The sequence below is a fragment of the Mytilus trossulus genome, chromosome 8, assembly GCF_036588685.1.
Source record: "Mytilus trossulus isolate FHL-02 chromosome 8, PNRI_Mtr1.1.1.hap1, whole genome shotgun sequence".
NCBI classification, from domain to species: domain Eukaryota; kingdom Metazoa; phylum Mollusca; class Bivalvia; order Mytilida; family Mytilidae; genus Mytilus; species Mytilus trossulus.
In genome coordinates, this window is record NC_086380.1 from 26,014,977 (window position 1) to 26,084,602 (window position 69,626).

Sequence of the window (69,626 nt, forward strand, 5' to 3'; positions counted from 1 at the left end):
TTAGTTGAGTATTTGATATGTGTTTTTATACAAATGAATGTTATTTTTGGTTTCACAAAAATGTTATAGTGTGATAGACTTAATGGAGGTGTTTGCTCTTATAATAAGTTATATTGTCCGTAAACCAAGTTCTATGTTGATGTTCAGTTAAACGTCAAATATTTAACCGAAGTAGAGATACGAGATATTGCGTACAATTACAGAGGTCCTAACGTTTTCTGTAAGTTCTAGGTTAAAACTGTCAACAAAAGTTCTAGGATAGAATACATTCATTCGATGTCAGGAAAACTGTTATACACTAAGACAGTCAAAGAACAGTTCTCCTCGTAGTCACTCGACAAACTGACAAATCTATATTTACTGAGTTGTCAAAATCAGAAACAGTTGCCTAAAATTACATCGTTCGTGTTGCTATAAAGACAAGAGTTCCAAAGCAAGCTAAAATTATTACTTAAAGTTTACGGACTCCATTACAAGTTGGTTGACCGTTATTAAATATTCGTTTCAATGAGGACAAAATCCCTGTAAATGGTGTAACGACTAATTATTTTTCTTAGTAGTAACCTGGCTTTTTTTTAGAACCACACTTTAACGGTTATGAGTGTACATTACTTACTCTTTTCATATACTTTAAATGCATATACAGTGTCATCCATGTACCACCAAATTGCTTGGGAATTGTTTTTGGTTGCTCGATACATTAAATAATTGTCCGAATAGAAAATATCGTCACCAGAAAGTTCTATTCTATTTTGACCACCCCAAAACCGATATTCTATTGGTACCGTCCTTAAATCACTACCCTCGTGAGTTGTAGATCCAACTGAATGGGAAGAACTGAAATATATTCTTTGGTCTTGATTATCTGCAAAAATGGAACGAAAAAGAGAAATATTTTGAAAGAGACAACAACTCGAACAACAGAAATAAAAATATGTACTATGAATGCTAAGGAGACAACTATCCATGAACGTCAAAAGTTAAAAATTATAGGTAAAGGTACGGTCTTTGATTCACACCGAACAACAAGCTATTTAACATGTACTACCTATTCTTGTTTTCTTTCAACGCGTTCTTGTTTTTTTAAATTTTATAAGTATATATGGTACCGTGTTAGATTAACATTTTAAGCGAACGTATTCGTTCTTACTAGGAAGAATCATTTTTTTAAATATTAATCTTATTGTTCCTAGGTTTATATAACGATTGTGTTTTTATTTGACGTACCGATAGCAATATCATATATCCACCAACTTGAGAAATATAATTGTAGGTCAGATCCATCTACCATGCATCTAGAAATTGACCCGTTCAAGGCATTGATGAAATAGATCCATCTGAAAGATGAACAGGAATGAAAACTTTAAAATTTAATTAACACGTGTTTCAAATATTCCTTATATATCTTGTTGTGGTAGAATACATTACGACATTTGAGATGCACTAAAACTTTATTATTCATAAACATCAAAAGTTAATTCATCTGAACAACTTCTTGATAATATTAATTGTATTCGTTCAAATAGTTTTTAAATCATAATCACGTGATAATTGCTAATGCACTTAGTATAACATAGAAATATCAGGTGATCAATATTTCACATCATTAAGAGAAAATGTGTTTAATATTTCTAGAACATGTAGAATGATTTATGCGAATGACAGTACATATTCCCTTCTCTAGTTGTTCGGTTGTTTGGTTTGGTTGTTTAATTTATTTCGTTATCTTTTCTTTTTAGAAATGATAAGAAGCAAAGTTCTGCATGTTCTATATTTCCCTTTTTAAACATAAATTCTTTCTAATAGCTTTCCATAATGACATTTTTCATTGAAAATCAAGATATTCAATGCTCACTACTACATGTACAAATACTACGCATATGTAGTTTCCCTTAAGTATGTGTTTTTGAAAGAGGACACTAGGTCGTCGAATGTCCGAAACGGACGAGAAAAACATATATTGCAGAATAATCTATAAAAAATATAAACAAAAAATAAAAGTTAAACAATTAAAATATACAACAAAAACCGCGACAACTGAATTGCAACCTCCTGACTAGAAACAGGCACGTGCAGAATTTTTTTTAAAATGTATTTGTTGTCGACGATCCCTCTCTATAACCCATGATAGCATGTTACAGATCACCATACTATTGTAGCTTTACAAAACATACACACATACAGCTATCTACCATTGTATAATTGATGTAAATTTGAATCTTTAAAGGTATAATCCTGCCACGTTCAAATATAAGCGACACAGAAACCGTCAAGTACGCTTATTATGACCATTAATATAGACCGTAAAAAGAATGGAAAATTTGTTTGAACAATTATGTATAATTTCAATGAAAGTAAACTAGCTAAAAATACTGAACTCCGAGGAAACTTCAAAGCGGAAAGACCTAAACAAAATGACAAAATCAAATGATTAAACACATCATACGAATGGACAACAACTGTCATATTCCAGTCTTGGTGCAGACATTCTTAAATGTAGAAAATGAATTGAAACTGGTTTTATAGCGCTAAACCTCTCACTTGTATGACAGTCGATTTGAATTCCGTCTTTTTTATAACAATGCGTGAAAATAAGTAGTCTTGATAGGTGAAATTGTCAGAACAAAGAAACAGCCATCATCGCCGCGTCACAATCTCAATCACAACAAAAGCAAACAAATATATAAAAGAGAAGCACGAACAAATGAAATAGAAAATTCTACAACCACATGCTTTGCTACTTGTATATGTATTTTAAATCATCCCAAATAACTGCATGTCGAGGTTCACATCAACTCGAGTAGTAAGTCAAGTGTTTGATGTTACTGAATGTTACGACACTCAGGAAGAGATTTAAAATAACTTGCAGTTCAAATTATTTAAATATCATAATAGAACAATAAAATACTTACATTACAAAAGAACAATAACATATATGGTGGGATGTTAAAATTACTAAGCTACGTCATATGAACCACAAAAAAATAATTAAAAAAAATACCACGTACAAAACACACCAGCAAAAATGAAAGATAATACAAACAACAGACAGATATAAATAATTTTGTCGTTCAAAGTATTTTCAAATACATAATAGATCATTGAAGATATTGAATTTTAAAAGAACTAAACCATAATGACGGGATGTATAAAAGTACAGCGCCACCTCATTTGTACAAAAGAAACACGAACAGCTACACGTACAAATTACACCAGCAAAAACAAAAGATATTACAAACACATTGATAGAATGTATAAGTATTGAGCCTGGTCAAATGGGTATTACCTAAAACAGACTAAACAGTAAATTTAAAGTAATAATAATAATAGAAAAAGGACAAAAAGGAACAATATAAGCATGATATACAAATATTATAAAAAAATGTAAGATGAACAAACATAACATATAAAAATGCCAATAGGTGATCAGTATCAGATTTTTAAATATAGAATATGTGAGTAACATTTACCCATTGATCAAATCTACTTCTTAAATCCCCAGAGAACCATAACTACTGAAATCAAGTATAGGCGTTATGTCTGATCCATCAAGATTAGATCTCAGTATTTTGCCATCGCTGGAGTCATGTGAGCTTGTCCAGTATAAATAATCGTTGATATAATCAACTGCGATTCCAGAAACTACATGTTCTGAATTTTGTTGAACAATTACTTCCATAATATAATCATCCGATGGAAAATGGAACCTACATGCAACAGAAAATAATATAGTGTTTTCTTAAAAGTTCACACCAAATGGTGGAAATTGTTCAATGATACATCTAAATATATCGGTTGATGCAGTACGCAGTAGTTAGGATTTTTTTTATGTCCTTCACCGCTAATATATGTAGTAGTTGACTGACTTTTTATTGTTCAAACGAAAAAAAATAAAAAATACAGCATGGTTTTGGCTTTGTTTCTTTTTGGTAGATAAAACAATATGGTGTTATGAAATCGTGCTGTATGTTCGGCTGCTGTGCTTTGCAAATTTACGACAAGTTCCATATACTGTTCTTGGGAAAGATACCGACTAAAGGATTCAAGAAGACGATTTAAACCTTTTTATAAAGTTTATTTCTTTGCTCAAATTAGTATTGACATGTTGATAAGGACTGCGTATGACCACTATTATGTTGCATTCCGTAATATAATTACATAAAAAATTAAAATGGACAGCTTAGATTAAATTTTTATTGTATGTTATCATAATTTACTGAAGTTTTCAATTGTTAGATTAGGAATACGTTAACGCTTTGTTTTCTGCGATATAACACGGTTTCCTTGACCCATACAGACTTGAAATAGTACATACATCATTATATTAAAACATATTATTTTTTTATGTTTTTTGCATTGATCAAATTGAATTACCAAATACTAATATAACTGTTTAATCTATAAATGTATGTCCCTACTGACCGTGTAATGTTGCCTGATTGATATTCTGTGAAATATATGTATTTCCTTGTCTCATGATAGGCAATACTTCTTATATTGTACATGTCGTTGTGAACAATCACTTCATGATTTGTTCCATCTATATTCATTAACATCAGTTTCTTTGAACTTGCTGCTAGCAGTTTGCGATCTGTACATATTAAAAGTCTATGAGTTTTGTTACGCCATCACTTAGATAGATATTTTTTTTTAAATACGAAGAACTTACATAAAAAAGAAAAATGTTTGTAATGAAAAAATTTAGAAATGCAAATAGCAATTATCTCAAATGTTCATTATATTTCTGTTTGATCACAAAACAATAAAAGCTTGAATATACCTAAGTTGATATATCTACTTAATCAAAATAAAGTTGTTATTTTATAAATCATGTATACACGGTGTGAACCTCCGAACTTTTCACTTGTTTGCACAGATATGTTTTCTATCATCTTTATGTTTTGGATTTATATATTTACTCATAAATATAGTCTGGAAATTGATATTTGGACTATTTCGTATAATGAATTTCTGATATAATCTCATATTATAAGTTGTATTGACACAGTATAGTAAAAATTTAACATAAAGTCATTAAATCTACCAGCAATATAAAAAAACAGAGAAGAAAATATCTTTGTTTCGTTCAGTTATATAGAATAGTAACAACATTATTGGTGAAACATTTAATTTGAATTATAATGTGCACAATATTACATTTTGAACATAACAAATGTGTAAATGCAATGCATGAACTACATTCAAAAACGTTGTACTATATTTGTCCTTTTATATCTTTTTATTCGAGCCCAACTGATATGTTTTTTTGACGATGCATGCGTCTGACTTACAAAAATTTTGATGATATTGTTTACATTTCAAAATTCCTGTACCAACTCAGGAATACGACAGTTGGTGTCCATTTGTTTTATGGGTTTTATCATTTGATTTTGCCATTTGATTAGGTAATTTCATTTTAGAATTTTCCTCGGATTTCATTATTTTTGTGATTTTACTTTTTTCTATTATTCCATATATATTTCGATAATTGAAATACAAAATTAAGAACATGAAGAATGTATATATGGGTATAGCACTGAAGGCACAACAACTTAACAACACAATGTGCATAAACTTTAAATACGAGTTTAAAAAAAAAGAAACAACTTAGTGTCTACGTTCCAGACTATATAAGTAATTAGACCATACGCGTATTGTCATGGCAATATGAGAATACTCATATGGTTCGACCGTTCGCGTAAGGTCGGACCGTATGAGTATCATACTCGTTTGGTCATACATGACAATTTATCAATTTTATAATCGAAAAACAACGTAGACAATAAGTATTGATGTCATGGTAAGTTTTCATCACTAGTTACATTCTTGCATGTAGGCTTGGTGTGACATTCACTTCAAAACGGTATCATAGATTCTTGCATTTGCAAGAAATTTGTGCAAAATCATTTTCAGTAACATCTTTTGTTTGCGAGTGAAAAGCTAGCCCGTTTTCCAGCTGGGAACAGTGATACCAATGTATTTGACCATTGTGATGTCTACAATGACCATGTTTTTAAGAAGATATCAAATATCGTAAAATGACTGGTATACACCATATTCACCAGACAACTTAAATGAAACTTTTCATTGACTAAATGTGTAACAGTTCATTAAGATTTTTTTGAAATTGTTTTAGTCGACATATTGCCATTTACTCGTAATAACAAATCGGTAATGAACATTGGTAACGGCCTTCGGTATAAAATGTGTTGACTCTTTTGACAATCAAGTGAAAATAACTATATGCGTATGGTCGTACCATATGAGTATTATTCCCATGGTAATTACCATACGCGTATGGTCAAAATACTCATATGGTTCGGAACATCGTAACAACTAGTGAAAGCTGAATTGTAACGTGTATACAATATTTTTAGACTAACATGACCTAAAACATTTAAAATCTATAATATATTTTCTTGATAATGTGGAGTTCGTGTTATTTATTCTTTAGTTTTCTATGTTGTGTCACGTGTACTATTGTTTGTCATTTCATTTTTAGCCATGGCGTTGTCATTTTGTTTTAGATTTATGAGTTTGACTGCCTCTTTAGTATTTTTCGTCCCTCTTTGATTAAATATGTACTATTAAAATCATTCAAAAAAAGATACAATAAAAAAATACAATAAAAAAACACTACATATATTTACCATGACATTTAAATACCTCATAGCACCATAAAGGACGTTGCATACTTTTAGTGTTTACCTCTATATAGGGCTTGTATAATTTGTATCGGTGCTTATGTTGATTCTTCTGATATAAGTATTGGCATAAGTGGTTAATTTCTGTGTCATTTGGTATCTTATGGAGGGTTGTCTCATTTGGCAATCATAACATGTTTTTTTTTTATATCAGCGTCAACAGTTTCCCTACATTTTAGTTTGTAACCCCGATTTGTTTTCTCTCAATTGATGTATGACTTTTGACAAGCGATAAACAACTATTGCTTTTTATAATACTTTAGTTATAAACTGATTTTTTATCGGTATAAATTTGGGGTAAAATTTACTGCACACTCGTTTTTACGATAATCAATGCTTTTAAAATATTTACCAAGGTATGTTGATTGCAAATAATATTAATATGGCAGTCTGTCATTTAACAAAGCTTACCTTCTGCTAAAATAAGATTTGTGTTTAATATCAATGCAAGTACACCAACAAGACTTTTCCTTTTGAATACCATATTTCGTCAAGAATGAAACATCCGATTTTTCTTTAGACGTTATGCAAAACTGAATATAAAATAACAAATTTTAAGTCCTTAACTTAAAACCTTATTGATTGGTCGTTTTTCTTCCAAAGATGATCAATTGCCAAACATTATCTTTGCCTCTAGTTTTTACCCCGAAGTAAGCAAAACAGCTAATAAGCAGAAAGCACTGCTATTTCTATTTAGTTATCAAATGCAACTCAATATGAGATACAGTGTTCTACATAAGAAGAAATTCATTATATAGAAATATATACATGGCATGTCTATATATATCAGTAGATTATAGAGTATAAACAACTGCTTTCAATGACCTCTCTAAGACCATCATGGTACGTGCATACAACGTCTGTTTAATTGATGTTTCGTTTACTTATTTATCGTCTATATTTTAGAGTTAGAATGAGAGTACCATTTTCGATCTGATTAAAATCTGACTGTTAATTTTCTAAACAAGTAGGAATGTGTATTATGAGGAGGTAAATTTTATGTTCCTCGATACTTTAAGAGCTCCTAAGGTGATACACAGTATGCCAGTAACATATGTTACTGATGATAGGTTGAACCCAATCCAATGTACCATATAGGCTTAACATGTATTATTTCATTAATCCATGTTTGTAGTCCGGCCGATCGATGAAAAAATTGCTCAAATAATGAGAAAAGCACCATTTTTTGCATGATGGTACATTTTTGTGTACTGAGAAATATTAGCTATGAACCCACCCTCAAAATTCAATATGGCGGATTATTTCAAGATGGCTGACGCACGTTCTAAAATATTTTCCAGTATAGAAAAAAACACCGTTGATTCGATGCTGAAAGCACAAAAATCACCATATTTGAATGACTTGGTGTATAGCAAGATTTTGTTTTGACCTATCTTTGAAATTCAGAATGGCAGCTATTTCTAAAATGACCGACTTGAATAATAAGCAATATTCATTATTGAGAATCGACCTGAATATAACCATTTTTTGATGTAATGTGTCATTTAGTGTCTCTCCCAGCTCTGTCCTTTTTGGTTTTGCCTTGCTTGTCATTTCATACACAAAGTAGTACCTTTCATAAAAAAGTGCAGTAGTAGTTTCATAAAAAGCTGCAGTACTAGCTATAATTAAAAGCTGCACTATTGATTGTCTTGGGTCACAAATAAAAGCTGTGATTTGGGATAAGCTTCGGGATTTATAAGCCTTAAGATATTATTCAGTGTCTATTTTATTTCTTGGGTCACAATATTTTGCATATAAGATATTAAACTGTGAATTGAAAATCATCTATACACATATTAGTGAAATGACAGGAATTAAGGACAACACGGACAAGGACATTGAAATGACAGAAACTGAATCACTTGTTTCTCCATTTCCCCCATACTGACTCATATTAGATGGTAAGTATGCGTAAGAAGACACATATGTATGGAAAAACCCTCCACAGCTACTTTTGCATAGGTACTATTTCTGTACTTAATATGTAGAACTGGAAACTTACTTTTTATATTTAGTACTATTTCTTTACTTTAAAACTATTGTAATATTTAGGTACTTGTATTGTACAGTACTTGATTTGTACTAAATATTTTGTTACTGAAATAATACAATATTCCCTGTTTGAAAATCATAACTTTAAGAGATTTGAAGTAGAAAAGCTTTCAAAATGCTGAACATGTAACGGTAGTTACCAAAAATCTGTACTACCTGAATTTCAAATAAAGTACTGTAAAATACAGGTACCTAAATATTACAATAATTTTAGAGTAACAAAATAGTACTGAATATTAAAAGTAGATTTCCAGTACTACAAATGTTTAGTACAGAAATAGTATGTATGCAAAAGTAGCTGTGTAAGAGGATGAAAATTTCGGTAATTTAGCATTGTTTATTGCTGCTAGTAGCCGATATGTGTGCATATTTTTGTCAAAAACTGCCCATATTTATGTGGCAGAAGCATTAATCTGTCCTATAAGGAACTAAAAATAAATATTTTAACCATTTTGTAAAATTGCTGTTTTTTTGGGCCAAAATTGGTTCTTACGGGACCTACTCCTTTGTAATGGTCAACCGATATTTCACATGATTGTATATTGGTCAAACAATTCCGGCATAAAACAAATGTAACCATATTTCACATTCCTGAATTCATTTTTTGTTAATTTTTGTCCGTTCCAAAGGAAGGCAGTTTCCAAAAAGCGTTCATAGTTCATCATTTATAAATTGATCAATAGTTTCAATCCAAAAAAGATATCGTTTTTTTTGTTCGAAAAAAAAAACATTTGTGCGACATTTCATAATACGATTGGCATGACCTAAATATTTTGTTTCTAATTACACCTTTAAAATTCTTAGAGTAGCAAATAGTTATACAATTTTTATGTTTTATAAAAGAATTGTGACATAAGCCATAATATTTTGCAATGCTTAAATGTCGGGTGTATATTATTGTTTTTAAAAAATCACTTTGTATTTGTTATGATGATGACAAAAAGTTCAAGGTTATGAAAACAAAATTTATTTTGTGTAACGTGTTTTTAAGATGTCAGGTTGTTCGAATGAATAAATTTATGTATAATGAACTATTCAAAAATGATATCAATAACACATTTTCATCTTTCCTAAAACACAGAGAAATTTGAAACTTTTAATGTTCAAAGGCGTTTAAATCTATATTTGATGTCTCACACATATGTCAACAGTATACTTCTTTTCTCAACCGATACATTCGCCTGACGAATCTAATTTTCAAGCTTTGATAATGAGGTAAAACGTGTAGATTTTAAACTGAAAACGTATTTACTGTCACCACCCCGATTTAACATATGCATAACACATTGCATGTTTTATGTTATATTGATAGAGGCATGTTCCCGTTGTTTTATAACGAAGAGTCATCTGACCTGTTCACATACGGATTGCTGTCAAATCCGATTTTAAAAAACTTTTGATTGAGTTGTGATTCCCTGACTTTTTTTTAATAAGTCATGCTGCATTTCCATTGACTCATTTGTTAGCGATTCGAGACAAAGTATGGCAATTAACGTTGGATTTAGTCGTGTTTTTTACTCTACTTGATATCTTTACTCAAGCATTTTATGTAAAGGACACTACGATGTATGCTACAAATATAAAATACTTGACTTCATCCAATTTACTGGAATAAAATTAACTTATTAACTAAATTCAAATTTAAAAAAAAGATCTTACAAATGTAGGTTAAGATGGCATGGATGTTGCGATCTCTATTGAATGTAAATAGTTATCAAAAGTACCAGGATTACAATTTTATACGCCAGACGCGCGTTTCGTCTACATAAGACTCATCAGTGACGCTCAGATCAAAAAATATAAACAGCCAAACAAATACGAAGTTGAAGAGCATTGAGGACCCAAAATTCCCAAAAGTTGTGCCAAATACGGCTAAGGTAATCTACTCCTGGGGTAAGAAAATCCTTACTTTTTCGAATAATTCAAAGTTTTGTAAACAGAAAATTTATAAAAAATGACCATATAATTGATATTCATGTCAACACCGAAGTGCTGACTACTGGGATGGTGATACCCTCGGGGACGAAACGTCCACCAGCAGTGGCATCGACCAAAATGGGTATATGAATTGAGTGTCGTAGATGAATTTTAAAAGTACACAGTTAGCTTTGAACATGTGATATGGCAAACATTTCAAAAGGTTAAACTTCTAATGAGATGATTAAGGAAGATGTGAAAAAAGTAATTTAAAAAGTTACGGTGGATGGTAACAGTATTGCAGTACAATACAATTGAGAATGAACATCAAAATATGTCTAAGAGACAACCAACCGACAAGGAAACAGACAACAACCGAAAGCCACCAGTAGGTCTCCAGAATGGTTACAATTGTAAGTCTCCGTCCAATTCATGTAAATTTTGAGATATTGATACCTTTTTACACTACTAATATAGCTCTGAAAACATCATGCTATAAACACTTTGTATCTGTAAATGATAACCTTACTCCGGAAGGGTAAGCAGATCCTGCTCCACATGCGGCACCCTTCGTGTTGCTTATGTGATTACAAATCCGGTAAATAGTCTAATTCGGTAGGTCAAATTCGTGAAAGGGAAGGGGATTGATTGTAGTTACGACGTAAGGAACATATCCGATATCATGTGTGATACGGTTGTTCCATAACGGTCAACCAACTCGTCCGTAAAATTTATATAAATGATACGAGAGGAAGCCGTCTAAAGTAGTTTTTTTTAAATCTATATTAGTGAGAGAAAAAAATCATGTAGAACTCCACATATCTGTGAAACTTAGTCCTATTCAGGTTATTTTTTTGTCTTATTAGAATTTCTCCATTAGGCGGTTTTCTGATGTTAGTTGTTACTCAACATGTGCAACTGGTGTGACTCCAGCATCTTCAATGTAAACATCAAGATCGCTAATATTATGTTTTCTTAATGTCTTGTGTTGACTTGATGAAATAGGGCTTTTCACTTTTTTACCATTTTCCTGATGAAAATCAGGGTAAACACCAACTTTTGTCCTGAAAAAAAGAGTATATGCACATTTTAAGAAATTAAGGGCAGTACTCGCTTTTTATACTTTATAACCGAAGGAATCATTTAAATCAAGATTAAAATATTACTTGCATCACCTTGCTATCATGTATTTTGTATATTTTTTTATCTGCTTGCTCCTAAGTAACTTCTATATCATTTGTGCAAATATATAACTAACATCATTATGTGCATGTATTATATACACTAAATTTGTTTTGGAATAAATTAATATTTAATATTATTTATTTTAAACTTTTACAATTCGAATCAGCTACAACATGTACAAGTAGCATAACTTATATTATCGCTATTTTGTCCATTTTCCATTTGATCTGTTTTTGTGATAATTTTCATATCATGGTACTCGCTTGAGATGGAAAAATTATCGCTAGAAATTTAGCAGGCACGTGGCGTTACTTACGAAATTGACTCGAAATTGACAACGTCGTAAGAGGTAAAATAGCGATAAACAGATAATCATTGGTCATCTCAACTCGTTTACGTTTACATAATTACGATAAAGTTTGACAACATCAACAATAAAAATTAAGAGTAAAATAAAGAAAATTATCGAAATAGCTTTCAGTAAATCGGTTCTTTGTGTCTTTTGTCTTTATGAAAGTTGATGTTGTACTTCGTGTCTTTTTAATGATATGACAAGTTTCAGACTCCACATTTAAAAGGTTTTAGCTCTCACAAAATCTGTTTAGCCGTGTGATAAGCCTGTAATTCAGAAGCTGTTTTTGATTGTTGGTTGTTGTATGTTATTCAATTTGTAGCTTATTGCTTTATCATAAACCAGTCTGTTGGGTTTTTTGTTTGAATTTGTCCTATTTTGGAAAACGGAGGGAGGTATGACATTGATTGGAATTTTGCGTATAATTTTCTTATATCAATCTCTTCTTTAGACATATCCTAATTAATATCAAATAAAACTTATAAATTCAACAACCAAACAAGTTGTCAATTCAAAGGATAAATGGAATTGAAAGTAATTAAAGAACTGATATACATTCTTTTCAGCACTTTTATTGTGCTTCAAGTATAGTTATAAAGCTAACAAACAAACAACAACACAAACCCCAACAAACGATGATACAGTTGCTATGATGGTGGACTTGCTATCTTTGAAAGAGAAAATGGAAAAAAGCGATTGATTTTACTCAGAATCAATAATCAGAAGTTGTTTTAGATATATCTTTTTAAAATGTGTTTACCTCGTTCTGAGTAATGGCAATATTTTTCTTCAAAGGCCTAACAAATGGTTGAGTTGATTATTTCGGAAAAACCAAACTTTGACATATTATATAAACATCTGTATATTACGTAATTATAGATGTCGACTGCTATAGTGCATGTTCTGTAGATTAATTGTTTGTTTCCAATATCATTGACTTGTGACTCACAAATAGTTTAAGGTTATATATAATTAATTACTTGCGTTTCTTTTTTGATAACATAAATGGTACCATTTTGTCTGCAGCAAATGCGCATTTCGCGCTAGTGTCTCTTCATTGATGCTCGATACCAAACTATTTGAAAATCAAAAGCTTTTTAAAGCAACGGAGAGCTAAAAACCAAAAAATATTAAAAAAATATGAAAGCAAAAGCCGGACAAGGAATCAGTGCTTTGTGTGAAGGAGATGCATAACTTCATTTGTATAATTTCAAACATAACTGTGTATGTTACCTTTTTTGTCTTATTGGCTCTCTATTGTTGATTCTTAGACTTCCTGCAATACATCTTTATATATATATATATATAAATGCATTAATGATATCAATAAGTTTATAATCAAGTATATCACACTAAAATTCAAAATCGTTTGTTTTATCTATTTTATAAATTGCATTTTCCTGTATATGCATATATGCAAACTGCATTTGAATATTTTCGATGTGTATACATAAAAAAGTGACAAAATGCTTCGCATGTTTTATTCATTCCCTTTGTATATGTTACAGGCATTTTCTAAATTTAGGCATTTTGTAATATGACTGAAATTTTTAGTTTTTTTCTAAAATGCCTGCATGATTTAGGCATTTTACAAATTGACTTTTTTTTTCAGGCATTTTATAAAATGCCTGAAAAAAATGTAAGGCATTTTACAAAATGCCTAAAAGATTAAAAACTGAATGGAATGCACTCATTATTTAACGACTTGAAATATCAAATAGATAATTCTATTCTATCATTATTTAAATATAGCATGCAATTTAAAACAGTTGCAGTTTTAAATTGTAATTAAATCATTTTCATAAACACTGAAGATGACTTTAATTTGTTGCTACATGTAATGTTCGGGTGACCGCGACTGTTACATATTTGTCCTTACTTTTTGCAAAGACAACTCTTAGTGTTACATCTAGTCTTATCCCTCGAACTACAGCCACATTTTGTGTTACCTTGACCATCACGGAAAAACACTTTACTGAAAGCTTTTCTAAAGGATATTTCATTATCATAATTGCAGATTGAATAGCAATAATCAGACAGTTCAAACTGATTCCTGGTGGAAAGTCCACGTTGTATTCCATCTTTTATTTCCAGTTCAACGAATCGGTGCATGCTGAATTCCCAGTGGCAAATATTTCATGCATATTCAATAAGCCTATGAGACAATTTAATGGTAAAAGAAGTTAACTCATTTTTTTTTATGTGAGTATGTCCTTGTTTTTACTTGACCAATTGTTAAAATATTACTTGAGTGCATCATATTTTTATTTTCAATATTTTGCAAGATGAGCAATTCAGGAGTAGTTTCACAAAAAAATAACGACTTAGATTGATCGCAAGTCATGAACAATCCAGTTTACTTACGACCAATCTTATTAAAATGGTTTTTTTTATGTGAAACCAACTCCTGGCTCCTCGAATTGACACTTGTTTTGGAAATTTTAAATAAATTATAGCTCAACAGAAGAAATGGAATGTCCTTAATTCCAATCTTAAATCCGAGTAGGTCCAGTAAGACCCCTTTTTGGCCCCAAAATATAGTAGTTTTACAAAATTGTTAAACTGTAAACTTTTAGTTATTTATTGGCCAGTAAAATGCTTCTGCTACATAAATATGGGCTGTTTTGGACAATACAATGTACATATATAGGGTACCAGCATCATTAAGTCATGCTTAATTGAAAGTCTTGAAAAGTGAAACGTTTTGGCATATTTGATAGATTTTTCATATTTCAGCTTGAATCGTTGCGTTTGTTATGACTTAATCAGTTAAAATCTTTCAAATAAACTTATTGATTCAAATAAAACAGACACTTAAGTGTTTAAAAGTGGTCAAAATCTTTCGTCAGATGAACCTGAAATTTGAGGCAAAAATCGGTCCTTACTGGACCTACTCCTTTGTTCAAAATAGTTTCATAGTTTTCTCTGTTCCATATAACACTTTTTTGATATTTCATATTTACCGTGACTATTTGCCTGAAACAGACCAGGCAATTTGTGAAATTTTCATTAAAGATTTCAGGTATTTTACAAAATGACTAGGTTTTTTTAGTCATTTTGTAAAATGCCTGTCAACTTCAGGCATTTTACAAAACGACTGAAAATTCAGTCATTTTACAAAATGCCTAAATTCAGAAAATGCCTGTAACATATATAATACAGACATCATAATCTGGTAACGGTAAATACTTTTCAATTTAAGTCAGAAAGGAGATTTGTAAAATAAAATACGATCTATTTTAAGATAACTACTAAACTGTCAAAATTGATAGGAAAATTGCAACAGAAAAAATCAAACACAAACACCACATGTCTAAGAAAATAATATAGCATACACTAATTTGATATACAAAATCCCCAAGGGTGACTGGGGTATAGAAATATGGTCACTTGGTCTTCTCCCGACCGGCAGTAAAACGCTTGCCGAAGTGGGGCGTCCGTTTGGCTGTGCGGGATGTATAAGTTCGCAGTCACGTCCGGTCAGAAGGGGGACGTTAAATCCGATGCCTCGTGTAAAGAGAGTGCCACGCTCTTTGCACGTTAAGAACCCTTGCAACAACTCTTTGAGGGGTCCGTAGGTGGCCTGTTGCAAGGCAAAATTTCTGTCTCTATCCAATATACCCTCATTGTCCAGTGGCAGTCCTAATAACCCCGACCATCATCCTCTATTATATCAACCTACCTATTGTATTTATTGTGAACTTGTTCTCGTCCTGAATATGCATGAAATATTTGCCACTGGACGTTAAGCAACCAACAATCAATCAATCAATAAAAAACAACAATCAATGATATACAAAAACAACACTTTATCATGCACGGTAAACAGCGATTCAACAGTGTAATAGTTAACACTTATAATGTAGTATGTTCATGATTTTTTAACTATTTATTTTGAGGAATATGTAACTTTCTATTATCATTACATAGTTTCTTTATTATTGGAACTTTTTCTTTTTAAATATGAGGAAAATTTCATAGTTACAAATCAAACGCAAGTCAGTAAGATATTGCCTGAAAAACATCCAATGTCATAAATAAGAATGGTGATTTTCTCCCCAAAATTGGTTTCGTCGTTCGATAGTGTGATCTCATATCCCTCTGCCATCTAAGGTCCAGAGGCTGAACGAGTTTTTTTTATACACCAAGGTCGACAGTTACCATAAACATATTTCAGTACTGAGCCTTGTAAACCTCCTAATTCGATAAATACAATTAAGAATTATCATCTATTTGGGAAGCATCCTTAAGATGTCCATGATACATTATTTTATAAATTTGTACCTCACATTTCATGAATTAAAAAGTCATAAAATGCATCATATGATGACGTAACTTTTGAACCGTGATTTCCAAAATTTAAAAAAAGGTTGTAACTTGTTGTTCACATTGCGAAAGAATTCATCAGAATTTTGCGATACATGTACATTATTCAAACTGTATTTAAAATTATGCCTTGCACAACTTTAATATAAGAAAACTTCTCAAACCACCAAATCTGTGTATTTGTCTGATTTTAGATCATCCCATGTGTAAATAGGTAGCAAAGGTATTTGACTTTTAATTTAATACGACAGTTGCGCGTTTTGTCTACACGAGAGTTATCAGTGACGCGCAGATAAAAATAGTTAAAATGTCAATATGTACACAGTTGAAGATTATTGATGACCTGAAAAATCCAAAAGTTGTGCCAAATTCAGCGAATGTTAAGTTAGATTGATGGTATACCGCCATCTTGGATTGTACAATCACAGTACAAAATCGGTCTAGTTATTTGCCTAAATCTGCAAATTTAGAGATAGATTTGCAATTCAATAGTAAGACTGTTTTTTTTCTATTTGAAGAAAACCTGTTTATTAATTGTATTATACAAAATATTGTAACAAATATAATTTTTGGGGGGTTTTAAACTATTTTTTTTAAATAAGCCATTTAAGGGGAGATAACTCTTTTAGTACAAAATTTAGACTGGGCATATAGGTTTTTTTTATTTTTACTTGTAGCAAGAAAACAAGTTCGGTGACACCAGGTTTTCTTATTATTTTCTTAAAACATATTATAAATCCTTTCTTCTCACAATTTATTTCAAAATTCTATCTCATAGTATTTTTTTTAAGCACACTAATGTGTTTTTTCAAGAACAAACTAACCAAATTTTTGCAATTTTCAACGACTCATTTCTTGAAAAATAGCACGGTTACCCATACTTTTTATTAATTTTTGAAAAGAGCATAGTAAAATCTTCATTTTGGCAAATTATAAAAAAATTCTGTCTCAAAAAATATATACTTGTGATCTACCTTAAGTATGTATAAAACAAATGTTTTTTTTTCTTATTTTACCCCATGCGTTGATCATGTGTAAATGATGTAGATTAACAGAACTAAAAATTGTCAAGATGCAATGCATCGGCTGTTTGTCTTATTTTCTACAAAAGAATACTACCGTTAATAAACTGCACTTCTTTAGAATAATGATTTATAACAAAAGCATGAAAAGGTTGGTAACAATTATGTTTTTACGAGATCATCACAAATATCGAAATCGTCACATTACGAGATCATCATAGATATGTATATCTAAAAAAAAAACATTTTTTTTCTCTTTGCAATTATATGTTGTACGTGTGATTTGTTGAAATTTATAGTAAAAACGATCTTTTGTCGTTTCTTTAAAAAAACTATCTAATTTATATGATAACCTCTATTTTATGTCAACATAAACAACTCATAGATATAGTCTTATTCCACGGTTTATTGTGGTCCACTATACTGCCTTTCGACAGCATCCAGTAGAAATATGAATGTGTTGCGTATTTATAAAATATCTGCCCAATGCTTGTCAAATTTTAAAATTTTATTTCATATTTGTGACATATGGTTTTTCGGAGAAAACAAATTATTAACTCTATTGCACTATTCTAAAATTGGTTAAATTCAAGGCTACTACACATAAGCCTGATGAAAAATTCAAGTGAGTATCTTCTCAAGTGTCTTGTTTTGTATGGTCTGATAAACGTATATCAAGGCCGTTGTCGGTTCTGCATTTCTTGCTTTAGTCAAAGTACAATACAAAATGAGAAATACAATATGCATTTGAAAATGATAAAATTTATTCAATATAAACGTAAGTATCATGTTTGTTCGACGCTGATCACAGTTTGTAGATTGTGATTTTATTCTACAGCAGCATATTAATAGTAAAACATTAACAGTTAATTAAAAATTAATGTTCCCGTGCGGTTAGTTACTTATCTATTAGGAAATAGGAGAGACATACTTAATCGCAATTTTTTTAATATCCGCATCACTGCAGTGGAAAACTATGACGGAGCTTAAAAGTTACATTTAACAGACAGCAACAAACTCAAAGGTTAATCTGGTTTTCATAACATATTTTATTGCGCAGTTAATTAATTATATGGATGTGCCATTTGTATGATGAGTGACATTCCGTGGTATTATGTGCCAATTCGAAAAAGTTATCCGAGAATTGTCTCCCCTTAACAGGTTCATTCTTTTTTATAATTATGTTTAGGTTTCTGATATAATTTTGAATAATTACAAAATTAATCAATGCAATATATTTCATAAATATATTGCAATAAAAATTCCTAATTTCAAATAAAATTTGTAGATTTAGCTAACTTAGTCCTTATATTTGTATAAAATAACATTCGTTTATAGTGGAACATTGTTTTAACAATGAATTAGCTGCAATCGAAATTTGCTTGCTAGTCCCTCTCTGTGTTCACAAATAGATAACTCTGGCTTAATTTCCAATCAATCTATCATGAAGGGAAGTGATTTCAAGGAATTTTATTCATAGTCTATTTCAAGAATGATAAAAAGTTCTTTATATTGGTATGTAAAAATTTTAAACGTTTCAAATTTATGAAATTATATTCGTACATCAATTGTTTTGATACATCAATAACAAAAACTGCCGTTATTAGTACGAAATTCGTCAATGATATCCACGTCAGAGTCCCGACAATTACAGAATACAATACGACTGAGACCAGACAAAGCCGTTTGTAATGCGATAGAGCAGACCGTGATAGGATTACGTTCTGACAGTACCTGATCATCCCGAGTATGTCGACAGTTTTCGAACGAATAACTTCCGTCAGTCTCGGTTCACTGTCTGGTCACTGTCTAATCTCTGTCGGATTACATTCGGTAAAATAGGGACACAGTCGTCACAGACTCAGTCGAGTTTTTCCAGGCGAAAGATACAAATTGTATAAGGAGCGGATTGAGAACGGGATTATCGGGATAAATTCGCTTTTAAACGGTTGAATATCGATGCTTCCTGAACAATGTCTTATTCAGTAGCATATTTTAAAATATTAATTTCGTACTAATAACGGGACTGTTCCGGAACGGTTTCGGCAAAAACGGTTCGCAATCGACAAAATTTTGATGCAATCTGGACTAAATCGACAGAAAAACGCAATTAAACATATCTCCAGATCATTCCCGTTCCACCGGACAACGTCCAGAATACACAGAATATTGTTAGGATTCTGATCCAATACAGCAGAATCTGTCACGACATAGACACGATTGTAATCCGACTAGACAAAATCGGCTGAGTTTCCCCGAATGTTACATGAAGCATCTACCTGTCGGGTGCTTTGCCGAACTATTAGTACCCTTCCCACAACATAAAAATCTTTTACGAACTTAATCGACTGCGTTCAGACAACATTAGGTCATTCCAGATAATTGAGTATAGAAATCCGACTTTTTCACTTTTCGTGTCGTATCGCTGTCTGATCACAAACGCGAGCAATAATCCGCAATGTTTGAACCCCGCATTAGGTCTTTATACACGTAATCGTGCTTGACACGCCAATGTCCTTGAATCTGAGTATCAAACTTGTTATAACTTTGAAGTGCACGCGAGCAAACGCCGCGTTACATTTTTTCTGCGCGTCTACATGTAATGCTTGTTCTGCTACTTTCACTTTGCATAATTTTAAACTTGTCCTATCAGATTGGTTTTTACATCTTGTATCCTTTTTAGCTCACCTGACCTAAAAGGCCAAGTGAGCTTTTCTCATCACTTGGCGTCCGGCGTCCGGCGTCCGTCGGCCGTCGTCGGCCGTCGTCTGTCGTCCGTCGTCCGTCGTCGGCCGTCGTCGTTAACTTTTACAAAAATCCTCTCCTCCAAAACTACTGAGCCAAATTAAACCACACTTGGCCACAATCATCATTGATGTATCTAGTTTAAAAATTGTGTTTTTTTACCCGGCCAACCAACCAAGATGGCCGCCATGGCTAAAAATAGAACATAGGGGTAAAATACAGTTTTTGGCTAACAACTCAAAAATCAAAGCATTTAGAGCAAATCTGACATGGGGTAAACAAAAATTATCAGGTCAAGACCTATCTGGCCTGAAATTTTAAGATGAATCAGACAACCCATTGTTGAGTTGCTGCCCCTAAATTTGTAATTTTAAGGAAATTTTACTGTTTTTGCTTATTATCTTGAATATTATTATAGATGGAGATAAACTGTGAACAGCAATAGTGTTCAGCAAAGTAATATTTACAAATAATTGACCCCTTTAGGAGTTATTGCCCTTAATAGTCAATGTTTATCCTTTCTTCTTAAATCTCCATTATCTTTTACAAAAATCTTCTCCTCTGAAACTTCCGGGCCAAATTACTCAAAACTTGGCCACAATCATCATTGGTGTATCTTATTGTGATTTTTGACCCGGCCAACCAACCAAGATGGCCGCCAGGGCTAAAAATAGAACATGGAGGTTAAATGCAGTTTTTGGTTATTACTCAAAAACCAAAGCATTTAGAGCAAATCTGACAATGAGTAAAATTGTTTATCTGGTCAAAATCTATCTGCCCTGTAATTCTAAGATGAAATGGAAAACCTGTTTATGGGTTGCTGCCCCTGAATTGGTAATTTTAAGGAAATTTTGCTGTTTTGAGATATTATCTTGAATATTATTATGGATATAGACAAACTGTAAACAACAAAAATGTTCAGCAAAGTAAGATTCACAAATAAGTATACAGGACCAAAATGGTCAGTTGATCCCTTTAGGAGTTTTTTTCCTTTTATAGTCAATTTTTAACCATTTTTCGTAAATCTTAGTCAACTTTTACAAAAATCTTCTCCCCTGAAACTACTGGACCAAATTTTACCAAACATAGCTAGAATAATTATTAGGCTATAAAGTTGAAAAAGTTTGTTTTGTGACCGGGCAAACCAACCAAGATGGCCGCTACGGCTAAAAATAGAACATAGGGGTAAAATGCAGTTTTTGGCTTATAACTCACAAACCAAAGCATTTAGAGCAAATCTGACATGGGTTAAAATTGTTTATCTGGTCAAGATCTATCTGCCCTGAAATTGTTAGATGAATCGGACAACTTGTCGTTAGCTTGCTGCCCCTACATTGGTAATTTTAAGGAAATTTTGCTGTTTTGGGTTAGATAGAGATAAACTGTTAACAGCAATAATGTCCAGCAATTTAAGACTAAAAAATAAGTCAAAATGAAAAATTGGTTAAATGACCCCCTAAGAAGTTATTGTCTTTTATAATCAATATTCAACAATTATCATAAAATTGGTAAATTTTTACTTACATTTTCCACTAAAACTACACGGACAAGTTCATTATAGATAGAGATAATTGTAAGCAGCAAGAATGTTCAGTAAAGTAAGATGTACAAACACATCACAATCACCTTAATACAATTTTGTCATGAACTGTCTGCTTCCTTTGTTTAATTCACATATACCAAGATGAGCGACACAGGCTCTTTAGAGCCTCTAGTTGGGGAATATGATCATTGTTGTTATGCAGTAAGCAGAAATCATGTTGTTTCGACTAATACATTATTAGTTTATGTGTGCGTTTCTTTGTTGATTATGGGTTGCTGCCCCTGAATTGGTAATTTTAAGGAAATTTTGCTGTTTTGAGATATTATCTTGAATATTATTATGGATATAGACAAACTGTAAACAACAAAAATGTTCAGCAAAGTAAGATTTACAAATAAGTATACAGGACCAAAATGGTCAGTTGATCCCTTTAGGAGTTTTTTTCCTTTTATAGTCAATTTTTAACCATTTTTCGTAAATCTTAGTCAACTTTTACAAAAATCTTCTCCCCTGAAACTACTGGACCAAATTTTACCAAACATAGCTAGAATAATTATTAGGCTATAAAGTTGAAAAAGTTTGTTTTGTGACCGGGCAAACCAACCAAGATGGCCACTACGGCTAAAAATAGAACATAGGGGTAAAATGCAGTTTTTGGCTTATAACTCACAAACCAAAGCATTTAGAGCAAATCTGACATGGGTTAAAATTGTTTATCTGGTCAAGATCTATCTGCCCTGAAATTTTTAGATGAATCGGACAACTTGTCGTTAGCTTGCTGCCCCTACATTGGTAATTTTAAGGAAACTTTGCTGTTTTGGGTTAGATAGAGATAAACTGTTAACAGCAATAATGTCCAGCAATTTAAGACTAAAAAATATGTCAAAATGAAAAATTGGTTAAATGACCCCCTAAGAAGTTATTGTCCTTTATAATCAATATTCAACAATTTTCATAAAATTGGTAAATTTTTACTTACATTTTCCACTAAAACTACACGGACAAGTTCATTATAGATAGAGATAATTGTAAGCAGCAAGAATGTTCAGTAAAGTAAGATGTACAAACACATCACAATCACCTAAATACAATTTTGTCATGAACTGTCTGCTTCCTTTGTTTAATTCACATATACCAAGATGAGCGACACAGGCTCTTTAGAGCCTCTAGTTGGGGAATATGATCATTGTTGTTATGCAGTAAGCAGAAATCATGTTGTTTCGACTAATACATTATCAGTTTATGTGTGCGTTTCTTTGTTGATTTTTTTTTGCGTGCTGTGTTTCAGTCGCGTAGTGGTGTCATTTTAGTGATATGTTTTTAAAGTTTCTTTATATGCATGTTGGCGAAGTTTTTACTTGTAATCGGTTTAAAGCTTTTGAAAACCGACATACTACTGTTGCCTTTATCACGAGAAATAGGTTAATACAAACACAATTGATATAAGTGTATTCTGACATGTTTTGTATGATTAATATAGACGCACTTTTAAACGATTTATCTCAATTCCTACTCCTTGAGTATTGTGACACCTGGTTGATATTGAAAATGGCCGTATACAAAATTGAACAAGTTATGGCATTTAATTTTTGGTTAAAGAATGGCTGTACAAAATATAAAAAAAACTTGTGACATCATTACAACAAAAACAATATACAATATGGATAGATCAAAAGACAGAGGATGTACATAAAAATAAAAAATATATGAAAGAATGAGTATACACATGTCGAAATATAATTGATAAACGATAATATTTAGCTACCTATAAATTAGAATTAATATCACATGTATTAGTAATAAGCATACATATGATCATTCGAATATAAAAGTAAAAAATCTAAATAAACACAAAAGACAACTCAATCAGCAGAATTAATAGCAACCTAATTCTTTTGACTGGATATCAGCAGTTTCCGTTGCGTAAAATATAAAAATAAACTGAATGCCAATGAAAACGCAATACTTTTGTTTTTCAAAAAAATCTGATAATTTTTATTTTATTTATATTATAACTGTATATATATATAGTCGGTTGAAAATGACTTTTTAGATAATTGTCGACAACTTTACGGTTGAGTGTTTTTTTGAACAAAATGCGAAGAAAGGGTTATTTTGAACGGACATAAACCGAGTTCACCGCTTTTCAACATAAGCACTATTTTCACAATTTTGTCATCAAAAGCTTGGCTTATGTCATGAATTTTCCCGCCATTATTGTAAAGAAACTGTTATAAACATCTAAGTAAATGCACGAAATGCCAGAACTTTGTTACAACTAGCGACATGCAGTTCTGGGCATGATTCAATGAAGCCTTTCACAGCATACAATTACGATAAGACTGAAGTTGTAGCCTCTATAATAACCCGAAATCGTCTAAAAATTCAACCAAAATGGATCATTTAATGATAAGCCACATCCCGGGGCACAAAAAGCAAGAAACGTTTAACAAACCGACACATTTGGTCTTTAACATATCCGAATTCGACTCTGATGGCTGTCCGACGGTCACGAGAGTTTAATGGTGGGCATAGTAGAAGCAATAACAGTAAAGCACCATTTGCCCAGAAATTGTAAAAGAGCACCACAGTCCTTCTTGGTGACTTCTAAACGGCCATCTGGTGTAAACATCGAATTATGTAGACCAAAAATTATTCATTATGTACCAAAAACCGTCTGTTGTTGTAACATAGACATTTGGCACCGCCTCTGCCAAACGTCACGAATTAGCCGGATTTTGGTCCGATTGAGCAAATTTTACATCCGATTTGACATGGTTTAGACGATGAAAACCACTACCAATATCATAAAGTCAGCTTGAGTTTGCTTTGCGGGACAAGTGGAATAGCATTCCTCGGGATCACATTGACATCCGGGATGATCAATTCCAAGGCGCTGTTGAGATTGCGCTGCACCACGGGGTTGTAACTTTTTTTGTAAGGACTGTGAGTTGTGGATTCTACATTGGATGTTTCGTTTACTAATTGTGCCCGAAAGATAACAATGAAACATTTGTGTTAAATATCGATCTATTGTTAAAATTGCTAATTTTCAAGAACGATTTATTTTCAAAGATTATCATTTCTAATATATGTTTTTTTTTTTTTTTTAAAGTGTTGCGTTTTCATTGGCACTCAGTATATATCTGTATCACGGATCATGGTTATTTTAGGTTAAATGATATTGGTTATACATGCACGTGAAATCGTAAGCGGTGTTATGGGAAGGTATCCGTGTTATGTTGAATTGTCAGTTCATCATATGTGTCACAGTAAATGCAACGTACAGTTTGTCTTTGATTGTCGACATTTATGATTACGAATTATAGAGTTTTAGTTCATAACGTATAATGAGTGTTAATCGATTTTGTTGTAAGTTAGAGTAAAATTGATATAAAATTAATATGTAATTATATACTGTTTGAAAGAGAGAAAAATGTTACTGCTACCAAATAAACCAACACTAGCGGTTTGTCGTATTTATACGTAGAACTTTAGTAAAGAAATTCTTTTGATTTGGATTGGCAACAAGAAAGAATTTATCAACCTCCACATTACTGTTTGAAACAACGAAATTAAAAGTTTTCAATCGAGGGCATCCTCAAACAATAAGGTTTACAGGTTAACAGTGTTAAACCGGTGAAAAAAAAACAGTTATATTATAGGTTGCACTTTGTAAAAACAGCTGTTTCTCAAACGACGTCTCTTTTGGGGAGATCTAGAATATTCATAGAAAATTGATTTTGTTTACATACTGGTTCCCAGTTATGCTCTATGTGGTCCATCTCATAAAGACATAACTTGGGGATGTTACCAAAGAATATACATGTGCATATTGTTTACATTGAAATCTGTGTTTACCCTTCATTCGAGGTAGGGGTAGTTAAGAAAATTTGTGTTAGTTTAAATTCTGAAAGATTCAGGGCAAATAAACGTTGAAAATATGCCGCACACTTTCAATTCTAGGATAAATTGTTTTCGAAAACTTCTTAGTAAAAGTGGTACAGTTTTAGCCGTAAAAGGAGTTCCTACGGGAATTGATTGTCAATATTTACAGAAATGCAACCTATAGTACATTAACATGATTAATGTGAAAAGGAATCGACTTAACCATAACTATATTTATAGAAATTTTATGTTAGAACATTATTTGAGATATTTGTGTCAACGTTTCAAAAGAAAAATAATCATACAAAAAACAGCATTTCATTAGTAATAATTAAGTCAGATTGTAAGTTTGTTGTTGTTGCAAAATCATCAATTGTTCTGGAAATGGTTTTGTGGAGGTAGCTGATTCTCAAAATTGCTCAGTGATGCTTCTTTGCCATCTTCAAAGTGAACATCAAGATCGCTTATGGTATTTTCTCTAAATGGTTCGGTCCTATTGGACAACATCTCATTGTCCATATTTTTACCATTTTCATGTTGACAGCCAGAGTATACACCAACTTTTGACCTGTACAAAGAATTATTTCATACGGTAATGTGAAAATTAAGGTATAAAGCTACAATTTTTTTTTTTTTTTACATTTTAACAGAACTATTTATGACAAAAAATAAATTTAAATGAGTTTCCCAATACTGTAATCAATATGTTGTTTTATTTGCAGACCCTACGATATCGTTTTTTCTTTAAAGCCATATAATTCGTTTAATTGAATAGGGAACAGTTTGCTGAATATTAATGAATTATGAAGGATATAATATTATACATAACATAGGTTTAAATTGAATATTTTTTAAAGACATCAACAAAAGTAACAATTGAGTGTAATAACAAACTACCACACACACGTTCGAATTGTCAGTCAGAATGTATGTGAGATAAATATATAAATGTAAACAACACTTACTTTTCTCCAGTGTGTTTATGTTTTAAGTAGAATAGTAAAGCTAACACGCACACTGCCACACCAATCACACCACACGATGATGCTACTGCTTTAATGGTCGTGGTACTATCTTAAATGATAAAGAGTTAATCAACTTCAAGCTTTTTATAGTGTTTATAATCCATTATCAAATCATCTGTTTAGTTATAACTTATAATTTATGTTTAATACCTTTTGGTGGTTATAAACCCTAGAAGATGAAGTGAGTTGAGTTAATTATTTAGGGAAATAAACATCTTAAAATATTGCAAACACATATGTATTACAGATGTCTACGGCTAGTTTTTATGTACTGTATTTTCATCGTTCAGTAGCTAGTTTATTTAAATGTTGCTCATATATACTTTTTTCGTTTAATAATGAAGAATTTTCTCAACATACTGCTGAAATTTACCCCAAAGAATATAATTACTTTAAATTAAATCAAATTTATTTGGTAGTAACTGTCCTTTCCTGGATTTTGATATTTCGCTTTTAAACGGGAAACTCCACACTAAAATTTTTGACAAAAGAGACGATTTGTCGTTCCCTATTGTTAATTTTCCATTTTTGGATGGTGATGTTCCTTTGACACCATCTTACGGTGTTTGTATTTCACAACTTGTTCGCTATACCCGTGTCTGTTTTAACGTTTTTTATTTTAACGAATGCATTCTACTACTGGTAAATTATTAAACCAGGGATATCGGTACAATAAATAACTTAAAATGATTAAATTTGCCCATAGATATAAAGATTTGGTTTTGAAGTTTGGTTGTACCTGTAGAAAACTTATTTCAAACGGGATAGCACATCCTCATTTTTACGGAAATGATGTTAACCGTACCCGGAAATTTAGAAATGATCCATGTAAATTTGTCACTCCTTTACATAAACTTATTATTAAAGGTTACCTATTCAACACTGTAATAAGATCATTGAATATTGTTTTTATTGGTGTAAATATTGATTTTGTTTTCAGTAAATTAAAAGCTTACTAAATATTACTAGTATGTTATACATACATATCCGTATTCACGAATCTACAATCTGTCGATACCTGTAACTTGGCATTGCACAAGGTCATGTTTTTCTCTTGCTGTTAATGACGTCTTTACACTAAAAACATTGGATGTTGGATGTGTACGGATTGATAGTTTAGTCTTAGCTGCATGATTTTTTTATTAGTTGTTAGTGGCTTTGAACTAGCTGTCAGATAACTACGAGTACTCTCAGATCTGTTCGTTTTGTATTTTTGTGTCGGGATGTATAAGTACCTGGCCAAGTTCACTTGTATTTTTGTCCATCGGATGAGGTAAGCCTTTTCAACTGATTTTTAAAGTTCGTTCTTATGTTGTATTGTTATACCACTGTCCCAGGTTAGGAGGAAGCTTGGAATCCCGCTTACATGTTTAACCCCGCCAAATTATTTATGTATGTGCCTGTCCCAAGTCAGGAGCCTGTAACTCAGTGGTTGTCGTTTGTTTATGTGTTACATATTTGTTTTTCGTTCACTTTTTTTACATAAAAAAGGCTGTTAGTTTTCTCGTTTGAATTGTTTTACAATGTTTTATCGGGGCCTGTTATAGCTGACTGTGCGGTATGGGTTTTGCTCATTATTGAAGGCCATACGGTGACCTATAGTTGTTAATGTCTGTGTCATTTTGGTCTTTTGTGGATGTCTCAATGACTTGTCTTTACTTATCTAATTTTTTTGCTACCTTCGTCATTTTCTGCAGTGTCTTTTGAAGATTCGCAACCTTCCTGAAATACATATTAAATAAATTTGATCAATTTCAAACTTTCATATTCACTCCATTAATCACATAACACATATTTCAATGTATATACATGTGCAATGTATGCAAACTGCTGCAGTTGAATGACTATTTATTAGAGATATACACATCAAAGTATAAATAACAAGACAAAATAATTTGACCGTTTTATGTCATGCCTTTTGTATACTAGTATACTGACAAATATATAATCGGTTAACTGCAAATTAAAATCAGATTCAAGAGTTAATTAACAAAATATGTATTTTAAGAAAATGGTGGTAGCATTTTGAGAGAAAGGAGCTTTTAAAAAAGACTTCAATAAGTTGCGTCAGATTTTTTTTATATGAAATAAACAAACTGAAATGACTCAGAATATGTTTGAAACAAGAAAACGATTCCAGCAAATTAAACACGGATTATCAAAACACATTAAAATATATTGAACAGTATGTTGTAAAGCAACTATACATTATAATTGTTGAAAATTGCTGCCTTATCAAATTTGGTATTATTATGTTTTATGTGTGACATTTTTATTTGTTTATATATTAGGATAGTTGCATAGTTACCAATGGAACGCAACTCATCGAGCTGTTGCATGAAACACATCCTTCGTCATAAATAAGTATGGAAACTTCCTCCCCGAAATTAGTTCCGTCGTTCGACAGTGTAATCTCATATCCTTCTGCCATCGAAGGTCCCGAGGCTGAACGAGTTTTTCTTGATACACCAAGGTCGACAGTTACCATAAACATATTTCTGTACTGAGCCTTGTAAATCTCCCAATTTGATGAGTACAATTTTGAATTATCAACTACCTGAAATTGAATATATAACATATATTACTACTACATAAACATACAATATTTCAAAGGTACCGAGTTTGTTAATGTATTATACATTTTATGTGTAATTCCACCAAATCATGGAACGTCACACCAGGTTATATACGGAAATAGATCGAAAAAAATATTCCCTTAAATTTGACAGTTAATTCTACATTTTATTGTAATAAAATATTTTTGTGTCATAAACATATGTCTTGTATATTTCAAAGCACCATAATTTCTTTTTTTTTATTTATTTATCTATTATTTTTTTTTTTGAGGGGGGGGGGGTGTTATAGAATGTTGTGGAAACTTGATGTTGCATGGTTACCAAAGCTGCTTGAACATAGGTTAAATATGGAGAGAAATTTGAATGGTTAAAGTCTAGTAATGTTTTTTTTAAAATGGAATTAAATGTTATGTGATTTGTTTTTAAAGTACTGAACAGGGTAAAACTTTACTCAAGCCAAATATTTATTTATTTGAAACAAAGATACATTCTGCACTATTTTTTTAAAGGGCAAATTTAACAAAGATTAATAGGGGAAACTCACTGGTGGTTTTACACCTTAATAATTATTAGTTGTCAATGAAAAGCATGAACAGGACAACACCTCCATTGTGTTTCTTCAGTTCTTTAGTTACTGGAACGATATAAAGCTATACAATTCAGAGTAAGATTTGTTGACGAGTTTTCAAAATTCAAGTTGACAATTTCTCATTCATATTTAAATGATAGGCTCATGGCTCATGGAAAGGCACATGTGATTGACTATTCTAACATTTAAGATACTAATTTTACATTTATTAAGTTATTGCTAGGCTGCGCGGGTTTGCATCGTCAAAACTCAATAATTGATTGTCAACATATGAAGGACTGTAAGGTTCTCTAGCATTTTGTGAATATTAAAATACTAGTGGGTCTCAAAAAGTATACATACTTTAAGAATGAGAGAAAACGTTTTAACACACAGATATTATTTGACGAAGTACCTTAAAATATCGGATCTTATACCAGACTTCCATTGACAAAAAATCACCATAGATATTAGTCTTTTTGCATGAACGTGTTGTTGTAGTACATAAACCTTCAGCTGGCAGACTTATGTTAACAGGTGGTGTTGAAATGTCTTTGGAACAGTCATCACCAATATATTGATTTGAACACTCACACTGACCTAAAGAAATTACGGACTTCATATCATTTATTTTAGGAATATGGTTGTTACAAGGCTCCCTGACTACGAAAATACTAAAAATAAATATACTTCCTATCCTCACAATAACAAATGCAATCTACAACTACTCATGATATATCTAAAATTTTAGGCACACATCATGAAAATCAAGAATTTATGACAAATGAAAAGAACTGCAAGGTTTAAATGCACGGATCAACTTCATGGATATACAAAACAGTTCAAAAAAGAAATGTTTTACCGCATCATCGTGAGAAAAGCGACTTTTCTTACTTAATTTGATCAAAAAGTCGTGTTGTCAATAATATTTTTTTTTGTATACGTATTTATTGAATGTTTTTTTCGTAACCAGGAAGTAATTTATTATTTTTTTAATATACAACCCCGCTTTTGAAAATTGCTACAAATTGATATTTGAAACCAAATACTTCATACAAAATATCTAAGTAATCTACCATAATCAACATTTAACTTCAAAGGTGATCCGATTTTGAATGTGGTGTTATTTTTCCTTTGACTTATATTTTTAGTTATCGAATAAAAGATGATCGGAATAATTTGTTAAACATTTACATATTTACACAGACAACGTTTTATTACAGATTTTACCAAATATTTTTTTAAAAGATATATACCTGAAACACAGACGCCGTTATTACTACAGTTGTTTATACATAATTTGCTTGTAATTTGCTCAAGAATTGTCTGTGATCCATCAGTGGTGTTCACAATGAAAAGTGATTCATTTCTGGAGATTTCCGTCATGATATTTGTTGCCATGGCATTGATAGTATCCGCTAAGAAGGACTTGTCCCCAGTTACCTATAATGTAATGATAATACTGGACATTACCGCGAATCATAGACTAAATATATAATAAAATCAATTTCCTATTAATTATATAAGGGTTTGTTCCAATTTCAGCTCAAACTATAGAATGTTTCAAAACATTCATTATCCAAAAAATTCAATACTAATCTTACCCATATTACAATTTAACCTTATTAGATTTAAAATATTATTCTTGATACTAATTGCGAAACATGTAAAAATTAAAACCAATTCTAACTCTATTTTTTTGGAAGAGACAGAATTTACACACAACAACGTTTGACATTAGTCAAATTGTCAATTGTACATAAAATTATAGTTACATTCCAAATAAATTAATGTTAAATTAAAATTCTGATTCAAGTGGGGTTCGTCTGCTGCAGTGTCGTTTATGTGAATAATGAAAGTTGTTTACATTACTTGTAAGTTAATTTTGAAGTAATTATGATATAAGACCTACTTCAATATCTGACACACATGACTGTATGAAATTTTCTACATCAACCTCAACAACATCGCTGTAAACATCAGATGGAATTGCTGTAGTCAAAGCCTCTTTGCATGTTTGGTACGCTGTTTCTGCTGTCCATCCGTTTCTAAAGGTTTGAGAAAACTACAAAAAAGAAGTTCAGCCATAAATTTCATTAACTTTTTCTGCTGCTTAAGACGGTTGTTACTACTTATATAAGAGTTCAACCTGCACGAAAACCATTTACAACATACAACATTCCTAAATCATTCATACACAATGGTTCTCCAATGCTATTTTTTTGGGGAAAATTATAAAACAAAAAGAAGACACAAAGTATAACATTAGATATATCAAAGTCATGAAGCTTAAAACACTTGCATAAACAACCTTATACGTCATTATCTGTTGTAAATAACCTCATTTTGAAGTGTTAAACAAATTTAAAGATATCAGGGGACAGCAACAACATGTATTTAACCGACAAGGAACTGTCAAGATCATATAAAAAATAAGAAGAAAGAAATTGAAGGAATGAACAGAACCATTATTCAATAATTCAAAACAAATCGAACATCATGAACATCTTATACCGTACCAAAAACCTTGGGGTTCAACCACTTCATCTCACATTGTTGAAATTCAGAGAGAAAGGACGAAATAAAAACAGATGTCTCACATGTTTCAGTAAGAGTATAATGATCAACTTTTACATGTTGGTGTAAACTTAATGTTAAAAATTGAAAACAACACGTTTAATAATTGATTGCGTCCGAAGCACTTTTCTGGATTTCTCTTCATCAGGAATGCTAACAGCCAAACATTTGAAATCCGAAGATGTATAAGTACTGAAACAGTTGAAGAGCTATACGTTAAAAATACCTAAAATATATAGCCAAATTCATATAAAGTCAACTTTGCCTGAGGGAATTGAAACCTTTGTTTCTTAATAATTTCGAATTTAAAAACGTACAATTTGAGTAAAGATTGTTAAATTGTGTCAGTTCCGAAATACTGACTTCTGAGCTGATGATACCCTCAAAGACTGATAGTCCACCAGCAAACGTATCGACCAAGTGATGTAAAAATTGAAAACAATACATTGAATAATAAATTGCGTGAGAAGCGCTTTTCTGGATTTGCAATCATCAGGAACGCTCAATGCCAAACATTTGAAATCCAAAGATGTACAAGTAACGAAACCGTTGACGAGCTATACGCGTACGTCAACAATACCTTAAAATAAATAGCCAAATTCATCTAAAGCCAACTTTGCCTTACGGAGTTGAAACCTTAGTTTCTTAACAATTTAAAATTTAAAAATGGACAATTCTAGTTTACCAAAAGAGATTTCGACAGAGTGATGTATTAATGTATGCTAAAAAAAATTCAAAAGGTAGCACAAGTGTGCATTACCACATCTGTACTGTTGATGTCCTCATCAAAGATAAGAGGTTGAGACTCAGTTACATCATCACTGTCATCTGCATCAGTAGTGCTTCGCCGAACAACTCTAGAGTGATCTAAAGAACGCCTTTTACGTTTAGATATGGTACAGGAAGTAGAATAAGAGTTGATCTGATTTCCAGACTGTTGAGAACTTGAGCAAAATTCAGTGCTTTCCGTCAAGTTACATTGGAGGGTGTTGAAATCATCAAGTGAATCCGTACTACCAGCCTGATCCTCACATGTACAAAATGTTGTAGAGTTATTTATACTTGCTGGATTGTTCGGAATGTTCAGAATCAAGTCATCGTTGATAAAATCAGGTTCATCAACAAACAATTGTTCATTCGTCATTTCTGATGTTATTCTATAAGTAATAAACATTGATATTTATATGAAGTATTTATATACTTCTACATAAGCATATTAACAGAAATAACATATCTTAACATGTTCCAGTTGTCTTATAAAAAAAATCGGTTGGGATTAAATAGAAAGAGAAAGACCACTATATTTGTCTTCTTCTTCAGAATATAAGATCACCGATGCAAATGATGATACCAAGAGTATCCAAGTTACTGATACTATTTAAGACTAAAAAGGATTAAAAACCTTTAAACTAACACTTCTGAACTGGAAAATAAAGTAAAAACTTATTCATGAAATATATACTGAGAAAACACAATAGGCTGAATTTCATGAATTCATTACAAAAAATAAACACAAACCTAAAATCTGAAATTGGAATAAATTCATTAAGTACAAATGGTGAACTTACGGAGGTTGCGTTTTATGCAAGTATATTCATAAAAATAATTGTGAATATCACCGGAATGACACCAGGATGAAATACAAACTCACAAGTCAAAATCGGAGTACAACGCCATGGATGAATATCAAGACACGAAAGATTGATTCGGATTGGTCTTTGAGATTTGTTTATATCTTTTCAAAATATATTACCCCCATGATTTAGCAAATTCCTGATCATCACTAACTGGTCCATTATAACGATGGGTATAATCATCTGAAGGATCTTTAGTGACACTCGGAACACCGCACAATCCTTTTGCTTCATTTATGTCATAAATTGAAGGTTTTACTGTGACAGTACCGATAAATCCTGACCACCTCGATACTGATATCTTGATTTCTGTTCCGATTGGTAAAGTTACCTAAATAACAAAAAACATAACATATATTCATTGTATGTGATAGAATGCAATGTGATACATAACAGGGGAATAATAAAGATGTAATATACATTTAATATCCTCAACATTTGCATGTGCCTCTCCATAGTCAAGACCTTCGGCAGTAGATAACATAATGGCGTTTAGAAGTTATTCTGTGCAACATTTGGTTTTCGTCATTTCGTACTCGGAGAAGTTTGTGCTGTTAGATGCTTATGCATTGTCCTTTGCCAAATTGGTATTTCAGGTATTTTAGCCATGTCGTTTTCAGTTTATGTTCTATCTCTGAGTGTTACTGTCCCTCTGGTACCTTTTGTCCCTTTTTGTTTTATTATATTAAACATTTTTGTATACAGAAGTACTGATTATATACCTTGTACTCGTTTCGTCCTTGATTAAAATCAATAAGTAAGTCGTTGTCATCGCAACTTATTAATTTGGTAACTGGTGTTGTTAGTAGTTCTTTTTTTGTCCTCGAAATAGATTTACAAGTCCTGATTACAAACAGGGAACTGCGACTTCGTATTGCTATCGCACAGTGACAAGCAGATCCTTGCCAACCAAATCCACAGTTGGTCAACAACGCATGTACCTATAAAATAAAATAATAAAATAGAGGATGAAGTTTTTGATGCAACATTATTTTTTTTTATTGTGGATATCGGCAAAAGTAAGTTAAATGTCTATGTATCTATAGTATAAATGTTTAGAAAATTAGAACCTTCGATTCTCGAAGGCACGATAGGTTTCCGTAATCTTGATTTTTGATCGACACTTTCCAATTAACTAATCTTAACTTTGTAAATACTTTAAATTTATAAAACACAGCAATAACACACTGATACACATGGTGCAATCAAAATATTGGTAGGTATTTTACATTGTATGCCTTTCTTAGAATTTCACATTATTAAAGTATTATTTTATTAAATGTCTAAATCTTATAACTTGTAAGTCTTTATTCTCACCCAATAGGGTCCTCTGTCATTTCTGTACATAACAAATTCACCAATATCCATAAAGTGATAATACTTTCCATCAAAGGTCGAAATATGAGGATCATTCACTGATTGACAAAGCCTGCTTGTCATTGATGCATCTTTATCTAAAACTTTAACCTGAAGTATAACAATGAGACTTGATGTTCTTATTGGTGTCCAGATTGTTCCGTCTTTGATATTCAATTGTTTTTGTCAAAGCATTGTCAGCTTTCCTTTGACTTATCAGTTTTGAATGTCATCCGTCTAAAGATCCATTTTCATATTATATGTCAACGCTTCATATCTTCGGTTAATAATTGCTTGCTTGTTGTGTTCTATCTTAGGTTGATTGATCATCGTGGGTTACTTAATTTAACATCGCATAAATGCTTATGACACTAGTCTTTCAAACTTACGATCATGGTATAATTAGAATCAATTAAATATTCTTATTACGGTGGTACCACACACCGTGACTAAAATTAATTATGCTCGTTGTATTTTCATAAAATTTTGACAAAACAATTACCTTGACCCTTTGATACAGATATAAAAATTTAAAAAAAAATTGAAACACACTTTCTCGGAGAAAAAAATATTGGTATGTAGCAGTTTGACCAACACTTTTTTTTATAATAGGACGCCTAATATTTCATACACAATACAACTTAATTAAACGTTAAGCTGATTTTATAGAGTAATTTCAATTTCCCTGTAGTGTACCACTTTAAACAGTCCTATGAAATCCACGAAAATAGATATTACGAATGATAAGAAATCCACAGTAGCTGTGTCTCAATTTTCTTTTGATTGTCATTAAAATATTGTAACATGTATTGCAGTGAATCAATATTCAAAATATATTGTGTTTTATTATTCACGAATTGAGAAATAATCAACTTTTGTTTTAAAATTTTTTAAAAGCCCTTAAAAGATAAAACCAACAAGTCATTTGTGCATTTATATTTGTTTCTTTAAACAAACCTTAATGTCCGGAATTTGTACATTTTGCCACATTTCACTAAATGCTGACACAGCAGAAGTGGAAAGCCTTATGTATGTTGATCTATCTCCACTGTTATACAGACCATCGCTAAAACCAAATACCTCCAATTTCTTCTCTTCTTGCCAGTCGGTGACTCCAAATTTGATGCCGCAAAATTGTGCTTTAAATATGATATCTTTTATGGCAATGTTATTTGAACACGATCCAACGTTTGAATTCTTTCCTGGTTGAAACACATAAAAACTTTGATCACAATGAGCCATTAGGGTTTTATGCGAAGCAATGCAACCAACCGGAACTGTCGACCTGAACGAAATCGTAATGGATTCGCCTTCAATAACGGTATAGTCATATTTCTCTGGCTAAAAATTAAAAATAACAAAGGACTTATACTTCACATTATATAATGAATTTTAAAATGGAATTTTATACTAATCAACTGTAGTATACCCAACCATTTTATCATTTTATATACTTAGCTAATGTAAATGAATGTGTTATTTTTATTCTGACGTCGATTTAGAATACAAAATTACTAGCTTTGAAAGACCTCACATTTTAATTCTCCAATCCGATAAGTAAAACCAAGCTGGGGGTATCATACAATTTACTATGTTGACATCATGATATAATTTATACATATCCGCTGACTATAATTGTTAACTTTTCTGATAGCCAAATTATATTAATAATAATAATATTCATGCATGTGTCATATGCAGATTAATAGGGCATCTTGAAAAAGACAAACAAAGCGTATATTATTTATCTTTTGGGTTGAACAGATAGCTCTGAAAATCTACTATCTTTCGTATCTTAAATATATCCACTCCATGTTTTAAATTTTGAGAACTTGTTATCTATATTAGCACCACATCGACATACTGTGGATTCATTATTATTCGTTGGATACCAATTTTTGTGGATTTCGTGGGTACAGCAGAACCACGAAATTAAATGTTCAACAAATACAAACTTTTATATAGGTTTATATATATGTTCCGGACCATATTAGTATTTGGACAATACGCGTATGGTCATGACCATATGGGTATATACTCATATGGTCGGGGTAATTAACAGGTACATAAATGCTTACCTCTTTATATAACCATTTTAGTTGTTACGTCATTAAAAAGACAATACCAAAGGTCATTGTTTCATTAAAAATTAGTAATAACAAGAATAACAAAATAAAATAAGCAGTTTCACACAGAAAATTTCATCACTAGTCAAAATTATTGTAAACACATTTTTTTTTCATTACGATATGTTATTACGAGTGAATGGGAAAATGTCGACCTGGGAGGTTAACTTCCAAAATATTTTAATGAGCTGTTTTACTATAACCGGACATAAAAGCCGACAGGATGGAGAGTATAATAAATTGTTTACATTTGTACTTTTGAAACATAATACAATTAGCATTAGCAGTGCAATATTCATATTTTTTTTTATACTTATACGTGTTTTGTTTAAAAAAAAAATGAATGACGTCACCGGCAAGGACACTAGTTTATTATTTAAAGTTATCTGGTGATATGATGTACTTCAGTTATTTTACGATATTGGAGCGATACTGGAGATATACTGAGGGCTTTCGCCGTAGACACATCGGAGTGACCAAGGACTCAAGAAAAGCTATAGTACCGTGTTGACGTAAGTGTCACCCTACGCATGATGATGTGAGAAAACTAGCTTTGACTCCAATATTTAATGTTATCTGAATTGTAAATAATACAATTGAATGTAGCAATCATTGTTATTTTATAAAGTTTTCTCACGCATATTATCGAAAAATATACTTATATGGACCAAATACTCATATGGTCCGGCCCGTTTATAACCAAACGAGTATATACTCATATGGTCCGACCATACGCGTACGGTCGGACCATACGCGTATGGTCGGACCATATGAGTATACGCATATGGTAATGACCATACGCGTATGGTCCAAATACTCATATGGTCCGGAACATATACAGACTCGGCAAAACCACGAAATTAAATATCCACGAACTTGCAAGATTTTCTTAATCCACGAAAATTGGTACCCACGAAAATAAATCAATCCACAGTACTTAAATATCTAAAATAGTTTCTGAATACTGTGGATTAATTTATTTTCGTGAATACCAGTTTTCGTGGATTGAGGAAAACGTGCAAATTCATGGATATGTAATTTCGTGGTTTTGACAAAGTCTGCATGTATTTCTTTGAAACTTTTGTAATAAGTTGAACAGGTTAATTCGTGGTTAGCCTATCCCCACGAAAACAAAGAAATTAGTTTTGAACGAATATTGATGAATTCACAGTAGTAATAGATTGACTATAAGATAATGTTTTAAACTATTTGACCTTCACTTCATTTTTTTAATTTAACAATATGTTGATACGGTTAACTTACAAATATCCCTGCCTTAAAATTTGCACTGTACTGTAATGGTCCAGGAACAGAATAAGCTAAATATCTCATTCTAATAGCACACTGAACCTACAATGTAAATATAATTCAATTTTTTCAATACCCCTATAAACATGCCTGCTGATATTCGTTGTCATATAGTTCTCTCATTCTGCTATAAAAAGAAATGTTATACTTTTTATTCCCTTAAAAATTTACATTTAATAAGTTTTTATTTGATTTCATTTTCAAACTGGTTTGATTCGTGAGCTTGTTATGTGTAATGATACTGATCATAGACGTTTCGATCCCGAGCGTATCTCCATCTTAGCAGTAAACACTTTTTTTTTTGTAACAATTGAACACCAAATATACATTTCCTAGCAATATATGGAACAGAAGTTTGAACATGTCACAAGTGTAAATAAAATTAAACATTATGTTGTTATCTGGAAATAGGTCAGTAATGTAGGTATTTGTATATTGGCTATTGTTTTCAGAATTTATTTTGCGACTTTTCTTCTATTATAACCTCATACATGATAAATGGTTTGCAAGATTATATTAAATGACATATTATCACGAACAAACATGTATCAAATGTGTCAAGATAAAACTGTATAAATATATGTGAACAATAACACCTTGTATCGAATAACAACAACGCCTCGGACGCATGAAATTTATAAGACATTGATCTTAAACTGTTTTGGTTCTCATACATCATTGGCTTTACTATTTTCAGCTTTAAGTGTTCCGGATATAAGTTAACCTACAAAATTGCTGCTGAAGCATGAATTTTAGCATGGTGTTTTTAATTTTTAATTTCGCATTTTTCTGCATCATACATGTTAAAATATGACAATTGTTATGTATAACATACCTCCATATTCATTTTATAGCTTTCTATCCAGTCTGTATGTTTTAGTAAAGTGGTGTTTATATCTTTCATTGGAATGTTAGTATACGACGTAATTTTAAATCCGTTGATGTACCAGTAGATGTCGTATATATAAGTCCCATTTGCCTCTTCATCAAACTTGCATCTGAATACTGGTAATAAACTTGGTGTAGGATCGTATCCTGGGATTGGTAAACTTGAACCATAAAACAGTTCTGCCTGTACAGCAACAGTCACAAGTGTCGTTGGGTAAGATGCTACAATATGAAGAAAGTAAATACTGGACAATTGCCAATAATTGATGAAAAAAAAATTATCCTTTTGCTATCCAATATATTTTGTAACATTTAGATGTTAACTTTGTGGGCATGTAAACAAGAATATGGAGTAATGATATTGGGTATATAATTGTCATTATTGTCAATTGCTGTTTTTCCAAAGCATTATGTGTTTTGTTTTAATTATATTTGATGTCTTTCAAATAACTTTGATATTCTGTTTTTTGCTTGCAGCAATGAGAATACCATTTTATTCAGTTTTGTGCATTTACAGGTTTAAGTATGAAATGCAGACTAATTTACTTACAGCTACACCCAGGGTAAAACCCGGTTTCTGACGATGTACCAACGGGACAGATAACTGCACCACTTCCTAAAAGTAATTAGTATATGTTATGTAAATGTAGGGTTGTTGTATCTTTTACATATTCCCCATTTCCATTCTCAATTTTATTAACAGACATATTTGTATTTAACAATATTATGTGTGTATACAATAACATACTGTTTAATGATATCCGTTATATCCATATATCTGATTAAGATTGCATTTTTCAGTTGGGGGATTATCTGCCGAGATAATCGAAAATCATACGTTGATCAAATTTGTGTTACAAACAACGATGTCTGAATGGGTAAAATTGCCAAAGAATTCGACAAAACTTAAGAAGCAACTTTTCAAACTACTCATTTGAATTGCTTATCTATATAAGACTATAGAGATGTCTAATATTTGTGTTGTAAATAACTTGAATAACATGATTTAGTATATAATTATTTTATATAAACAATTATGTAAATGAAAAAAAAACGAAAAGCGCAAAATCTAGCATAGGAAATGAAAAACATAAACAGCATGCGAATTAAAAACTTTAACAACCTAAAAACGTTAAATTAATACAAAAAGTAAATTCGCCTTTTTCATTGAAACGTTCTCTACCTAAAGAACAGTTTCCTCAATCCTTTAATTCTGTTCCCCATGAAAAAAATAAAGATATGCATTTTGGGAAATATTTATTTGCTAGTTGTAGTATCTGTTTCTTAAAATGAGTTATTTCATACCAAAGCAAAAAGATGAATTCGGTGGTGTTTCCCGAAGATAATAAATATAAAATCCTCCACAGTTCCTTATTTCTATGTCGATGGACTCTTCACAAATGTGATTCTCTGTTTGGATGCATGCTCTTCTGCTCACGTTACCATCATCAAATGTAGGAAGAGTTCCTATAATGAATCTATACTTGAACAAGTACATTGTTATTTCATCGTATTAAATGTTTACAACATGTTTATATTTGAAAAAATAACTTTTTTTGGTAGATATTGTTTTAATATGTTTAACACTGTAATTACTTTAGAATAATTATTAAATTTGAAATGAGTATATTTTGAATATATTACTTGCAATTGTAATAGAGTATTTACTGTTACAGTCTATAATATGGTGTAATGAGTGTAATTAATTTTGAATCGAGCATTTCAATTGTGGATATGCATCAACGTTTAAAAAAATCAATCTGGTCCAGGCCCGATCCAGTATACCCTATTAAAATCCCTTGCAATTAAATTCATTTTCTATTTACAATGTGTATCATAACTGTTCCTAGTTACGAAATATATTTTTTCAGCATTTATTTACATATTTTGTTAAGAAATTTGCATCTGCATGTTTGCTGAATAATTATTGTGTGTGTGTATTTTTAAATGAAAATCCAGATTAAGTCTGTGTTTTAAATATTAGAGGAGGTGTTTCCGTTATGGTCATGAGATCTAGACTAATCCTCATCAGATATCACTAGCCTATAGTTTTCTTTCTTTTAATACTTAGAATACTTTCAATTTGATTTTACTTATGTGGATGCAAAAGAATGTATTCCATAACCAGAAATATTTATCATATACTGAGTTTACCAGCTCTAAATACTCGAAATATATGCACAATAGAAAGTAAAATACAAACAAAGGATAATAATAGGATATATTGGATTGGTCCTGAACCCGATTAATTTTAACACCCGCTTCGTATCTTCAGGTGACTCGCTCATTTCTTATATGACATTTGTTTGATTGTATGGGGTTGGTTTGAAAGTAAAGTACGCACTGTACAACCTATCCTTTTTTAACCTTTCACATTCAAAGTAATTGTGCATTCAAGATGTTTTGAAACACTTAACATAAGGTAACATAGATGATTTGTTTTTACACGCAGCTTTATATTTTTTAATGTTTATTGTGTCACTGAGTGTTATAATAGGATACACATTATATGATATAAGCATTACAAGTGTAAATAATCTATTAAGTTATATGATAAATACCATTGAGCCAAATTGGATTTATCGTTCCACAATGCATTTTGCCAGGAGGAGAAGTGGGCATTTCATTGCCATTTGCACTAACAGGCCTGTACCAGCCAGCGTTTAGATATTCATCACTGATAACTTGATCACTTGCCTGATCAATAAGATAGTCCTTTGATCGTTTGTCTGCGGCATATATTTCTGAATATTCCTTACAATCTCTACTGCCTTGAAAGAATAATTGATATATCATTTTCTGTTCACTAGTGTGTTCTTGATGATAAGTTTTAACCGTATGGTTTGGAAGTCTATTATATCAATATATTCCATAAGATAACTGAACATTTTGAAGTTTTCATCAAATAACGATATTTTGAAGTGATTATCTATACGTTTAATTAGTTTTATTAATCTTTGATACATGTGGATCATGCTGAATTAAAAAGTCTCAGAAATTGCAATTTTGTGACTATATAATATTTATTTCTCCTAGATATTATTATTCATCGGTAAAAATCTCTCTGCATAGTCGAGTAAAGACTCATTGCAAAATAGCAATTGTAGAATACGAAGGAACTGGTTTTGAATTAAAAGTAGATCTTCAATTCAGTTTCACGTTTTTTAATTTCTTCTATTTTGTTTACAAATAACCGATGAAGGAACACCTTGTAAACTTTTGGTATGACTTTCATTTTGATTGCCTTTCATGGTGGTGTTGAAAGCCTCATTTGAATGCACTTATTGTCGTGAGTATCAATGATACACTTATCACACAAACAAGAAATAAAGACCTAAGTATTGGTTTCTTACTTGTCGTTTCCTTTTAATGAGTGTCATAACGTATGTGTGTGCTGTATTCGAGTCGTGTTATCATTTTAGCGATATTTTGAAACATGTCCATATAAGCGGGAGGTGACGTTTGCCATTAAACCAGATGTAACCTTAAAAAAAGCCTTGTACCAAGTCATGAATGCAGCAGTGGCTATCAAATAGTTTGATTCTGTTTACTTTGGCGTTTGTTGTTGATGCACTTCAGTCTTCCTGTTGTTCTTTTCTTATCCTCTTGTGGTTGTTTTTGGTTTGTAACTCGGATTTTTTCCCCCAATCGAATGAAGACTTTTGAATAGCGGTAAAATAAAGACATAAAATAATTAAACTAAAACATTCAATAATCCTAAGTGTATCTTACCCGTATCTTCATAGACTTTTATATCATATATATAATACTCTGATAACCACATAATTTGATCAGAATAGTTGCCGTTTTTCAGGACTTGAAACATGTAAATTCCATCCGATAAGAAAATATATTCATCGGAAATATCTATTCTCATGTCCATATAGTACCAGAAATCTATCGCATTCTTTTTCAAATTATTACCATCATAAGATGCAGATCCAAGGTAGTAATAATCAGTAATGAAATATACTGTACTGTCTTTTTTATCTACAAAAATTAGTGTTAACGAATGTACTAAAAGCTTTCTGGAATTCATCAGCAGTCTAGACATGAGGTGTACATGTGTTGTGATTTTAAATGAGACAAATATCCACTCAAGTTCAAATGAAGTGCATTAAAGCAATAACAGGCAACAATAAGGCATTTAACAATGAGAAAACCCCATACCATATAATTGGCTATAAAAGTGCACGACATACGTTTATGATCGCTTTATGACAGTTCTTGTTCATTCGTGTTTGTCATTTTATTTTTCCACGTGATTATGGACTTTCCGATTGAATTTTCCACTGAGTTCAGTATTTTTGTGGTTTGACTTTTTACCAGCACAGTATAAAAAAAAATATAAAAATCCATTAAAAGAGGATTCACTAAATAATGAATAAGTTTACCCAGATCGAATCTAATTTTCTGGTCTCGGTTAACCTCATGGTATTCTGTTCAGCCAAATTTCAAAACCGAATGTTTTCTTCAATGAAGAATCAAATAAAGGTCTAAAATAAGCTTGTAGTTACGAAACCAATGTCTTGATAATTTACTTGCAAAACATATATTGCGCTTATTGAAATCCAAAACTTAACTACAGACACAGTCTTATTAAACTATTTCGGGTAAAAAATACAATAAATCGTTGATATAGGAACTTCACCGTCCAAAAATAAAAACTACTATGTTATAGATAATGCATATTTTAAATTTTTTCTTGTCGTAGAACACACCGAGGGGTGTCAGGATTGATCAAATGAAAGACCGACCGTAGGGGGTATTTCTTTGAGTAATCCTGACAACCCGAGGTGTGTTCTTCGACAAGAAAAACCTTAAAATATGCATTATCTGACTTATATACCGTCAAACAAATATTATTTTTATAAAGATTTGCAAAATTTAGTATCCTATTTTACCGACAACACTAAAGTGGGATATTCCTTTCTAATGCGTTCAGGTTTTACTACGCCCTACGGCTCATTAAGAATGTGAAATAAAACTCACTAATTAATCTAGATATAAACCTGTTAAAAAATATTATCCATACACAATAAAAATATAACTGTAACTGCATGAAGTAAGACACAAATGTCTTGTAACCATCCGATAACGGTGTATGACAAATACAAGACACATTGTAAGTAATTGATTGTACCACTTAGTTTATGGAAAAGGGGGAGGAGTATGTTTTTTTTCTATTTGTAATGTCACTTCTATCGCGGAAAAGTGGTTATTTTTTTTAACAATTTTAATTAAATCGAATGAAAAATTCAGAAAGATTGTCTTTTGAATAGCATCACATTTTATTAACAGATAATCAGCATATAATTATATACCCTCCGCACCTGACCCTTTTCTGAGTTACGTTAATGTTATTCAATAGAATATAAGATTATCTTAATTATTAGTTGATCATTTGATAGAGTAAAAGTATACATAAATTTATAACAGTTAAGAACTGGCACAAGGACGAGTATAAATACATGTAGGTAACAGTATGATTTCCTATTCAGCGTTTATCGTCCTGAAGATGCATGAAATATTTGCCACTGGACGTTAAGCAAGCAACCAACAATCAACCAACCTATTCAGTGTGATTTAATAAGATTTTCAAAATGTAACACACGAATATGTTAAATCTGGCTTTTTATTTATGAAAGTCTATCATATTAAAATTCATCTCACATATGATAATGTTTCTTTTTTGTGGCGATAAATTAAAAAACCTTCACGTTATTTGTTTCTAAAATTAAAATGCGGGCAATACAGGTTTCTTTCACATCTATCATCGATTGAACATTAAAATATAAATTTCCAATTTCGGCAACAAAAAACGAATAAAATTTTGAAGTTAATTATAGATTGCATTTTAATCAAGGAAAATAATGACCTCACACAGGTCATTATTTTATGCCTTTGAGCATATTTCATGGAAACATGGTATCGTCCGGGTTGATTCTGAAAAAGAATGACCTGTCGTTCTAAAAGAAAATCACTCCATATAGGTATATAAAGGGAAAGAAACATCATCACTGTTTTTGTAAAATATCAAAACGTAGATTTTTTTAGCGTCATCTTTAACGTCGTCTTGACTCCAACTGCACTGTTGAGCGCCGTAGACCAACTGACCAACTTAACTATATAATAAATAAAGCTTTTGTTTTATTACATCACTTTAAAAGAAAAACACGGTGTTGAAACATCTTAAAGGTTTAAACAGACAAGAAACGAACTTAAAACACATTAAACGTTACAAGGTGGTAATTTGTAGCATTTGTTTTTGTATAGAACAATGGAAGTAGGTTCTTAATATTAAAGGTCACTTAGATAGGCCACTAGTCTAGAAACCACATTGTAAGATACTCGGACGCGCCCTTTGCGACATCGCGCCCTATGCGACACATGGCGCTAACGGAAGTTTTATATTATTTATAAGATACTCGGTAAGATAAATTCGTTACAGTGTGAGCTAGTGACCTAATAATATCTTTATATTAAGCGGTCAGTAAATTCCATAGATGTACAAATATATATAAATATGTATATATTTTATCATGTCACTAGCAAATTATGTAACTAATAATATATATCCAGCCATTTGATTACCAATGAAGGTTATTCACGCCGGAAAACAAACATTACAATCATATATATCAGCACAATAATGTCAAAATTTTCTTCCTTCACAGGGATTTAAACTCATGCTGTTGGGTGTTGGAAATAACACTGCATGCACTGTATCAAGCGCTCTAGACCACATGGCCATCTAGACTGAACCAATATTTCAGCTTTCTGTGGCCTAATGCTATCTTTCCTCGTCAGTAGAATCTATCGTTGTAACACAGTACATGTTATATTAGGCATGCATACGAAATAGTTATTACATGTATAACTGTTACAAAGAGATATAACTATAGAAGCAATTAATTGCCTTTTTTTCTCCGTAAACGTTATTGATGTTACAGAGAGTGCTGCCATCACTTTCACATAATACTCAGACATATGCATTCAAGCAAACTAGAATTGTAAGGTTAAATATATACGATAAAGGATAAGTCGAGTATTGACCTATTGCTTATATGAAATGTAAGTCTGTTGTCATACCTAAAGCAAAATCCTGTATCCATCCAGCTTTTACAATCGACCGTACATCAGAGCCATCTTTCGTGCATCTTACAATTGAGAAATCAGCTTCATTGATAAAGAAAATCAACCTGAAAGGAATGCAACAGTGCATCAAAGTAAATATTAATAACAATAATAAATAGATATACATGTACCGTCGCCTGTCGTATTCCTTTAAGGATGCATATTTTCATAATGAATCTCGCACTTTTGCCAATTTCTTGAAAATAGATGAACTCAATAATTTTTAAATTGACAATATCATACATTGTATGTGCACATACATCTAAATTAACATCAAATAAGACCAATATGATTATTGCGGTAATATGGACGTTTTGTGTGTTTTCAAAATCTATTTGTTAATTTACATGGTAAATAGAAACTAGATTGTTAAAGATTAAAATACCGACGTCAGAGACTAGAAGTTGATCGCACTCACAAAAAATTTGAATATACGCGTTTGAATACTTTGTGCAAAATGAGTTTTTCAAGCAATTTTTCACTGAACAAAATAGTACATGTAGCATCATCATTAACAATGGTTAACGAAAGCGTGTCATGCGATTGTTGTTGTTATAACAAAACCAAAGACAACAATCCGTCTTCTCTTTTTTTTTAATCTTAAAATACAAGGAGGATGATGTGAATGTATTGGGTTAATACTTGATAACTGAACAAACAAATCTCATTCAGAACGAAGATACATATTTCTTGTTTTAAATAGTGACAAATCTTACTTTGTAATGAATCGCTCGTATTCATAATTGGTCTCCAAATGAGTACTTATTTTATATCTTTAATTGTTTTTGTACTAATATGAAGCATAATCATACATAACCTTCAATAACAGATGAAAGATAAAACGAAAATTAACTTCTTGCAAAAATGTTTTATTTTCAGTTACGAAATTTAAAAACAAAAGATAGATTGCCATTTTGCAAAAATATGCGGAAAGCGAAATTAATCGGGGACAAATGCATAAAAATGCATCAAATAAGATAAAAGAAAAAAAGTAAGAATTGTTTCTTTTTCTACACATCAACTTTTCAACATTTTCAAAGAAAACAAATGGGTGGAAGGCTCGCTTAATCTGACGAAGCTACGAGCTATGCATCTTATTTTTGTCTTGCTGAGCATGCATCTGTGTTGGCCAGATACTTGAATTATGACCTTTCTCCAGTAATATTTAGGAATAAAAACTACGCATGTAAAAGTCGAAAGCAATTCAATTGACCCTAAAATCGATTAAAATTGGATTTGTCCCTTTGTTTGGTTTTTTTTTTTTTTTTTTATGTTTTTTCAATCACAATAACAAAATGTAACTATCTCATTTGACTTGGGGACACTAGTATACATTTAAATTTTTAACATATTTCAAAAACAGGTTTCAGGTAAAAGAGCAGTTTTTCGGTCACAATTTACCGGATAGCACAAACGAATGGCTAACGGATGAAAAAAGCCTTTCCGTTTTCAAAAATGTTATCCGTTAGGAGTCCGTTGATGTACTTAACAAATAAAACGGACGCATAACGAATGCACAACGGACACACACTGGATATAAAACATACGAGAAACTGAAACGTACCGGACAGAACGGATGTCGAGCGTACATCCAACTAACGAGTACCGCAAAAAACGGACTATTAACGGAAGCGTACCGGATAAATCGGATGAACGAGATTTGCAGAAAAAATAAAAGCCACAATATAAATACATGCAAATTGCATAAATATTCGAAAAGTTTTCGTGTAATTGGTTTTGGTTTGTTCTTGAAGATGCCTCCAAAGGGTTTAATAGTAGGGATGGCCTAAATAAGAGCTGATTTGCAGTGAAGACGTGCTCTTACTCTAAAAATCAATTATGAATAATAAGCATTCCTGACACTCAAGAAATCTAACAAACCAATAATTTGCATTTCTGACGCGAAATTTTCAATTGGGATATATCCGTTAAATATCCGTTTTATCCATAATTCGTCCTGTACAAGTACATTTCACATCCGGTCAACGTCTGTTTTATCCGTTAAACCTCCGGTAGAAGTCCGAATGTGAATTTGTCAAACTCTAACATATGAATAACGGACAAGTAACGGATACAAAACAAAACCGTACCGTAAAAAACGGACGCCTACAGCTACCGTATGTACAACGGACACGTCATCCGTTGAAAGTCCGTTCAAAGTTTTGAACATTCTCATTTTTTTCCATTTGACAGAACGAACATTGACAGATAAGAACGGACGTCTTACGGACATGAAGAGTCTGAAAAAAATCATCCTTAAGGCGTCGGTCGCACTATTCGTTGAGGTGTGACCGATACTTAAGACTGCTTAGACGGTGATTAAGACTTTAAAAACCTTAATTTATCAAGTATTTTTAAAACATGATATCTTCTCAAAGACACGAAAGGCCATTGAAATTTATAATTTGATCAACTCTGTCTGAAATTTATGGAAAAAGTTCAAATCAACTCTGCAATTGTATGGCGTACTAAATCATAATCCTGGCACCTTTGGTAGCTATAGTTAATGTACACTTGAATGTAGTAAAATTTAAGATCCTGGTATATATCATGTATATGTGAAGTTTGTTTAGAAATCTAAGTTGTGCATAATCGATTTTATGCAAAAGTAATAACAAAATATTCTTATTTTGTGTTAATATATGTATATATATATATACATCATTATTACATAGCATGAAAACACGGCGAAAGAAAACATTCATTTAGTTCGAGGTTCCTAAGTTGCAAATAAAATGCCCTTAATTTGATCGCTTATCATTGATATTTACCCCTTTTCCGAATCTATCTCTAATGTTCCTATAGAACCGTTTGTACTGAAATTAAGAATGGGTGTTATGTCTGATCCATCAAGGTTCGATCTCACTAAATCAGTGTGGTTCGACCAGTATAAATAATCGTTGATAGAATCAACTGCAATGCCAGATGAATAATAACCTGCTTCTTGGTGAAAAATAATTTCTGTGTAATTATCAACCGATGGATAATTGAACCTGAATGCAAAAGAAAAGAAAACGTGTAAGTAAGATAATAAACGTTAGTCTTGTAAATATTTACACATGTCGATCTTATTTCACACTCGATTCAATATATATCACATTTATGCAATTTAACAAATTTATTATAACATGTATAATAAAGCCGTTTGTATCTACAGCATGGCTAAACAAATTTCAAATTGCAAACCTTTCACAAATTATGATTACATCTGAATTTATTATCAGGCAAAATTATAGGAGTAAAATGTTATCACGGACGTATTGTTAATTTTCAAATACATTGGCTTATCAGGCTGTTCTAAACATCTAACGAAGAACGAAAGAAGGTAAAGTAGGGCAACAGTAGTATACCGCTGTTCGATATTCATAAACCGATTGACAAAAAAACAAGTCCGGGTTACAAACTAGAACTGAAAAGGAACACATCAAATATGAGCGGAGACCAACGACACAACAGAAACACAACACTAAAATGTCACACACACAGAAACGAACTTTACTATTACAATGGCCAATTTCCTGATTTGGTACAGAACATTTTAAGAACAAATGGTGGGTTGAACCTGTTTGTTTGGCTAACCAAACCTCCCGCTTTTATGTTTATGATACACATAACATTAAAATGACAACATTACATGACAGGACTACAATACAAATAAATGGGAGAACATACAGGACAGAGAAACACACAAATAATAGCTATCAAAAGGTACCAGGCTTAGAGTTTAATACCCCAGACGGTCGTTTCGTCTACACAAGACTCATCATTGACGACCAGATCAAAAAGTTCGAGCGCCAAAACAAGTACAAAGTTGAGGAGCATTGAGGACAAACAGTTCCAAAAAGTTGTGCCAAATACGGCTAAGGTTATCTGCCTTGGATAAGAAAATCCTTAGTATTTAAGAATAATTCATACGTTTAAAACAGTAAATTTATAAAAACGACTGTATAATAGATATGCATTTTTATACCGAAGTGGTGACTAACTACAGAATGAAAACGAATATGTAAAACAACATAAAACAGCACATAAAAAGGCACAGTCTAACAACGTATTATTAGTTAGCCGATGAAGATCAACGCACAAAAGTGACGTCACATCAAAAGTTCTAAAAGAAATGGATAGTGTTAAGAATTAGGTTGGTAAAACTGATATAAAATGAATTAATAACAATAAATATTGCAATACTTATTAATATAAGATTGCGGTAGTAATTAGATAATTAGTTGTATAAACTAGCTATTTCGGTATTTCTTCTAAATCAGTAAAACAGTAAACCAAATACATCGTATAAATTTAGTTAACCCAAACTTAAATCTTACATATGAAGTGGGTGATTAATAGAACCAAAAAAAAATAAGATTTACAACTACAAACGATAAGACATTTGACAAAATCCAATGAGAATAAAAAAAAAATCATAACTAAATACATGAGTTTTGGATAGCAAAATACCGTGACACGTATTATAGCAATGCGAATTCACACTCAACAAAACAGTCGGGAATAAGTCATGTTTGGTACTTAAAAGATCAGACGACGTAAACATTATAAGAAGAAAAACATTCTGAAAGAATTTTAGGGTTTATATATTATTGTTTACATGTATTATGATGATTTATTTGTTTGTGTTTATACTGCTCTTTAATTTGTGAAAGATAAAACAAAAAGCTATGTACATTAATCCGTTTATCAAAACTGTTGGTGTTATAATCCTTTACTTAGCAGTATGGACTATTATACATGTGTTACAATTAAATCATGTTAAGAATAATTGATAACAAACCTCGTTATGTTACCAGACCAACTTGACCAATATATGTAGTTCTTTGTCTCGTGGTATGCAATAGTATGTATGTCGTGAGTGTCAATTTTTAAAATCACTTCAAAGTTTGTTCCATTTTCATCCATCAACACTACTCTGTTCGATGATGCTACTAGAAGTGTTATATCTACAAATATATATATATATGGTGTATTTTATGTCTATACAATTTAGTATCGTTCGATAATAATGATATATTAACAAGAAACATACAGATTTGAATGAAAGATGAACAATATAAAGGTATTGTTATATACAAACATAACTCACATTGTCTTTTTGTTTCCAAAATTTAGGTCTGATTAAATTCAAACTTGTTCTCAACAAACATACTGTTTATGGTTCTGAATTTTAAATAAATTTAAATTTTCGGAGTTAATGTAAAAGCAATCGACGCGAAATATATTTATTCATGAACTAATTCATGGGGGCTTGAATATATCGTGATGTTACCATGTGTTGTCCCTTTATGACAAATATTTTACCCTGAGCGATAGCGAGGAATAAAATATCGGCATACAGGGACAACCCGTGGTAAAATCTATATATATTCAAGCCCCCATGAATTATTTCGATTCTAATAGGACAAATACGGCAATTCTTTTGGATCGGAGCGCTCTAGGTGAAGGCAAATATTTGCCGCTCCCATAAATAAACGCAATATTAGATTGGCGTAAAAGAACGGAGCAAACTGAATAAGTGACATGCTTAAACTATTTACAATAACGTATTTAGATAGTTTTGGATGAATTTAATCATGATTATTTACTTATATGTTTTATATGGTTGAAAAAATTGGCTTAAATCACATTTTCGCATTTTTGTTGTGATGATTTTCCGTTTCACAAGCATTTATTTTTCCGTAAAATGCTTACATTCTGACGTCATTGTTCTATGACGTCGATTAGCCCACTCATAAAAAAAACATATGACGTGGGAGAACCATCGAAACAGCCCTAACAATACATTCATATTTTACCATGGACTACCACGGGTGTGTACTCAAAGCGTTTGTAGGACGTCATGTTAGAATTAATGTTAAACATGCAATCTGCGGGTGTCCGTACAATATAACATTTTATGCATTGCAACTACTATAACCTGTGTTGAAAACAGAACAGATTTGATACCGATATGTAAAATTACAACTCATTTATAGTTGAATACCAGGTTCGGCTCCATGTCTCCGTATCGGTGTTTATCAGACATTTGAGAGTTAACATGTTGTTCTCGTGATTTTCAACATGTGTAGATGTTCTTGGTGTAATCAATAGCCGATTGGGTTATTTACTTTTTGGCTTTTTGGCTTTGTCTGAATGAAAATACAGAAAGGACAACGACAAATATATTCAAACTTATATCAGAACTCCTAAACTTCTCTAATGGAAACCAATATATGTACAGCAATGTGTCAAAAGAAATAAAATGAGCCTGACATTAGATATAGAAAGATGTGGTGTGAGTGCCAATGAGACAACTCTCCATCCAAATAACAATTTAAAAAAAAAAGTAAACCATTATCATGATTATAGGTCACCGTACGCCTTCAACACGGAACCTTCGCTCACATCAAACAACAAGCTATAAAGGGCCCCAAAATTACTAGTGTAAAACCATTCAAACGGTAAAAACCAACGGTCTAATCTATATAAAAAAGAGAAACGAGAAACACTTATATATTACATAACCAAACGACAACTACTGTACATCAGATTCCTGACTTAGGACAGCTGCAAACATTGCCTTTTCATTTGATGGTCTGCGTTTTACACAACAATATCGGAACAAATGTTGTCATCAATCCATCTTTTTTTTCAAAAAATGAAAATAATTCTTCATCAATTCGAAGCGCTCAATATAAAACTTAAGGTAAGTTGCCTGAGGGAGTCGGAACATTAGCAGTATCGACGATCTAACAATAAGAGGACTTGCAATCTATCAGCAGCAATATCGACCAACTGCTATTTAATAGAAGATCTATTATAGTTTTTAGAATATCAAGGAGGTTATAGAATATTTTCTTTGCATAGATGAGCTGTATTTTGAAGAAAAACAATCGGAATTATGGTTCCTTTCTTCTCTCCAAATTTGTATTATATTTGGACTTTCAAGTATTTTAGTATTGTTTTTTCTTTAATGAAATTATCATAATTATTTGTCTTTGTTTTAAGAGATTTCAGCGTGTATCCGAAATTGCAACTTAAATCTTATAAATGAACTGAGTGAATAATAGAACAGAAAAAAAAGATTTACAACTACAAACGATAAGACATTTGACAAAATCCAATGAGAATAACAAATAAAAAATTATAACTAAATACATGAGTTTTGGATAGCAAAATACCGTGACACGTATTATAGCAATGCGAATTCACACTCAACAAAACAGTCGGAAATACATGATGCTCGGTACTGAAAAGAGCAGACGACGTAAACATTTAGAGAAGAAAAACAATCGGAATTATGGTTCTTTTCTTCTCTTCAAATTTGTATTATATTTGGACTTTCAAGTGGTCACTGTGTATAACAGAAATTCTAGTGAAACACCATAATAACATGAATAGTTGATTTCCTAAAGGTAGTATTATGTTATTAGATTTGAAAATATGCTTTTTTTTTAAATATAAAAAGAGTATTTCTAAGCATCAAACTATATAATTTAGCTACATTTGTCTTAAAACTCGTATTTCAAATATGCCTTACGGCTCTAAACTTCGACCAGAAATATTATCTATTTTATGTTGCTTTATTTTTTTCTACAGCAAAACAGTTTTTGATAGTCTAATCCTCGAAAAATAACGAGAGTTCTATCCCGACTTTTTTCTCAGAATTTTACAATAGCACTACCTGAAAACTAATAAATTGTAAATTGTAACGTCTGAAGTACTGTTCAAAATATGATTTTCGCTACGGTTGAATTTAATCAGATAGGAAACTACTTATAAAAAATACCAATATTAGAACTATTACAACAGATGCCCGTTTCCTCTACATAAGTCTGTTTAATGGCATTCGAATCACAATAGTTGAAGTATGATGATATAGAAAATTAAAACACTAAAACTCAGAACCGTTTTGCCTTTATGCGATTACGGCAGTTTAATAATAAAAGCATTAGCAGAATACTTAGTTGTGGGTCTGGAAAAGTTTATAGTTTTGAAGTAAATTTTCTCATTTACAAAATATCACATTCGACATGTTCGATAAATGAGATTAACTGTGTTTATAAATATAACCATGATAACTGAACACTAAATGAACAAAAAACGGGGAAAAAAAACATGTATATTAATATGGCTTCATTCCTAAAAAAAATTGTTCACAAGCTAGCTAAATGTGTCGTGCCAAAAGAACTAACAGAACTGAATATAAATTAAAGCTTTTCTTCTTCCAGAGATTCATTCAATTACACAAAACTTGTAACGTGTCTTGACCTGAATCGCTGAAAGCAATTCCTTCAACTAACCTTGTTGCTGAGGCATACATCTTAAACTTCATTACACACATTTGCTTCAATGAGAGGACAACTAAAAGCGAAGAAAATGTGCGTTGATGATAAGTGTTGTAACATTTTAATCTATCGGCAAACAGGCATTTTCTTCAATGTAAATATAACAGTTCAGTATTAAAGGAGTCTAAAACGGATACCACCATAATTAAAACCCATACAACTACGTAGAATAAATAGCAGGCTCCAACACACAACCTGAATATACTAAACGTGATAACGACAAAGACAAAAGCTACTCAGATTAGCGGCTGTTCTTCCAAGTTATGTTGGTCGTATTATAATCTACATGATTCCTGTGTAGACAATAAATGATGATTTTTGGGCTGTTTTGTTGTTGTACATCTTGGGTCTTGATAGGTTGATTTTTGCTTTAAATGCTATCAATGCACATTAAATCGGTAATCAAGATACTACAACAAAGTTTGTAGACGTTTTCGTCTCTCAAAATCAGACCTTTCCCCACTCTTATATCCGGGGAAACATTAGATTTATACTATATCACTGTAAAGGTGTTTTGACGTCATACTTTAATAAAGCTTACTCTTCACACACAGAACCTACTTTTTAATATAAACGCAAGGAAAAATACTTAACTTTTAATTTTGATGAGCTTTTAGCGACATTGCATATGAAAGAAGACCAAGAATTGTCTTTATGCATATATAGTACAAACCTGGTTTTACATTTACATCATTTACTAAATATAACAGGAAAATATTAATAGTAGTATTGTGTTTAAATGTTAGCCATTACATCGGTTATATTTTGTACATATACAAAATTAAATATCATTTATCGATCGGCACAACTACTAAACGTCACTGATTGGTTGCCAACTACGTTATAGTGCCATGTATATTATGTATATTAGGATGACCAGGAAGTTCGTCGTACTACGGAGCACAAAACTGTTTATAAATACGGGTCATTTAAATGAATATAACTGGAATATATAAATAGACGTATTAGGTTTACACTATGCATTGGTCTACATACACACATAAACAAACTTTAAAGAACAATCATTAACCGACACAACTGTTGACCTTTAGTCATGTGCCGTCTAATCAGCCTGAATCTGATTAAAATCTGTATCTTGATTATATTTGAAAACAAGGTACAGTTATTATAATATGCCAATTGAAAATATTACAATGTAATATTTACAAAACCTTTAACATCAAATATTACGTATCAATAATATATGTTACCCCTTCTTTCTACTTCATAAAAAATAATCAATGAATCAAAAAGGAGCTTGTCGTCACTAACTATCAAAGGCAATTTAAAAGATGGGTATGATTATGAAGATGCAACTCCTCTTTCGTTAGATTGGGAGTATAAAAATTAATAAAATTGAGAATTTGAATGGGGAATTTGTCGAAGACAACAACCCGACCATAGAGCAGACAACAGCCAAAGGTCACAAATGAGTTTTCAATGCAGCGATAAACAATCCGCCACCCGGAGGAGTCCTTCAGCTGGCCCCTAAACACATATTTTACTAGTTCACTGATAATTGACGTCGTACGTAATTATACTCAAGAATCTTAAATTAAAATTAAAAGACCATAGGCTCCGGACTTAGGACAGGCGGAAAAATGCGGCGGGGCTAAAAATGTTTTTTGATATCTCAACCCTCTCTAAAGCTCTTGTCAATGTAGAAAAAATAAACGCACAAAAATACGCATAGTAAAACTCAGTTTAAGAGAAGTCCGAGTCCAAAGCAGAATAGGTAACAAATGAAACTAAACAAAATGACAATAGTACATAAATTAACAATGGACTACTAGCAGCTATTGACATGCCAGCTCCAGACCTCAATTAAGCTGATTGGAAGATTATATGAATATCAAGCACAATTTGTCCTGTTATGGGTTTAGTATTATACCATCATAAACTATATGAGAACATAACCCGTGTCATGCTAACAACTGGTTTTAGAAAAAATATGTTTAATTCCGATTCAAAGACCCTATAAATGAATCAATATTAAAGCCAAAATATGCAATCTTTAATGCCCTGACAACTATCATTATTCTCTACCAATTTATATAACTAGAATGAAATTCAAAACAGTGTGGCTGTGGCAATCGATTGACACATTTAATTCATTCATTGACAAGGACAATTAAGGTTAACGTTTGAATGTAACGACCACTGCTCACTTTGCACTTTTAAAAGACTCTTAAACTATGGGGTCACCAAAGGTTCTCAACACCTAAATAAAGTAATTCGAAATATTAATCAGTGATAACACGATGTTTTGATTTATATCTATTATATAAATCAAAACATTAAGATTATACCTGATTAATTTTTCGAATTATTTTATGATTAAAGGCGTTTAGAAACCTTTGGTGACCCCACAGTTTAAATGTCTATCATAGGTACGTCGTGAACAGTGGTCGTTACAGACAAACGTTCAAATAAATTGTCCTAGTCAATGGATGAATTAAATCTGTCAAGCAATAGCCACATCCACGCTGTTTTGAATTTCATTCTATTATCATACTCCACATAATAATTTTAGAAGAATACAAAAGGTTGGTGTCAATTGTATGTAAACGAAATCCATTTGAATGCATTTTGCCCACTAACCCCCATTTTTCATTTAATAAATCTTTTACATGTATAATCATAAGCCATCTGTCTTATAAAATCTTTGGGTTTTTATAGTTTTTGAGAAGTTCAACTTGTTAATGATAAAGCTTTGACAAATAAAGGAAGAACATTCCCCCGCCAAAATGGCAATAGTTACATCTTGAAAACAAACGACGCGGGACTATATTTTGATTTTCTCTCGCTTTGTTGGTTCCTTTATTAATTCCATATCAGTATATACTAGTGTTATCAAAAGCTCAAGTTTGTCAATGAAATAAGTTATATGGTTCGCTTTTGACCCATACGGATCCATAAAAGGTTAAAAAATCCATATGGGTAAAGCCGAATGCCGAATCGCCTATGGATTTTATTCACCCTCGTTGGTCCGTAGGGGGTCAGTACTGAACCGTATAACAATTGTTTTGCACAAGGGAATTTTTCTGCTGCGTTTCGTAGAGAAATAAATAATGAAACACAACAACATTAATAGATGATGTCGCCAATAATAATAGACTTAACGTCATGAACCCCCTCTAAAATTAATTAACCACCCAAGGATCCATAGCGGGTCACAACAAATCACAATATAATTCCCCACTGTGTGATAAAGTCAAATATTTTGAAATGCTGCCTAGACGCGCGTTTCGTCTACATAAGACTTGTCAGTGATACTCATTTCAAAAGAGTTAAAAGGCCAAACAAATACAAAGTTGAGGAGCATTGAAGACCAAAAATCCCAAACTGTTGTGCCAAATACAGCTAAGGTATCTACTCCTGGGATGAGAAATGCTGGCTAATGGGCTGGTGATACCCTCGGAGACGAAATATCCACCAGCTGTGGCATCGACCCAGCGGTTTTAAATAGTTATCAATGTACCAGAATTATAATTTAATACGCAAGACGCGCGTTTCGTCTACATAAGACTCATCAGTGACGTTCAAATCAAAATAGTTAAAAAGCCAAACAAATACATAGTTAGAAAGAGCATTGAAGATCAAAAATCCCAATCTGTTGTGCCATATACGGCTAAGAAAATCTACTCCTGGGATAAGAAAATCCTTATTTTTTCGAAAAATTCAAAGTTTTGTAAACAGGAAATTTATAAAAATGACCATAAAATTGATATTCATGTCAACACCGAAATGCTGACTACTGGGCTGGTGATACCATCGGGGACAAAACGTCCACCAGCAGTGACATCGACCCAGTGGTGAAAATTAGTTATCATAGGTACTCGAATTATAATTAAATACGCCAGACACGCGTTTCGTCTACATGAGACAAACAGTGACGATTATTTCAAAAGAGTTAAAAAGCCAAACAAAAATATATATTGTATTTCATAAAAAAAAAATTGAAATACCTTTACAACTGTAAATTGCTCAACGGTATTAGATAATTAATTTGAATTTTAAAATTAGTTAATTCATGAAGTTTACATTGATATTGGTCTATTGACGGGATAAATCTAGGTTTCTAAACATAACCTTTAAAATACATTACGACTTAGAATGAACCATAATGTGTAACCCGTAGGATTTGCATGTAATGCCCAAAATAACCATCCATACTATGTTTTCACAACTTTTGCATGTAACCATAAACATAGATAATACCACAAAAATACAAAGTTTTAAAATTTAAATATATAATGCGCGTTTATTATTCAACAGTTTCACCATGTTCACTTATCGCATACGAATCAAAACAGTTGAAAGGGCCATTATATACGTTACGGAAGCATAAACGGTCGAAAATTATCTATGTTGTCGTTTAGACCAGTTTTGTCCATGCTGCAGATCGTAACTAATTAATATCTACTTAAACATTTAACTTGGAAACTGTTAAATATTTATACATTGTTAGAACGGAAATGTTATAACTTAACCTTAGGTTTCATAAATGTGACACGCTTTATTATTAATTCTAAAATAAACTCTAGGACAACAGCTTAAAATATATTAAAAAAAAACAATTATTTCTTTTATTATTCAAATAACGTGCGCATATTAGGGATATTTGAAAACTATTATTATCTCATGATGCATAGAATACAAAAAAAATAATGTTCTTCTTCAGTGCAATCATTTTCAATATCCTGAATGTTTGCTATGGTTGTACAGAAATATTTATTTTGCAATTTTGAAGAGACTAATCAAGCAGAATAAACTAGCCGTACATGTACATCGTACATTTGGTAAAAACATTGTAGTTTCCTAAATAAGATGACGAAAGTTAATCATTATTGGTTCTTTCACTTTTCATGAATCTGCATTTTCAAACAAATAAACGGTACACATACAGGCTTGTTAAACACTCACTACAGCTGGGGAGTTGTTTGGTTTGTTTGATTTAAAGGATTAATTATAGTTAGTCATTTATCCGTATTTCAAAATAGTAAAAGATTAAAGAGGTTTCCACAAGCAGCTCTGGGTACACATTGATCATGATGTGCCAACACATTTATAATTTAATTCAATGAAAATAAAACCATGTCCACACACTTGTTAAAATTGATCAAACATGTCAAATAGTATTTGCTTTGCTTTTGAACTAAAGTAAGTCTTTATTAGCTCTCTCAATCTGTAAATAGTACTATTCTTGCAATAAATTGCCTTTATATATATATATATTGCTAGAAAATTTACTGCTCTCGATTGGAATTCGAAAAAAGCTACCACCCCGTTTTAACGTTTAACTGCTATAACTCTTACCTTCGGCTAAAATTATGTATGTATTCAATATGAATGTCAGGAAACAGAAGACATATATTATGTTGAAGTACATGTTGCTGAATACAAGAAGACCAGGAAGCTCGTAATTATATGTATTCGAACATTGGTTATAGATATACGTCATTTAAATATATATTATAGAAATATATAAAAAGTAGTATTATGTTAATGTAAACCCATACATCGGTCTAATTTTAAACATAAACAGACATTTAAAGATCAATCATTAACCAACACAACTGTTTACTTTATTCGCGTGCTGCAATAATTATCCTCAGTCTGTAAAATATCTGTTGACCAAGTTATCTGATCTTGATAATCATTTTAAAATAAGCTGTAGTCAGTTCTCTTACAATACATCAATCCGTTGTGTTTTTTAAATAATTTATTTAAAAAGTTGTAACGTTAGAATATGACATTTAAATAATATTTGTTACCAACAACGTCCTTCTCTCTACTTAAAAGTTAACTGCCTTTAAATTAGTGACTGTTTTATAATGAAGCTGATCGTCACTTGCTTAAAGGTGATTTATCAACACTTAAGGATTAGCATTATAAAAAATGTTACCAAACTGTACTAATTTATGAAATATCTAAAAAGGTTGGTTACAATTATAATGTGTGGCTTTTTACTTATATTATCAAATATAATAATTAGCGCCTAGGAAAAAGCAGCTTTGGGAAAAAAAACCATTCATACATTTTAAGCGTTATATACAAAATCATACTGTAGACTCGTCCAACTTCGTAAGCACCAATTTCGGTTATTTTTTTGTTTCGTTGGTAGTAGATAAGAATTAAAAACAAGATCATGTATTGAACTTGTTATAATTTTCTATGTAAATGATCCAATTTGGATGATCGTTTGATTTTAAATGTAAAAATTTCAAAATAAAAGAAAATTAATCTCATTGAAGCTTTTATTTTCATTTTTCAATTTTTAGAGTATAATTGAAATATTGCATTTTTCTTTTGGGATGAGTGGGTTTTTTAAAATGATATTTTTTTGTTCAGATAGTATTAAATTTGTGTTCATTTTTAACGGGTAGTTATTGTTTCACATTTTTCATTAACGGATTTCAGCAGCTCATTAAGACTATAGGAAAGATTTCAAAAGGTTTCGTGACAGTGCAAGTAAACAAACAAAACTTGTTCATTGATATTTTCTAAATAAATAAATCGGGAAGCGTACGTATTGCGCAAATAATTGTAAGGAAAATATAAATAAAGTGTAACGCAACAATTCAATTGTGACACTTACAATAAAAAAGTAAACCTCACTGTAAATTGAGGAAACATATTACAATTTCAAATAGAGAAGAAATATTTCCAGGACAACAATCAAATTCTGTTTTTGGTTTCATTTGTGTCATTTTGATGTTGATCTTAGTTTTCAATAACAAGTTTTCGAGGCCATTTTATCGACACCATGCGTTTGAAATACTACCACATAGTTGGTAGACATGTTGTTCTCTCTAGTACACCAAATACACTCAAACTTCTAATAAAAGCTTATTTCATGGTGTTAATCAAAGGGAGGCGAAAGATACCAGAGGAACAGTCAAACTCATAAATCGAAAATAAACTGACAACGCCATGGCTAAACCTGAAAAAGACAAACGGACAAATAATAGTACACAAAAAACAACATAGACAACGAAAGACTAAGGAAAACACCAACCCTACTAAAAACTGGATGTGATCTCAGATGCTCCGGACGGATAAACAGGTCAATCGTCAGGCAACCTTGATTGACAACTGCTAGGACATTTTTCTCCTAGAGTGTCAGTGCAATAATTAAAAAAAAAATTGTCTGTGTTTTGCATTTGCGCCAATTTTATTTTCTTCACCTGTGCCGAATGTTTTCTTTTATATGAGCCGATTGTGTACAAATGGATTTTGGGTAACTGTCATTTCTGATTTATCATTATAAACTTATACGATTAGCCTATAACATGAACATAACTGTTGTCCCGTGTTCACCACGCGATTGTGTGATAAGAATTGCCAAGAGCGGATCCAGTAATTTTCAAAATGGGAACCCCCTTGAATCCTCCACTGATAAAATAAGACACTACAATCTAAAAAATAAAAACAATCTGTTTACAATCACTTAAATCACGGATCAAGTACTTATATTCTATTTACAATAATTATATTCAAAATCACGAAATTAAAATCCATAAAGACAGAATAAAATGAAGGATAAATGTGTTCATGTTGATTATTTAAAATAGCCCATCAGCCTGGATTGTATTCCAACAGTTCTGAGCCAGTTGAAAACGTCAACAATACATTTGCAGGGGATAACAGTTATAATAAATGTACATGTAATAATTGACAATTCGAAACAATTGGCTAACGGAAAAGGATTATAGTGATAAATTAAAAATAACATTTACCTGTACGTTACCTGTGCACAATCGGCGCAAATGGAAGAATCAAATCGAGGCAAATGAACGATCAACATTTTTTTTAAATCAGCGGAAATGTCATACACCAACATTGGTATGCAATTGTGCAAATAACACAATTTCATATTTTTAAATGCGTATACTAGTACTTATGCTACAATACATACAAATGCTTAACTTGTAACAACGGCTAGTAATCTTAATGCAAAATAAATCCCATATTCCATTTATTGCTATAAAAAGCCGAAGTTTTAACAAGTTTTCTTTTCTTTGGAAGATTTGACTTTACACCACAAATGCATTATATACTTATGTATGGTCTTCTGGTGTATAACTTCAATAAACTTACCTTCAGCTAATACTAGATGTATGTTCAATATGGTTGCAACGTTCGCTAGGAAATAAACTAAACATTTCCTATGGAAGTGCATTTTGCTGAATGCACGAAGACACTGCAGTGCGTTTTTATACGTTGTGCAAAAACGGTCATAATTAAACCTCATTTAGATGTATGTAATAGATACATATGAAAATTAATACTTTTAAATAGTATCCCATGCATAGGCAATATATAAAAACATTGAAAAAGAAAGAAAAAAAGGAGAGAATATTTATTTATCGATATCACTGTTGACCCTTATAGTCATGGGTTTCTAAAAATATCATTTATCGGGATAAAATCAGTTTTAAAATATATTATATACTTTTTATAACAGGAAAATTGATTGTGTGTCACAACATGAAATTTACAGAAACTATTACATCACATCATACATTACCATTGTGTAATACCCGAGACTTTAAAAATACATCCTCAATCTTAATTGAAACAGTCTCCAAATACCCCATACTCAGATAAACATCAACATACTACAATCAGTATACTGGACCCATTGATTTTGTCACAATGTTTAAATTTCACAAAAGCTTTACATCAAAAAGTATATTATAATTATATGTTACCGAAGACTTCAAATAACATCCTCAATCTTAATTAAATCAGTTTTCAAATGTATCATATCTGATATGCATCAACAAACTACATGCACAATCAGTACAGTGGATAGACTTATTTGAAACAAAAATTTAACAATACTTTTAGATATTTGGATGATATATTGGCTCTTAATAATGACGACTTCAGTATGTATACTAAAGAAATTTATCCTGTAAAACTTACTTTAAATAAAGCTAATGATAACAATGACCACTGCCCTTTCCTCGACCTGATATCTATATCATAAACGGGAAGAAATACAAAAATTTATGATAAAAGAGATGATTTTTCATTTCCTATTGTTAGATATCCATTTTTAGATGGTGACGTTCCCTTGTCACCATCTTATGGTGTGTATATATCTCAACTAGTACGATTCGCTCGTGTATGTAACAACGTATTAGATTTTAGCGAGAGAAATTTATGTATTACTGAAACATATTTACACCAGGGTTTTCGATATCACAAACTGGTCAAAACATTAACTAAATTTGATCACCGGTATAAGAAAATAATTCGTAAATATAACTCAACATGCAGACATCTTATACGTTCAGGTATTTCACATCCAATTTTTTTATGGAAATATTCTTTATCAAGCACAAAAATGTCAGTATTCTCCTCAGAAACTAACAAAAACTTTAAATAGACTTATTAAAAGGGGATATAGTTACGATACTGTTGTCAGGTCATTAAAGATTGCATATTTTGGGTCTTTGCATCGGAACTAAACACATTTATTTCTAAAAAAAACCCAGTTGTTGGCATGACACGGGTTATGTTCTTCTCATATATTTTATGATAGTATGATACTAAACCCCTAACGGGAGGGATTGTACCTGATATTCAGATGATGAAGACATAATATTTCAATCAGTTTAATTGAGGTCTGGAGCTGGCATGTCAGTTTATTGCTAGTAGTCTGTTGATATTATGTATTATTGTCATTTTATTTGTTTTCTTTTGTTACATCTTTTGACATCGGACTCGGACTTCTCTTGAACTGAATTTTAATGTGTGTATTGTTATTCTTTTACTTTTCTACATTGGCTAGAGGTATAGGGGGGTTGAGATCTCATAAACATGTTTAACCCCGCCGCAATTTTGCGCCTGTCCCAAGTTAGGAGCCTCTGGGCTTTGTTAGTCTTGTATGATTTAAAATTTTAGTTTATTGTGTATAATTCGGAGTTTAGTATGACGTCCATTATCACTGTACTATTATGCATATTTTTAGGGGCCAGCTGAAGGACACCTACGGGTGCGGGAATTCTCGCTACATTGAAGACCCATTGGTTGCCTTCGGCTGTTGTCTGCTCTATGGTCGGGTGGTTGTCCCTTTGACATATTCACCATTTCCTTTCTCAATTTTATTTTTATTATGGTGTCTTACAGTGTTACCTACAAAATATATATATCAAATAATACATTTCTACTACATCAGTTTTCTTTTAAGTCTTTAGGAACATTACTAAGGCTCCTTGATTGATTGTCAAATCAACACGTTCAACCACGTCGCTCGGCATACAATGTAATGTAATATTTTGTTAGAAACATGCATCCCAAGGTCGTATAATTTTTCTATCAATTGAAATGTAACTATATTGCACTAAATTAAACCGAATTTATAAGAATTCGGTACATTAAAGTATCGAGATAACTATTATGATATATACTTCATTCAACCAAAGGAATGTTTTATTATCACATAAAATGAAATGGGTTGAATTTTTTTTTAAATTAAACGTGTCAATACAATCTTATATTTTAATAAAGCACGAAGCCTCTTTTGCTTTTTTTAAACACTATTTTGATTTAAATAAGTTTGACAGCGATATTTTCCTTTTTGTTTTATTTTGTAACAATTCTTTAAAGCATTTAAGCGACTATTGTTCTTAATATTGCTAGCCAACACGTTAAGAAATTAATCCATTTTAATCCTAGCATATTTTATCGTATACATGTTTTTTATTGTTTAATTCGTTTATAGTATTAGGTGACAAACTGCATTATTACATGTAGTTATGATTAAGTAAGATTATGTAAAAGATTTTATATCGTTTCTATGCGAATGGTCAGTTGGATACCAGCAGTCAAGCTTTACGGACGCCGTGTACTTACAGTGACATTCATTGAATTTAGTTTAGAACATTTATTAGAAGTACCATTTGTTTTGTCTTTTCGGAATATTTACCGTTGAACTTTTATTGTAATTAGTGTATTGCACTATTGAAGAAGTTTTATATAAACCATCGTTAAGCAACACGGGCAAGTTCAATATTACATTTCCAGGTAAATTGAATTCAAACCAAATGGTTTTAAAACGCTTAACCTCTTACTTGTATGACTGTCGAATCAAATTCAACTATATTTACAACGATGCGTGACCAAAACAGTAGGTACTGTCAACAAAGAAACACAAAAGACAAAGAAGATTTGGAAAAATTAAAAACAAAAATACACAAAATTACAGTTACATAATGAAGGGATGCATAAGTACAACGCAACGTAAAATTGACATAACCACAACTCGACTTAAATTTTAAGCAATATTCACAAAAAAATATTTAAAACCATATAGAAACACTTGATTAAGAAGATAACCAACGTCAATCCCTATAATCTATACTTCAAGACCATCGTGTATTTTTTGTGTTGTTGTTTATTTAACAATATTGCATGTAAGGTATAAGTATCTTCCGATGAACGTTTTTACAAAGGAACGATACATTGTATGACACACTTCATGTTTCATATAAAGTATGAGTAGTTGTTGCAGGCTCTTGGATACCGAATAAGTTGGAACATTCATATTTCATATTCAAATGAAGTTGATATATTGCCCCTTATACAAAAAAAAAGATGTGGTATGATTGCCAATGATACAACTCTTCACAAAAGACGAAATGACAACGAAATTGACAATTATAGGTGACAGTACGACCTTCAACAATAAGGAATGACCATACCGCATAGTCATCTATGAAATGACAAATATAAAACATTTCACACGAAAAAACTAACAGTCTAATACCTCAAGTACATAAGTGTCCTTACAAACAACGGTATATTGCCTGTGCTTGGTCTTCAACGAAGTGCTTCACGAAACCTCTTTCTTAATTATTAACATCTATTACCAGCAATCAAAGACGGGTTTCAAAGTTACTGTGAAACTGCCTATTCTATTGGTGGCGTCAATCAGATGTGGATACTTTAAACTCTCTTTCATCGTGTAATAGTATTAACACATTTGACTTTTTTACTCTTTAAACAAGTATTCCACATTAAAAACTAAAATACAAATTGAAAGAATTGGTATTGTTTTGCTTCATAAAAATGAATGGCCAACGTATATACAAGTCTGTTGTCTTACATGTCTTAGTGAGGGATAAATCCTACTTTGCAAATGATCACTATGATTCAAACAAAAAATTCTCTGAAACTGATATTATCAAGATGCTTGATTTCTTGATTGACAAAATACTTGTTACGTTCGGAAGACATGTTTATCAACAGACTGTCGGCATTCCAATGGGAACAAAATGTGCCCCTTTACTTGCCGATTTGTTTCTTTATTATTATGAGACTGACCTCTTAGGAAGAAAGATAAGAAGTTAGCGATATTCTTTAACTCTACTTTCCGCTATATAGATGATGTTATTTCATTAAATAATTCAAAACTTGGTGACAATGTGGAACGCATATATCCCCTTGAACTACAGATAAAGGATACTTCAGATACAGGTAAGTCGGCTCCATATCTTGACCTACATCTAGACATTTACAATGAGGATCGGTTGAAAACAAAACTTTACGACAAAAGAGATAATATCAGCTTTTCAATTGTGAACTTTCCATTTCTAAGTAGCTACATTCCAGCTGCATCTGCATACGGGGTATATATATCCTGATTGCATTTCCTATCAGGACTTTCTTGAAAGAGGGTTGCTGCTCACAAGGACGCTATTAAACCAAGATTTCCAAATGGTGAAGTTGAAATCATGCCTTCGTAAATTTTACGGACGCCATCACGAGTTGGTTAACCGTTATGGAATAACCGTTTCACAAATGATATCGGATATGTTCCTTACGTCATAACAACAACCCCCTTCCCTTTGATGAATGTGATACCGTGTTAGACTATTTACCAGATTTGTTATCACATACACGTCCGGTGCCACAAGTGGAGAAGGATCTGCCTACGCTTCCGGAGCACATGAGAACACCCCTTGTTTTTGGTGGGGTTCGTGTTGTTTATTTTTAGGGTTCCTATGTTGTGTCATGTGTACTTTTGTTTTTATGTTTGTCTTTTTCTTTTGAAGCTATGGCGTTGTCAGTTTATTTTCAATTTATGAGTTTACTGTCCCTTTGGTATCTTTTGTCCCTCTTTTATGTACAACAAATGTAACAACTAAGTTTGACCAAGGAATTACCCATCATTTCCTTTGAAGAATGCTTGTGCCGAATTCGGACTATAATTATGAAAGAAGTTTTCAATTATTATCTTTGGATTATAAGTTTACGTTTGATTTTATAATTTTGATATTTATCCCCCATTTCTGATTTACGGTGAATTGGACTTCGAAATATTTTGTAAATACTTTTTAAACCATATATTTACCTATAAATAAATGAAAATATGAAATGTGAAACCTCGAACGTCTAACGACTGCGTCCACACATGCCTTAATGATGAAAGTGCATTTCAACAAGTCTCATACTGCATTATTTATAATTTAGAAAAACTGTAATGTGATTGAAATTGTTATCAATTACATTGACAGGTCAATGACTCCAGGTCATTCTGTGATAATAATAATAATAAATGTCTGTGCTTTCAATGAGTAAAAAAATGTTTTATTCTTTACAAACACAAAAATCAACAAATACACTGAAAAATATAGTTCCACTTGTTTAAATAATTTAATAATGCAGGAAGACAAAGAAAACTTTTTCATTACTGTCTCCATGTCTTTATAACACGAACATGATTCATAAGTACTTTTGTTTTGTTTCGCATTCAAAAAGGATTGTTTAAACACGCAACTTAAACATAAACATTAAGTATAAAAACCACACCATTTCATTGACAAGTAATCATCAACAATAAATCCATTATAAAAGTTCAAACAGTTGTAAATATACTTATAGTTCCTAATACAATCTACCATCAAATCATCAGATACTGCACTGCACACATTTATCATGAATTTTGCATTGTTAACAGATATGCTTTGTCAACGTTCAGGTATATAGCATGTGAAAAAGCGATATTATACATGTATAGCCTTATGAGGTCGATATTAAAATGTTAATAACTGGCTGTTTCTGTATTGACACTGGTATAGATTCAAGGTTTGCTGTATTGGCCTCGAGACCGGTAAGGTCGAGGGCCAGATAACCGATAGTCTATACATTGTACCTGTGCCAATACAGAAACAGCAAGCTCATAGCACTTTTAATAAATGATTGTAGGAAAATTAAAAACCGGAAGTACACCCATGGACTAATACGGTTTTTCCCGCTTTTTTTGTGTATTGCCCGTTTTTTTTTCTCAGTTTCAAAATTTAAGACGTAACAAAACATTGCACATCATTTAACCTGTTTATT

At 31.6% G+C, this 69,626-nt stretch overlaps 1 protein-coding gene across 1 annotated transcript; it reads right to left on the reverse strand.

The window, feature by feature from the left end:
* Positions 1-26,106: 26,106 nt before the first annotated feature.
* On the reverse strand, positions 26,107-60,689 carry LOC134727511 (von Willebrand factor D and EGF domain-containing protein-like). The gene is made up of 22 exons (XM_063591892.1): positions 60,588-60,689; positions 51,719-51,884; positions 49,704-49,925; positions 46,888-46,997; positions 43,528-43,785; positions 42,357-42,566; positions 41,101-41,262; positions 40,346-40,411; positions 39,743-40,017; positions 38,863-38,949; positions 36,431-36,814; positions 35,435-35,584; positions 34,840-35,058; positions 34,237-34,448; positions 33,244-33,640; positions 31,819-31,971; positions 31,163-31,349; positions 30,322-30,506; positions 29,071-29,319; positions 28,442-28,484; positions 26,703-26,811; positions 26,107-26,305 (listed from the first exon to the last, which is right to left on the reverse strand). The coding sequence occupies exons 1-22, from the start codon at positions 60,658-60,660 to the stop codon at positions 26,107-26,109; spliced, it is 4,116 nt and encodes a 1,371-aa protein (XP_063447962.1). The 5' UTR covers positions 60,661-60,689.
* Between the last annotated feature and the right edge of the window lie 8,937 nt (positions 60,690-69,626).

Coding starts and splice junctions, on each gene's coding strand:
- LOC134727511 (XM_063591892.1), bottom strand. CDS start 60,660: ATGTACTTCAACATAATATATGTCTTCTGTTTCCTGACATTCATATTG. Junction 38,950..39,742: donor GCTATAAAATGAATATGGAG/GTATGTTATACA, acceptor TTTACATTGTAG/GTTCAGTGTGCTATTAGAAT. Junction 31,972..33,243: donor ACATCAACAGTACAGATGTG/GTAATGCACACT, acceptor TCTTTTTTGTAG/TTTTCTCAAACCTTTAGAAA.